General features: G+C 33.8%; 3 protein-coding genes across 6 annotated transcripts; all 3 read right to left on the bottom strand.

Annotated features, from left to right (window-relative positions):
• Positions 1-29,341: 29,341 nt before the first annotated feature.
• On the bottom strand, positions 29,342-37,871 carry LOC131079686 (disease resistance protein TAO1). Of its 3 annotated transcripts, XM_059211002.1 has the most exons (10): positions 37,668-37,870; positions 36,172-36,322; positions 33,788-36,095; positions 33,313-33,620; positions 33,054-33,208; positions 31,809-32,818; positions 31,383-31,646; positions 30,164-31,291; positions 29,556-30,061; positions 29,342-29,525 (listed from the first exon to the last, which is right to left on the bottom strand). In XM_059211002.1, exons 3-10 carry the CDS (start codon positions 34,049-34,051, stop codon positions 29,360-29,362), a joined length of 3,801 nt encoding a protein of 1,266 aa, XP_059066985.1. In that variant the 5' UTR covers positions 34,052-36,095; positions 36,172-36,322; positions 37,668-37,870; the 3' UTR covers positions 29,342-29,359. The 3 variants fall into 3 exon arrangements, with proteins under 3 accessions (XP_059066985.1, XP_059066983.1, XP_059066984.1); XM_059211000.1 differs by having other exon boundaries at positions 29,342-30,061; positions 37,668-37,871; XM_059211001.1 differs by having other exon boundaries at positions 29,342-30,061; positions 33,788-36,092; positions 37,668-37,871.
• LOC131858461 (heavy metal-associated isoprenylated plant protein 41-like) lies at positions 35,617-37,736 on the bottom strand. Its single transcript, XM_059211701.1, has 5 exons — positions 37,607-37,736; positions 37,424-37,479; positions 36,410-36,424; positions 36,172-36,322; positions 35,617-36,095 (listed from the first exon to the last, which is right to left on the bottom strand). The coding sequence occupies exons 1-5, from the start codon at positions 37,734-37,736 to the stop codon at positions 35,617-35,619; spliced, it is 831 nt and encodes a 276-aa protein (XP_059067684.1).
• Positions 37,872-48,123: 10,252 nt separating the features above from the next.
• Positions 48,124-49,269, bottom strand: LOC131858171 (uncharacterized). Of its 2 annotated transcripts, XR_009358941.1 has the most exons (3): positions 48,923-49,269; positions 48,448-48,755; positions 48,126-48,343 (listed from the first exon to the last, which is right to left on the bottom strand). XR_009358941.1 is itself a non-coding variant. In XM_059211271.1 (2 exons), exons 1-2 carry the CDS (start codon positions 49,184-49,186, stop codon positions 48,528-48,530), a joined length of 492 nt encoding a protein of 163 aa, XP_059067254.1. In that variant the 5' UTR covers positions 49,187-49,269; the 3' UTR covers positions 48,124-48,527. The 2 variants fall into 2 exon arrangements, 1 of the variants encoding a protein (XP_059067254.1); XM_059211271.1 differs by having other exon boundaries at positions 48,124-48,755.
• Between the last annotated feature and the right edge of the window lie 22,820 nt (positions 49,270-72,089).

The raw sequence follows: 72,089 nt of genomic DNA, 5'->3' as shown, positions 1-72,089 counted from the left end.
CAATCTTAGCCATTAGATCTTCAAAATTGACCAGGTTCAATGTATCCTTTCGATCTGAAAACATTTTACTTTGCCTTGGGACTTGCATTCCTTTCTTAGAACTTGCACAAGGCTATTACAGTTCAATCTGCGCTGTAGATCTTCTTGTTGATTTTCCTTTTCCATAGATCCTTAACAAACTTCATGCACAACATACCAATCATTTATACATCTCCATCTAATCATTTTCCTTCGTTAAATAATGCTTTTATCCATCCAATGGGATATGTCATAACTCGATTGCAACTCAGTAAATACTAAACTTTACTCTGTAGACATTTTGCCTTCATTAACCGATATCGATAACCTTAGGGTTTACCGACTAAGTTCCTTAGGGTTTACCGACTAGGTTCTTTACTCGGTGACATAGTATAGTATTAACCTTAAAATCAACAACATTTATAGGATATCAAAACAATCTAAACATCATGATCTCATCATTTTCTAACTCGGTAATAGTTGCCCATCGAATAACTTATTTCTCTCCTTATTCATCACATTCTTTTTGTGTCTTTTACCGACATCTTAATTCTCTTCAAATCAATCTTCTCAAGATATGGCAACATCATACTGAATCAGATAATCAATTTCTTGCCATCAATGACAAAATAATGTTATAAAGATAGTTATCGTCCTTCTTCAGTTATATCAAATAATCTTCAATAACCTTCTCAATATCCTTAATGAAATGCTAACAATCTTTCTTTCTACTAAAATGCCAACAATTTTGACATCCATATATGTAACAATCTGTACAAGGAAAAATATATGAATGCAAGAGATAGTTTTTTATCTTAAAGATGTAGTGGAGTTTCAAATGTGGTCCTTTATCAAGTTACTTGGAAATGCTAAAAGGTAGACTAGAGTGTGCGGGATTATAATATTTTTGACATTGCAAAAGATTTGTATCTTTAGTGTGAGTGTCACAATAGGATTTTTTCTACCACTATTCATTAATAGGGTTCTTCTCTTGTGGGACTTAAGAACCAATACAAGGATACTTGGCCCAATAAAAGAACATAAAGTATGTTGGTTTTTAGATGGTCTATTTTTTAAGATGCATGTTTACAAACCAATCTTTAATATTTTTATATTTGTTGTAAGGGATTGATATTGATAGGGGGAGTTACAAATGTATATAGATAACATGACAAGTAGAGTTGTCCTTTGTCTTTGATGTCAAAGGGGGAGAAGTATTTTTGTATATGCTCAAGTGTTGCCATCAATGACAAAGGGAGAGATTGTTGCACATATAAGTTTATGTTGTCAATAGTGTCAAACTTGTTGGTGCTATAGAAGTGATCTAGTTGAGATTTGATATAATGGTTGGATATGCAAGAACTTACTAGGATATACAATTGAAGTTAATGTGGATTACAGAGTTTTGGTAATTGGTTCCAAAGTCTAGATGATTCAGATATGGCGCACAGGCATATGAATGTCTTGCAAATTATATACAATATATTGATAAATATCTATGATAATGTTGAAGTTGTATCTCAATTTCTAATTGTTTCAATGAACAGTTTGTTATATTAGTTTCGTTTAGTAGTGTGCAACTAGTGTAAGTATTTACAAATATTGTGTAGATGTGTAATAACTACCTAAAGGTGTTCTGGATGGCAAATATTTATGGTAAGTTGTATTTTTGGAGGATTGGTGACCTTTAGCTTAGTTATTACTTCAGGTGATTGTTTTGGTGAACAATATCTTTGTCTAATGGTTTTTGGTTGTACTAGATATGTATCAGATGGATGTGTGGATTGGAGAGGAATGGTTATGGATGTGTTCAAGGATAATTCAATTACAAGATGTTGTGGAGGAATGTGTTGCATTCCTTGACTTGCTAGTACTAAAAAGGTGTTGTGTATCATTGATTTAGGTTCCCTCAAACTTTATGTTTCTTTTTTGATGGTCCCCAAATCTTATCTTTGGTCTAGATTAAAATTTTGAGTACATTTCTTTAACTTGTGAAGTCAAATTATGTGTTGTGATGAAAATAGATTGATACCAATAGGGCAGACAACTGAGAGGGTGGGTGAATTAGTTGTCTCAAAAACTTATGCAACTTAAACTTATTCTCAGATATGATAATTAAGCATGAAATCATTAATCAAGAACACATCATAAACACACATAACACCAAGATTTTTGATGTGGAAAACCCAATCAAGGGAAAAACCACGGTGGGGATGAACCCACAAAATATGTGTACTCTATTAGAAGTATTGCAATGGAGAATGCACTTGCATTCAAACACACTGCTCAAAATAAAAAGGGCTACAACCTAGGGAAGGCTCATTGCCTTACAAACAATCACAGATTACTTCAAAAAATCATGAACTGAGAAATAACATCTTTAATGCCTAGTTATAGTTTTGGTTAAGCACATAACAACTTTCATATTCTTCTCCACACTTCTTCTTTTCTTCTGAAAGATCAATACATTATTTTCTCACATACTCACACTCATCCACTCTACCTACCTCACACACAATTATTACATTTATTTATACATGACATCTCCCTTGGAAAGATCAACAAGATTGACTCAACACACATAAAACAATTAAAATGATATACTATTGATCATATATAAATTATCACATGTGGACCAAATCAATGTTGGTTAAGACATAGCATGGACCCAAATCATCACCTCGAATATGAAACACCTCCAATAATTATGCCTCAAACATTCACAACATGCTACAATCATCCGTTCGGCCAAGATCATAAAGAACACCAACATACCGAATAAAATCATAAATTACGAGCTCAACAATCAATGTAGACCAACAACACATAAGGCACACGGTCCAAAAACATCCATAAGGATCATAAATTAGCAAAGCAACATCCGCCCAACACAAATCACTAGAATCACTAGTATCATCATACTGAACCTTAGGAACACTAACTGTAATGACTGTCAACCTTGAAAAATCACTTGCGGACTTCCAAACCACAAACAAATTTAATTGAGGATACACACAATTTTCCCAAACATATCTCTAAATCCGCAAAACAAGACATTACAATGCAGAGCAATGCAAATAAAAATATTGTCATATTGACATCATTAAACAACTGAAAAATAAGCCACAACATAGATACTCATAACTCAATCAAATCTTCATATGGACCTTTGAGACTTGAAATAAATCAACTATAGACATCCTTCTAAAAACCCTTTAATTCGCAAACTCTGATCTTGAACATGCTGACTATGTTGAACAAACTAACTCACTGAACTTCACTGCATCACTGTCACAGACAGAGAAATATGTTGACATCAATAACAATACATTTCAAGCACATATTTGTAGCATTCTTCCAATAATCTCCAACACCCCTTTGGCATTGATGGCAACATATGATGTGAAAAACAATCAATGTCAAAGTAGATCAATAGATCTCTCCCTTAGACCTTGCATACTACTCTCTCCTCCTTTATCTCATTCCAGGTTTTCACATAAATCTCTCCCCCTTTGACGTTAATAGAAAAGGCACACATTTGCAATCAAACCACAAAAATGACTCACAAAACTGACTTACTAACTACTCCCTCTGAGTAGCAGCTACCACTCATCAATCTGGATCACAAGATATGACTGTGAAATGCACCAGACTGATGCATACCAATGCATCTTAGTTCTGATCAGGATGAGAAATCACCCCTAGCTTCCCTCTAAGATACTCAAAGTATCTTTAGGCAAAGGCTTTGTGAAAATGTCTACAATCTATTCCTTTGTAGGCATATATTCCAATCGGTCTTCATTATCATTTACCTTGTCTCTGAGAAAGTGAAACTTGATGGATATATGTTTAGTCTTTGAATGCAACACCGGATTCTTAGAAATGTTAATTGCACTTGAATTGTCACAACAGATAGAAATAGGCTCATCATACACTACTTTGATATCCTTCAACATCTGCTTCATCCATACCACCTGAGTACAATTTCTAGAAGCAACAATATAATTTGCCTCTGCAGTAGATAGAGAAATAGAGTTCTATTTTTTTTCTCAACCATGAAACTAATCTTTTTACCAAGAAAAATGCACCACCACTAGCACTCTTTATGTCATCCACATGTCTTGACCAATCAGCATTAGTAAAAGAACTCAAAGTAAAATCATCATCTTTAGGATATCATAGACCAAAATCAACCATTCCTTTCAAATATCTAATTTTTTTTTTGACAACTACAACATGAGATTCCTTAGGATCAACTTGAAATCTAGCAACAAGACAAATGACATTTATGATATCAAGTTTGGTCTGAGCCAATAGAGAAATCCACCAATCATAGATCTATATCTAGTCTGATTTGCCTTAGGGGAATCATAATCTTTAGTCAAATTACATCCAATCACCATAGGAGTACCAATTGGTTTTGAATCTTCCAAACCAAAATTCTTCAACAACTCTTTTACATACTTGGACTGAAGATATAAAAATGTCTTTATCTAACTGAGTAATTTGCAATCCCAAAAAGAATTTCATCTCTCCAATCATAGACATCTCAAACATATTCTACATCTCATCAGTAAAAAATTTGCGCAAATTGTCATTCCCTCCAAAAATAATATCATCAACAAAAACTTCAACAACTAGAATGTTATCATTATCTCTTAAAGTATAAATTACTATTAATAGTACCTTTGTTAAATCCTAGCTTCAACAGATACTTATCCAATCTGGCATATCATGCTCTCGAGGCTTGCTTCAGTCCATACAATCCTTTCTTCAACTGACAAACCATATCACCTTGATCAGACTTGACTGAAATCCATTTGGTTGCTCAATGTACACCTCTTCTTCCAATTCACCATTCAGGAATGCTGACTTTACATCCATTTGATAGACTTTGAAATTCTTGTAAGCAACATAAGCAAGAAAACATCTTACAACTTCAATTCTTTCCACATGGGCAAAACTCTCTTCGAAATCAATTCCTTCCATTTGTGAGTATCCTTTACAAACAAGTCTGGCTTTGTTTCTAACAACTTCACCTTGCCCATTTAATTTGTTTCAAAAGACCCATTTGGTTCCAATTACATTTTTGTCCTTAGGTCTGGGAATAAGAATCCATGTATTATTCTATTCAATCTACATCAATTCTTCTTTCATGACTTTTATCCAATGTTAATCTTTACATGCTTCATTCACATCCTTAGGTTCAATCTTTGAAATCAAACAATAGTTAGCTTGATCTTCAACAATTCTTCTTCTTGTTTGAACACCTTTATTTCTATCTCCTATGATTTGATTTTTAGAGATTCAATATTACATATCTGTGAGTCTTAGGATATTCTAGAGTTACAGACTCTTGTGACTTTTCTTTAGTACTTGCATTAGTTCCTTCTCCTTGGGGTTTTGGATTCACCGAATAATCTGAACTTGATTTCGATTTTGGGGTTACTTCCCTTTGTTTGTATTGTCATTCTGATCATCTGAATCATATCCACAAGATCTAAATTGTCTCTCATTGCTTTCATCAACCCTAACATTTGTACTCTCAACCATCTTTCTCAATCTCTTATTATAACACCGGTATGCCTTGATTTTTGTAGAATAACTAAAAAATATTCCTTCATCACATCTAGCATAAAACTTCTCTAGATCTTCATCCTTCTTGATATAATATTTACTTCCAAAAATTCTAAAATATTTAATAGTAGGAGCATGACCAAACCATAATTCATAAGGAGTCTTACTAGTATCACCTCTGATATGCACTCATTTAAGAGTTTAAATGGAAGTACTCATAGCTTCTCTCTAATAGACATGTGGAACATTTCCTTCCAACATCATTGTCCTAATGGTTTCTTGAATGGTTCTGACCTTCCTTTCCACAACTCCATTTTGATGAGAGGTTCTCGGAGCATACAACTGTCTTCTTATCCCATGTTCCTCACAAAATGAATTGAACTCACTAGAAGTGAATTCACCACCTTTGTCAAATCTCAGACACTTCAGCTTCAGACCTATCTTTGTCTCAACCATAACCCTAAAAATCTTGAATTTTTCTAGAGCTTCAGACTTCTCCCTCAAGAAAGTAACCCACATCATCCTAGAATAATCATCAATCAGCAACATGAAATATCCATCTCCTTGCAAACTTCTGACTCTAGAAGGGCCACATAAATCAGCTAGCACAAGATCCAACAATCCATTTGAACAATGTTGTTTTCTCCCAAAGATAACTTTGGTTTGTTTCCCTAACTGGCACATAGGGCTAGTAGGTTTCATCAACTTAGGAAAATCTCACTACCTGAGTAGAACTTATCTTGATAATATTATCAAAATTCTCATGACATATCCTTCTATTCCATTACCAACTCTCATTAATGTGAGCAATCAAATAGCTTTTACCAGCAACATTTAAGTGAAATATATTACCTTTTGTCTTTGTACCTGATGCAATCTCAATTACGGAACTACCTAATATTCTACACTTTCCATTCTTAAATTGAAGATCACATCCCTTTTCAACCATTTGTCCAACACTCAAAAGATTATACTTTAGACCTTCTACATACAAGACATCATTAGTATTGTGCTTACCATCAAGTGATATGGATCCTCTACCACAAATTATACTAGCTTTATCATCACCAAACCTTACAATGCCACCTTCATATTTTTCCAAACTTATTCTTATCACCTATCATATGGTGAGAGCATCCGCTGTCAATCACCCAATCATATTTCTCTTCAACTTGTGCAACCAAATCTCTTTCCATATTTATGCAACTAGTAGAATCAGTAGGCATTGGATCATCTTCCTTGATAGCAATAAACACCCATTCATTATCACTTGAACCTCCTTTATCAGATTCATCATCTGTCACACCTTCATCAACAACATAATAACATCTCTTATAGAGTCTATCATTGTAAGGTTTATTAGGAACCCTTTCCAGACACCTTGAGGCAAAATGACCTATCTTGTTGCAAGAAAAACATTTAAGATGCAATTTTCCTTCATACTTACCAACTCCTTTGGGTAATCTCTTGGCAATAAGGGCTTCAAGATCCTCAAGATCTAACTCTTCTTCTTCAATTTCCTTCCTCTCCTTCTCATATCTAGACATCCACCTTGAATAACTTTCTCCCGGATCATATCTCTACTTATTCTTTCTGAAAACAATAGCTTTGAATGCATATTCTACCTTAGGAAGAGAATCACCAAACTTACTCAACTCAAAGGCTGAAAGCTTACCAATCAACATATCACTGGTCACATCTGTCATAGTTCTGATCTCCTCAATAGAAACAACCTTATGCTTGTAGGATGCAGGTAAATATTTGAGCACTTTAGCAATAATCTCTGATTCTTCCAACTTTCCACCGGTACATTTGATATTGCACACAAGTTCACTCACTTTCTGCATGAAGGAAGTGATATTCTCATCTTTTCTCATCTTTGCTCGTCTCATATTTTCCTTTTAGGCTCTACAACTTAGAAATCTTCACATAACTATCACCTTCATACAAGGCTTCCAACTTCTTCCAGATCTCATGAGTAGTGTGCAATTCCATAATATTTCTCATCTTAGAGTCAGTCAAAGCACTCAACAATGCGTCCTTAGTCCTAATATTTTATCCAACACTTTTGATCTCATTCGGAGTTGAAGGACCATTTTCAGGAATAATATACTTGCTTTTAGTAATATCCTAGTAAGGTTCACCAATGCATCTCAGGTTACACTCCATGCGACTCTTCCAAAGAGAGTTGTTAGTACCATCAAATCTCAAACTATCCTTCTTGTAAGTTGTCGTCCTGGATCATCTCAAGCGATTAAGCTTCTTCGAAGGAACCTGCTCTGATACCAATTGATGAAAATATCTTAATACCAATAGGGTAGACAACTAAGAGGGGGGGGGGTGAATCAGTTGTGTCAAAAACTTATGCAACTTAAAATTATTCTCAGATCTGATAATTAAGCATGAAAGAATTAATCAACAACACATCATAAACACACATAACACCAAGATTTTTGATGTGAAAAACCCGGTCAAGGGAAAAGCCATGGTGGGGATGAACCCTCAAAATAGGTACACTATGTTAGAAGTATTACAATGGGGAATGCACTTCCATTTAGGAACACTTCTTAGAGCTCATTTATCAAAATAAAAAGGGCTACAACCCAAGGAAGGCTCACTTCCTTACAAAGAATCATGAATTACTTCCAGAAATCATGATCTGAGAAATAACATCCTTAATGTCTGGTTATAGTTCCAGTTAAGCACATAACAACTTTAATTTTCTTCTCCACACTTCTTCTCTACTTCTGAAAGATCAATATGGTATTCGCTCACATACTCACACTCGTCCATTCTACCCATCTCACACATGATTATTACATTTATTTATACATAACATCTGCCTTGGAAAGATCAACAAGGTCGACTCAACACACATAAAACAATTAAAATGATATAGCTATTGATCAGATAAAAAATATCACATGAGGATCAAAGCAATGTTGGCTAAGACATAGCATGGACCCAAATCTTCACCTCAAATATGAAACACCTTCAAGAATTATGCCTCAAACATCCACAATATGCTACAATTATCTAATTGGCCAAGAACATGAAGAACACCAACATACTAAATAAAATCATCAATTACAAGCTCAACGATCAATGTGGAACATCAACATAGAAGGCACACTATCCAAAAACATCCATAAGTATCATGAATTAGCATATTAACATCCGCCCAACACAAATCACTAGAATCACCAACATCATCATACCAAACCTAAGGAACACTAACAATAATTACTGTCAACCTTGAAAAATCACTTGCAAACCTCTAAACCACGAACCACTTTAATTGAGGATACACACCAATGTCCCAAACATATATCCAAATCTATAGAATAATATATTAAAATGTGGAGCAATGCAGATCAAAATACTATCATATTGACATCACTGAACAACTAAAAAATCAACCACAACACATATACTCATAACTCAATCAAATATTCATGTAGACCTATGAGACTTGAACTAAATCACCTATAGACATCCCTCTAAAACCCCCTTAATCTGCAAACTCTGATCTTCAACATGCTAACTACGTTGTTCAAACAAACTAACTCACTGAACTTCACTGCATCACTATCACAAACAAAGAAATATCTTGACATCAATGACAACACATCTCTCAAATATTTGCAACATTATTATGACAATCTCCAACATGTTGTTGGTCTGAGAAGTCACGTGTGGTGAGTGTAGAACCTTTTGGAGATATTTGGAAGGTGTACCAACATGGTGTGAATCTTCACATGTCTCTTTTTCCCTCTGCATGTGATGCATAGATTGTTTTGGGACCGATAGTGCATATAAACTCTACATATTTGATATGTTGACCTAAAAGAGGATATTGAAGATTTGATTGAAATATAGAAGATAGAATATTTGAGTAAATGATATACGTTGTATGTCAAAAATTATATGTGACATACAAAGCTAATGTGAAGTAATACATAGGTCTGAATGTGGTACATTGTAGTAATGAATGTTGGTCCTAATAAGTATTGAAGTGTGAACTATTATCTGCATTGGTAGATGTTATTCTCTTGCAGTTTAGTCTATTGAATATATTACATTTGGATAAATTTTTTGTATCTTGCCCAAAAGAAGTAATCTTCACCTATGCAAGTCTTTTGTATCTTGCCCTAAAGTTGTGTGCATTAGCCTGGAAGTCTAGAGCAGTGACTCCCTGGCCTATGGCCTAAAACTTTGTAAGAAATCTCATACATGTATTGTGAGTGTTATTTTCACCGTGGTTTTTCCCAATTTAGGTTTTCCACGTAAAAACTCTCGGTGTTCTTGTGTGGTTGTACTTGGTATTTAAATTATTTACTTTCGTACAAATGTTATACTATAAGACTTAATGGAATGTATGATTTAAATTGATCAAGTTTTAGCATATGTTAATCCACCCCCCTCTCAACATTAAGTAGTGTTCAACATCATCTACCTGATTAGTTTGTGGCCTCATCATCCTTCATGGACATAGTAAAGATTAAATGGGTTAGTGCAGGATCAAGGGGGCCAAAAAGTGGTGATGTGAAAAAAATAGCCTTCTTCACTTGCCTAAAAATGCGAAAATTCGTGTTGACTTTTTGCTTGGCCTGGGTGTCAGTACACCTTGGCTTGGTAATTACCTATGCAAATCGGATATCCGATTTTTATTTGTAATTTTAATTGAAAAATTTTATTATATATTACATATTAGATAACATATAATATATTATTATATTATATAATATATATAATGTAATAATATATTATATAATTATATAATTATATAATATATTATATTATATAATATAATATTATAATATAATAATATATTATATAATACGTATTATATAATATATGATTATATTATATTATATTATATTATAATATAATAATATATTATATAATACGTATTATAATATAATATAATATATTATATTATATTATATTATAATACGTATTATTATATATATTATTATATTATATATAATATAATATTATATATTATATAATATGTATTATATAATATATAATATTATATTATATTATATATTATAATATATATAATATATAATATTATATTATATTATATATTATAATATATATAATATATAATTATATTTTATAATATAATACAATACGTATTATATAATATATTATTATACTATATACTATATTATTATATTATATATGTTATTTTAAAATAATTTAAGTATAAAAATTGGATATCTTATTTTCTAAGACAAATATATTTCGACAGTGATAGCCCATGAGTCATTTTTAACTCACGGGCTGCACGATTTTATTAAAATCCAATATCCGGTGCACACGATATCCGGTGTTTTGGCAAAAAATTGCTAAAAAAAAGATTGAAAGGTAAGAATTGTATTGTTTTCAATCATTTTCATTCATTTTTGTATTTTTTGTTAATGTTTATTTGATTTTTCATTGAAAATATGGTTTTTTTCATGAAAACTAGGTTTTTTTAAATCAAATACCTATTTGTTTAAATTTGTTAACTAAATTTAATTGTTTACATTCAATTAGGTTAAAAATGGGGGATAACAATGAAAACACTGACCAACCACAACTGCAACAACCAAACCCTCATTTGCCAAACCCCCCCTCAATTTAGGATTTGATTGCACAAAATTTGAATGAATTGAGGTGGATTGCAGAAGTATATCGTAGGATCCCTCATCTAAACCCAATGTTTGATCCTCTCACGTCGATCATAAAGAGTATGGAACCCATGACTGAGGAGCACAATGTCGCCCTTTTGTGGCAAGATTCTATGAGGGAAAAATATGTAGATGGATTGTTGTATAAGGATATCAAGGATCTCGAGATATCCAAAGCTGCTATCACCTCATTGTTTGTCAATCCCTGTACTGGTCAACCCGTAGATCCCGAAAAAACAAAAAAATTTATTAAATGGTGCACAAATGATGCTATTGTGAAAAAATTTTAGGGTCATTGGTGGATGGTTTTTGACAAACCACCCAACAACAATCTTGATATCCCCTTCTATTTCATAAAAAAATTGTATGCTGAGTTTGTTTTACGCAAACATGTGAACTACTTTGACATCCAACCTTTCCAGGGTGTAGGTTTAGGTATGCCCCAAAATAGACCTGGGGCAGTCAGAGTAGTCCAGGGCCCATATGTCCCCCCTCCTCTTGTTGATCCCCCACTTGTAGTGCAACATCCTGATATCATTTGTGAGGCAGCTTCACGGACCATATCAGCTATTCACTCTTTGAGTAGCCTTTTGGTTTCTCAGGTTGGGTCAGTAGCTCAACCTACTCTTTATGGTAGTGGTGCATCTGGTGGCATTGACACGTCATCCTCGGCTCCACACATATGCGTGCCCCATAGTTGTGTCATGTGTGGGCACATATGCTTGGGTCCAGTTGGACAAGCCGTTGATCCTCCTATGGACAGTGCAGATTATGAGGTGCATGAGATGCATGATGCACCAGATATTATTATATAGACTGGAGGATACCCTAGGGAGTCCTCACATGCTAGAGGCGAGGAGGCACCATCATCATACATTGATGATGTATTGGTAAGATTTTTATTTTCACAGTTCATGTTATATTTTAATAAAATATTTATAATCTAGATAATATTAAGTACTAATTTATATCTACATGGTCTATTTAACAGTTGATGACCGAGGAGCAATTGAGATAGATTCAGGAGGGCACCTTGTCAGCCATTTCATTTGGCCTTGATAGCTTGACGGTACATATATTATTGCACTTAGTCATTTGTATTTTATTGTACATACATGCTCATCATTTATATTGGTATTAATTAGATTATGTAGTAACTTGCATGTATATCTTATTTTACTCTTGTAGGGCACAAGCAGCACGAGTGCAGGGCAGTGTGATTTAGGATCTGGTAGTGCAGTTGGAGACAAGGGAAAGGTAATTGAATGCAAATATGATTGAATGAATAGTTTAAATAACATAGTGATTATACATGTCTAGACATAGATTGATAGTTTCATATACTTGTCGTGTATATATACAAAGAATTCTTGGCTTCACATCCTTGATGACTACACCTAGTATACCTAAAGAAGAAGAAGAGATGCCTCGAGTAGATGTGTGTTTATTTTATTTTTTGATTAGTAGATATAATTTGTTATTATTAATGACAATTATATGCTAACTTGTATCAATGTCATGTTTCTGAACATATGTAGGTTGTGTATGAAAATATTCAAAACATACCTCCTCTACCGAAGACAAACATCAAGAGTCCTGCAAAGCTGAAGAGAAAACGTGGAGATGAGGTAAACATGAATAGTTCAATTATAGTTCATTTTTATGTTAACTTTTTTCGAATGTGAATTATATAATATAACTAATATTAATCGTGGTTTGTTTTTCTTGTGCAGGATCCTTCAGAGCCGAGCAGTGCGGTGAAGAGGATCAATTTTGATGATCCATCAACAGCTTAGGATGTTATAGATAGTTTTGGGATGCTTACATGTCTAGTTGGCATGTATAGTTTGTATATGGACATACATTCATGTATTTAGACCTACATTTTGTTTCAGTTGGCGTTTGTGCCATATTTGTGTATGGACATACATTTGTAATCATTTGACATTTTTATATTTACAAAAGTTGATATTCAATCATATAAATTGTTGCTCAAATTTGCTTGGTGTTATCATGGAAATCTTTAATCTTCATTCCAATAATTAACAATGGTTAATAATGGTTATTTAATTAACAATACAATTCATTTCATTTCACCATAAGTGTTGTTTGTATAATGAACAATATAATTCATTTAATGAACAATACAATACAATTCATTTAATGAACAATACAATTCATTTAATGAACAATACAATACAATTCATTTAATGAACAATACTTGATACAATTCATTATTACTCTATGCATGGTCCTATTTTTCCCCCCACCTCGATCGAATGCTCGGGGTTTTATTAGGGCAGCAATTTTTTGGTTGGCGAAAAAAATCATCAGTCTCACTCAATCGAATGTTGTCGCGTGGTCAATTTCTCGTTCAGCTCATCGCGATGATGAACCGTCGGCTCTGATATGTCTAGTTAGGCATCATTACCCTATGCATGGTCCTATTTTTACCCCCCACTCAGTCGAACGCTCAGGGTCATACCCACCAACGTCATCCCTTGAGCGCCCTAAGTGCTCAAAATTGCCAAACTTTGACGGGCCCTAACTCAGAATCCATGGCACCTACAAATGATCTGTTTGAACCTACGAGGCCACAAGAGGGGTCTGTACAAAAGCCTATCTCGGTTTTTCAAGTTGCCATACGGTTTTATTAGGGCAGCAATTTTTCGGTTGGCAAAAAAATCGTCAGTCTCACTCAATCGAATGTTGTCGCGTGGCCAATTTCTCGTTCTGCTCGTCGCGATGATGAACCGTCGACTCTGACATGTCTAGTTAGGAATTATTACCCTATGCATTGTCCTATTTTTCCCCCCCACTCAATCGAACGCTCGGGGTCATACCCTACTGGCATCGTCCCTTGATCGCCCTAAGTGCTCAAAATTGTCAAACTTTGATGAGTCCTAACTCAGAATCCATAGCACTTGTGAATGATCCATTTGAACCTACGAGGCCATGAGAAGGGTCCCTACAAAATCCTATCTCATTTTTTCAAGTTTCCCTACGATTTTATTAGGGCAACAATTTTTCAATTGGTGAAAAAATCATGAGTCTCACTCAATCGAATGTTGTCGCATGGCCAATTTCTCATTCTACTCATCGCGATGATGAACCGTCAACTCTGACATGTCCAGTTAGGCATTATTACCCTATGCATGCTCCTATTTTTCCCCCCCACTCGATCGAACGCTCGGGGTCATACCCTACCAGCGTCGTCCCTTGAGCACCCTAAGTGCTCAAAATTCTCAAACTTTGACGGGCCCTAACTTGGAATCCATGGCACCTACAAACAATCCATTTGAACCTACGAGGCCACGAGAGGGGTCCCGACAAAAGCCTATCTCAGTTTTTCAATTTTCCCTACAGTTTTATTAGGGAAGCAATTTTTTGGTTGGCAAAAAAATCGTTAGTCTCACTCAATCGAATGTTGTTGCATGGCCAATTTCTCATTCTTCTCGTCGCGATGACGAACCATCAACTCCGACATGTCCAGTTAGGCATTATTACCCTATGCATGCTCCTATCCCCCCCCCCAACTCAATCGAACGCTCGAGGTCATACCCTACTGGCATCGTCTCTTGAGCACCCTAAGTGCTCAAAATTATCAAACTTTGATGGGCCCTAACTTGGAATATGTGGCACCTGCAAATGATTTATTTGAACCTATGAGGCCATGAGAGGGGCCCCTAAAAAATCCTATCTTAGTTTTTCAATTTGCCCTATGGTTTTATTAGGGCAGCAATTTTTTGGTTGGCGAAAAAATCATCAGTCTCACTCAATCGAATGTTGTCACGTGGCCAATTTCTCGTTCTTCTTGTCGCGATGACGAACCGTCAGCTCCAACATGTCTAGTTAGGCATTATTACCCAATGCATGGTCCTATTTTTCCCCCCCACTCGATCGAACGCTTGGGGTCATACCCTACCGACGTCATCCCTTGATCGCCCTAAGTGCTCAAAATTGTCAAAATTTGGTGGGCCCTAACTCGAAATGCGTCGCACTTGAGAATAATCCATTTGAACCTATGAGGCCACGGGAGGGGTCCCTACAAAAGCCTATCTCGGTTTTTCAGGTTGCCCTTCAGTTTTTTTAGGGCAGCAATTTTTCGGTTGGTGAAAAAATCGTCAGTCTCACTCAATCGAATGTTGTCTCGTGGCCAATTTCTCGTTCTCCTCATCGCGATGACGAACCGTCGGCTCTGACATGTCCAGTTAGGCATTATTACCCTATTCATGCTACTATTTTTTCCCCCCACTCGATTGAACGCTCAGGGTCATACCCTACCGGCGTCGTCCCTTGAGCACCCTAAGTGCTAAAATTATATATAAACAAGCATTACACTGTAGACACATAATGATCATCAATATTTCCATGTATTATATACAAATAATTACCATTACACTTTCATGTGACATCCATGAAGGGATATGCAAACATGATTTATTTTTTCATTATCAATACAACTACACCAATGTACTCATGTACAAATACATGGACATTATCATCAATATAACTAAACCAATTTGCTCATGGATATTGTATATCATCATAACAATGTTACATCAATTCACATCCATATACAAATACAACGTCCCACTTCATTTGCATCAGACATCCTCATGTCCTAAGAGAAAAGCTTACGTACAACAATGCCTGCATATAAATGAAGACCAAAATAAGTAACCTTTTTATGTAGAATGAATGTGCTACAAGAACCAAATTATAAAACTTAATACAAATTAGTTTGGCAAATTATAAATAGATCATTTGAAACATTTTTAAGATGCACAAGATTGTATAATTACGAAACTTACCAGTTTCTCTGCAAAGTATACAAGCATAACTTTGAAGAAAGATGCATGTTGATTAAAGCCCTTCTCACTGCATTTCTCTACATGGTTGAAGATGATGGTAGATATGGTCATTTATAAATAGCAATACATTTACTTGACTTAATGTTTATGCACAAAATTTTATCTCATTAATGCACAAAGGAATATGTATCATCACTAAGAGAGGGTCTTGTCAACGGCGAATGATCTAGCAAAAACCTATATTTTTAAGAATTGTTAGTCTACACATAAAATGCATGGATGAACATAAAGGCTTCATGATAATCACTTCAACTGAAATGAATGATAATAAATGAAAAGGTGGGATTATATACCACAAAAATACGTCCCCTCAAATTATATCAACAGAACCCTATGTTGATGCAAAAATCATAATGTGATACTATTGTATATCATCAAAAAAGACCTGCATGAGCATAAAGGTTTTGTGATACTTATATCATCAAAAATTGTCAAATAGTGTTCTCTAATAACAAAAATTATAAAGCTCATCAAATGCATGATAATAAGTCATGTTGCAAAAATATGTCCCTTCTGATTATATTGAGTGTAACCGCTATGTGCATGCAAAAACCTTGTTGCCAAAAAAAAATGTTCATCAATAGACCTGCATTTTCAACACATCCTTAATATACACATAACAAACTTGAACATTAAGGTTTAATGATCATTGTTTGAAATGAAATGCATGATAAAAAAAATAAGGCACCATTAAAGACCTACTACTCAAGTGTGCCTGAAGGGTCATCTCTTTGCTTAAGAGTATCCAGTATTGCTTCATGATCAGCAGTAGTCACTGTCCATAGCTCTTTGGTCTTCAATTTTGCTTGATGCTTCAACAACTTAACATTTGTAGCTATAATAAGGTGTGAATACATTATAATGGTTTTGTGTCTCTCATAGTCTTCAAATGCAGGTATGTCATTCTTTCTAATCATGTATGTTCGCAACCAAGTTCCCACAACAACAACTGAACCTGTAGGATATGTGAACCCGTCATTATCTGTCACTGGTCGTGTTAGCTTTTGTTTTCCCTGTACACATCGTGCCAACCAATATTCTAATCTCTCTTCATTCCCTTGTGGTGCAACAACTGCAAAAATATGTCCTGGCTGTACAAGATCTGATAGACAATCATACTCAAGTGAACTTTCCATGTCATCGTTTGACAAGGTTATTGTTTGAGATAAAGGAGTTAGATAGTGGGGAACCCACATATCAACCCACTCACTTGACTCGCACTGATCCCAATCACACCGAACACAACTCTGACAAAAACAAGCCAACACTCGTGTCCAAATGGTCCATGTACTTGCATCTGAGTTGAGAAATGAATGCATCTTTGAATAATATTTAATTGTTTGACAATCCAATCTATCTCCTACTATTCCCTCCTCAACCAACCAAAAGAATTTGCTCACTGCTGAATCAAGAGTACCTCCATGTGACAATGTTGAACTACACCAATCAACAATAGAACGTGCATCAGAGAAATCTGCACCTAAAATCCTCAATTGCTCCTTAACTAGAGCTCTCTTCAAACATGCACCTGCTCCATCATGCTCTCCCTTCCCATGCCCTACCTTAAAAAACACCAAATATGAGGTATATGCCTCTCTACATGCATTCTAATCAACCAATAAAACATACGGGCATTCTTGAATTGACCTGTACAGTTATCTGACCATATTATATGTCGGTCAATTGCAATATTTTTCTCATGCAAGAACTCAAAAAAATTCTTGAAAGAATGTTGCACATACTCGGAGGAGTGTGATCTATCATCACTCATATAAAAATGATACTCCCTCATTATCTTCCTGTCATCTTCTATACTATCAAGAGCATGTCTATATGTAATGTGATCAAAAATAGCAATCTGGACTAAATTGTAGTACTGAGACTGTACCTCATTTTGTGGTTGCAATGTATAGTTCTCTGTAAAATCAACCACCGATACAATAGTGCCAATCGGGAAAGAGTTCTTACACATCCTGAATTGTTGATCCAACCACTAAGACATATGGGTGTGCCTTGCATACTTGTAGAAAAGATTTTCCTTAAAATCCAAAATAAAATCAGCAATACTCACTTCTCTTGAGACTAATTCGCATCTAGAACCTTCACCTCCACTCTTCAAAGTATATTTCACTGTCTCGTATCTTTTTTTCTCAACATAATTCTTTCCAAACTCGTGTTCACTACCCTCATGAAAACATGAAACAAACTTTGACAACCCACCACATTTTGAGCACTTCTCATTCAAACAATCATTTCTATAGAAATAGCAGCCATCATCTCTAGGGCATAAAAATAGATCTTGCAAGTCTCTTGATGATCTCGGAAATAGCATTGCACCACACTCCTGCAACATCTCATTAGTATGCATCGTAGAATGAATATGACATAAAAGTTCATGGTACATTGAAAACTCCACACATGGTACTTGCAACAAGTATTGTGAATCTTAAGAGGAACACAATAAAATGATTTCAAAGATTCAAAGGCCCTTTGTGATATTTGCAAATTTGGATGTAATTCACAAATTTTTTGTACAACATTGTTTGGCTTGATTCCAAGAAATGTTTGGGATGCGGTGTGCGGTCTCGGTTGCCGATTCTTAATTTCAAAATGTCCTTTACATTGGGTGAAACTCTAGAATTAGAGTGCCAAAATTGTTGAATCTCCTCCTTCACATTGTCAGTCAACTTTCTATCAACACGTGGAAGCCTCCCACCAAATGCCCATGTATCTTGTTGAAGTGGATCGTCAAGTCTTTGTCTTCGTGCAAGGGCTCTATCCAAAGTTTTACAGTTTATGTTAAAATCAACACAAGTTTGTCTCATTTGATGAGCCCTCCTCAATTGATGGCTTACTAAGGAGATTGTAATCACTCTTCGAGTGGCTCTCTTATCTCTTTCTTTGGTATTCTTTCCAATAGAATTGAGAGCGTCAAATAGATTTTTTGCAATAATAGAATGTCTCTCCATCTTCTTGTTCATATGAATCTTCAATTTGTTTAGAAATGGTCTCATCTTTATCATCTTTAGCAATTGAACAAAGAGTTGGCATTGCTCGGTCAATGTCTTATCGCTAAAATTTTGGTTGAAAAGTTGTGTAGCCCACAACCGAACAGTTCTTGTTGACCTCTTGCCTTCAAGATTCACAATAATGTTCTCATCGATTTCAAATAACCATTTTGGGGTTCTTGAAGGTCTTGGATTTGGAATTTGTCATTCATCCATGAGAGGGTCTTCATTTCTAAAGTAATTATGTGTTACATATGGTTCACTTGGTTGAGTAATTCCACCTTCAATGTTAAAGTTTTCCACATTTTCACCTCCTATGTCAAAATTTTCCACATGTTGAGCATTTTCATTATCACTTTCAACATTTTCAAAATTTTCACTTTCAAAATCTACATTTTCATTTTCAATAACTTGTGGCACATTTTCAAATTCAATTTGCTCTTCACTTGAAGTAACATTAGCAATATTTAACATACTTTGTCTTCTCCTCCTATGAAATTCTCTATCTCTTTCTCTATGCACTTCAATTTGGTCATTTGAAAGTTTTCTTTTGCGTTTAGACTTCCGACAACTACTACTCCCCATTTCCCTCCATGCATATGCTCCTACATGATTGACATTGTAAGTTTTGACTTTAAGAATCTCCCAAAAGCACAAATTTGTCTTAACCTGTCTAAAAACCCGTGATCCTCAACAAAAAATAGAATATGCAGACTGTGGGCCGTTGGAATCCACAAAATGGCCCACAAGGTTTTTTTTCTTTTTTTTTGGTACAAAAATTGGATATCTGATTTTAATGTATAAATTTGTGGTCCCCAAAAATTTTCCCGTTGCCGCCTTTTATTTACTGAACTGCCACATTAATGGCGATGGCAGAAATCCGATATTCGATTAAATCTGATATCGGATTTTATTAGTCATATTTTAGAGAGAGAAAGAGAGAGGGAGAGAGAGAGGAGGGGGAGAGAGAGAGAGGGAGAGAGAGAGAGAGAGATTAGGGGAGAGAGAGAGAGGGAGAGAGAGAGAGAGAGAGGGAGAGACACAAATTGTGTCATTATGGGTCATATGTTGTCCTAAGAGGTTGTAAGACACAATATGACCCCTTAGGACACAATATGACCCAAAACGACCCCTTAGGACAACATATGATGTCATATGGTGTCATTAGGGGTCATATGGCGTCCTAAGAGGTCATAAGGGTTCATGGGACACCATATGACCTCTTAGGACACCATATGACCCCTAATGACACCATATTGGGTCGCTTTGGATCCTATTGTGTCCTACGACCCCTTAGGACACCATATGACCCCTAACAACATGATTTGGTGTCTTAAGGGGTCCTATGGTGTCGTTAGGGGTCATATGGTGTCCATAGGGGTCATATGGTGTCTTGGGACACCATATGACCCCTAATGACACCATATTGGGTCGCTTTGGGTCATATTGTGTCCTAAGGGGTCGTATTGTGTCTTACGACCCCTTAGGACACAATATGACCCAAAGCGACCCAATATGGTGTCATTAGGGGTCATATTGTGTCCTAAGGGGTCGTATTGTGTCTTACGACCCCTTAGGACACAATATGACCCAAAGCGACCCAATATGGTGTCATTAGGGGTCATATGGTGTCCCAAGACACCATATGACCCCTATGGACACAATATGACCCCTAACGACACCATAGGACCCCTTAAGACACCAAATCATGTCGTTAGGGGTCATATGGTGTCCTAAGGGGTTGTAGGACACAATATGACCCCTTTGGACACAATATAATCCAAAGCGACCCAATATGGTGTCATTAGGGGTCATATGGTGTCCTAAGAGGTCATAAGGGTTCATGGGACACCATATGACCCCTTATGACACCATATGGTGTCATAAGGGGTCCTATGGTGTCCATAGGGGTCATATGGTGTCCTACGACCCCTTAGGACACCATATGAACCCTTAAGACATCATATTTGGTTGTTATGGGTCATATTGTATCCTAGTGGGTCATATTGTGTCATATGACCCTTTTAAGACATCGTATGACCCCTTAGGACACCATATGACCCCTAATGACACCATATTGGGTCGCTTTGGGTCATATTGTGTCCTAAGGGGTCATATTGTGTCTTACAACCCCTTAGGACAACATATGACCCATAACGACATAATTTGGTGTCTTAAGGGGTCATATGGTGTCCTAGGACACCATATGATGCCTATGGACACCATATGACCCCTAATGACACCATATGGTGTCATAAGGGGTCGTATGTTGTCCTTAGGGGTCATATGGTGTCCCATGAACCCTTATGACCGCTTAGGACACCATACGACCTGTTATGACACCATATTGGGTCCCTTTGGGTCCTATGGTGTCTTAATCTCTCTCTCTCCCCCTCTCCCCTAATATATCTCTCTCTCTACCCTAATCTCTCTATATCCCTCTCCCCTAATCTCTCCATCTCTCTCTCTCTCTCTCTCTCTCTCTCTCTCTCTCTCTCTCTCTCTCTCTCTCTCTCTCCCTTCCCCCTCCCCATTTCTCTCTCTCTTTGTCTCTTTGTCTCTGTTTGTCTGTCTATCTGTCTCTCCCCTAATCTCTCTCTATCCCTCTCTCTTTATCTCTCTCTCCCCTCCCTCCCTCCCTCCCTCCCTCCCTCTCTCTCCATCTCTCTCTCCCTTCCCCCTCCCCTCTCTCTCTCTCTCTCTCTCTCTCTCCCCCTAATACCATATATTAATTTATTTATAAATTAATATATTAATATATTAATAAGCATTAGATTAATTATGGACAAATCTAGTTAGAGAATTTACTGATTAAAATCGGATATCCGATTTTTGTACTCAAATTTTTAAATTTCAAATTTCGGCTCAGGAATGCTTTGGTATTTGGCTTGGAAGTGACAAGCTTGGAAAGTCAACTGAAAAAACGTGTTTTTTAGTATTCCTTGATTTTCCAGACTTTACATTGGTGGCTGACGACTTTTTTTGTAGCCAAAATTGGTAAAATGAAAAGGGTTTTTAAGGACGTTCTTAGCTTTCTAACAATATAAGGCTTGTCTTATTTCGACTTTAATAAATAATTACTATTTATTTTCTAATTGAATTCTAACAATAGTCCTGATTGATATACTGATTGAAAAACACTCATAACTTTCAAACAGTATAACATTTTTTGAATCTGAAACATGCGTCACATCCTATGCTTCGTCTACTATAGGGAAAAAAAATAAAATTTTAAAATCATAAGGTTTTGACCAAGTTAAGGTGGTCAGACGTAGGAGTTTCTGAATTTCTGAAAAGCTGTAGTAAAAAATTCATAAATAATTATTTACTTTATAAATTTTTTAAAAAAAATATGTGTCACATTCGGACATGAGTCTAATACTTATATTATAAATATTATAAAAAAATATTATGATTTGATTGTGATTAGGGTGTTCAGACATACGTCTACTTCTTATTTTTTTCCTGAAATTTTAGTACCACTGCATTGAAATTTGAAATTTTCATCAAATAGGATTTTTTTTTTCCAAAAAACAACTAGTATCTTAGAAACTACATTCAATTTTCTATATATTCTCTTCTTACATATTTTAAAAATAATGTTCACAACTTATTCAAATTTTCATGTCAAGTTGCATAACTCTGATTTTCTGAAATTTCATTGCCACTTAAGGGCCTGTTTTGGCACACCATGATCCTGCACATACCCAGATAGTTTCTAAAGGCACACACTATTTGGATTTGGATTCCTAATTCTTTTAGTTTGTGGAAATGGCTTCTCCAATCACACTTGATCTATTTCTTTTTAAGGGGAGAAACGTTGTTTATAGGTAATGGAACATGTTATATCTTCAGTCTTTCATCATTGGCATAGGAGCTACTTATTCATGGGGGTGACTCTTATCCTAATTTTCTCTCTCCTATGGAGGAACATCTATTGTACATATGTGATAGAAGCAGTCCTTGGGGGTCACATCAAGTCCTTCTTTCCTTCTTTCACCAGTGCAGTTATTTTATTTTCTCTTTTTTAGAGGATTTTTTTCATGTGATTTATCATTTTATTTGATTATAATGAGAGATTGCAAATCAGAGATTGCATTCAGTCTACACCAATTCCAATTATAAAAGAAAAAGTAATTTCTATAAAGGCATCTTCACAGTAGGGTTCAAATTAGTTATATGTGAATTACACCATGCACATTCACTTAAATCATCTTTTGCTCCTTGTAGTAACTCTAACCTAAAATTTTAGTTCTACTTCTCTACAAGTTGACATTATTTAATAATGTTCACATTATATTCTTTATACATTATTAGAACTACTAGAATTTCTTGGAATAATTGGAAGAGACCATTAATATATATGGTGGGACTAAAGCTTGTTTGATCATAGCTAAATAAAACACAAATAAGAGCTTTTCTACCTCTTCCTATGGAAGAGAAGTTTCTTGAAAAGAAGAGAATTCAATTCTTTACTAAAAAGTATGTGATTCTTTTTCATATTTCCAGTTATTACAAGATTCAAGTTCAACCCCTTTATTTTGAAGATGCCCACAATCACCTTCTTGTTCCATGTTTTGTCCTCTTCTTTAATTGTGTCCTCTTCTATGAGACATATCTTTTGTAGCCTCTAAAATATTCATCCACCACTCCTTTAGTTATGATTCTAACTTTGTGGGTTCAAACCATAGAAATTCCATTTTAAAAGGACTATTTCTAGGTTTGGCTTACCTATCCACTTCCACACAAATATGTTGATGGTTGAAACATACAAAATATACCACCTTCAAGGAAAAGGAGGTTTGTTCTAACACCATTTTTTAATTGATACAAAATATATCAAATTGAATCTTGATATCGATGTTCCTTAACCACCTAATTTTTCAAGCACAAAACCATCCATTTTTGGTGTTTAGGTTATACAAAGAGAAATATTCACACAAATCTCTAAAGAGGTTGAATGTGAGCTACTTTGTTCCTACCTCCCATTTTCTCTTATGTGATTAAAACAACATTCAAATCTCCTCCTAAGAACCACATATCCTCCCTCTTTTAATCCCTAAAAATTCTTATATATCCTCCCACATATTTATATATATATATATATTTCTAGAGTTGGGTGATGGCATTGCAGATTATTGCCCTAAAGTTTTACTAGACACCAACCATTCTCACATTAAGAATGGTTTAAATGTGTAAGAAATTATTATCTTATAGAGACAATGATTATCTTATAGTATAGACATCCACAATTGATCATAATTAATTGATTATATATTTAAATAATTAATTAATTACCCCCTTTTCCTTTCATAATCAATTAAATTCATATTCCTTTATAATTAATTAAGTTTTATTTAAAAAATTAATAACTTTATTTTCTTCCAAATGTTGAATAATTTAACTATTCTAACCTTAGTCCCCACTCTTTAATTCTTATAGAGCCTATTTAATTAATTGATATTAAATTAATTAGTTAAATTTCCTTTAATCCCCCCTCTAAGCCATGAAATCTAAAATTTCCATCACCCAAGCCATGTGTAACTCCTCCGTCACTAGAGACAATTGTCACTTTTCAATTAGACTTCATATTCCTTTATAATTTACCTCTCACATGATTGGAAAAAAGTCAAACCTTGTCTCTCTTGGAAAGCTTACCATAAACCACCTTTATCCTTAGTCTATCCCTATGATTAGACCTCCAATTGCAAAAAGATCATGTTTAAGCCACTTTTCCTTTTCCTCTTGATTTAGATAATCCTTATCTCTCAAGTGACATTTTTCACATGACTACAACTTCAATATATGACCTAATCCCTATTCAATATTGGCTATCTATTTAACCTCTTTATGCTAGCTCTTGATTTTGCCTCTTAAAACATCTATTTATAGAAACATTTCCCCTCCATTTATCATCTAGATTTTCTAGTTTGTCCATGCTACTATTCTTTTCCAAATCTTCATAGCAAGTCTAGATTATGTTGAAATTATTCTAGAGCAATCCACATTCTAATAGTATAAAGCAGATCAATAGATAGGGTGCATTCTATCTAGCTCAATTAAAGGAGATGAAGATGCATTGAGGTAAAGGATTTTATGTTTTGTTGCATTTCTTTAGTTATTTACCTTCAATTCATTTTTCTTGTCTTCATATCAAATTGCTAAACCTCCTAAATATTCAATATAATTTACCATGAAACACCCAAAAAATCATATTAATATATGTCAAAAAATATTTACTACTCTTAGTCTCATGAAGTGACAAAATGTCTAGATTAAGTATTCCTCTAAAATAAATCATTTTTCCACAATCCATGATAGTTGTTGTTCTTTTTTCTGGTTTTTATTGTGTGAGATTTTTTGCATAAACGTTTTGGATCACACTCTATGATCCATCATCGGGATGAAAGAATGTTCAATAATTAGAAAGATGGACTATTGCAGATTAATAGAGGATATAAAGAGATAACACAAAGGAGGGAGGGAGTGGCACAGTTGACAAGGTGGTCAAATATGAAAAACATAAAAGAAAACCAAAAAAGAAAGAAAAGACACCTAAGAAAAACAAGAAACAAAAAATGAAAGAGAGGAAACCTAAACAAAGAAAATCTCTTATTATTTTCTCTGTTTTGGTTTCCTCTCTTTCATTTTTTGTTTCTTGTTTTTCTTAGGTGTCTTTTCTTGCTTTTTTGGTTTTCTTTTATGTTTTTTATATTTGACCACCTTGTCAACCGTGCCACTCCCTCCCTCCTTTGTCCTATCTCTTTATATCCTCTATTGATCTACAACAGTCCATCTTTCTAATTATTGAGCATTCTTTCATCTCAATGATGGATCACAAAGTGTTATCCGAAACGTTGATGCAAAAATCTAACACAATCAAAACCAGAAGAAAGAACAATAAGTATTCCTTTGCCAATCATTTAACCAAACAACATTTCTCATGGATGTTCAACTCTTGAATGTTCTATATCATGATTCTCCCAACTTCTTCATAAAAAGGTGCTTACCTTCATTTTGATTTATTTGTTTTAGGATTCCTAAGCCCCATTTTCCACTTCCTTTTGCTTAAAATGTTGGCTTTTTTTGGCATCAATTTTTCTCCCTTTATTCCTACCACCTTTTATGTCTACTAAAAAATTGTTTGTGGAAAATATATGTAGTTTCAAGACACATTGTCTCTTCCCCTTTCTATAGGCAATGCACCAATCCTTGATCATTGTCAAATATTCCAAACTATCCTTAACAATTTCTTCTTCAACATCACCATTAAATATGGATTTAGTAATCCTCCATGGTTTTCCCATTCACATGAGAGTTTTGATTTTTTTTTTAAAATCCACAACCTCTCCAATTTCCAAGGACTCTTCTTTTAAATATCTCTCTTAAAGTTGTTGAAAAGAATTGTTTAATGTATTCCACTATGCTTTTCCCTCCTTTCTTGAGCCCCCTTTCCCACCAAAATTTATACTTGAATTATTTCTTGAGGAAATTTCCCTCTAAATCTTCCCTTGTTTGGAAGGTTTAAGTGGAATATTCCTCCTTCTCTTACATTTTTTTCCCATTTGTTCAACCCTTCAACAATTAAAGCATTAGATTGGTCAACATTCATAATCTAAGTGATATTCCCTAGTGCCCATTAAGGTTTATAGTCTAATCACATGACGGACTAACTTACTCAAGTATATCTTCACAAATATCCTTACATGTGTGGCTTGTTCTTTCTTTTTTGTGGTAGAGGAAATATGCAAGTATTCATCAAGGGAATTCACTATCACTTTAATAATTTCTTCTAACCATAATTCTATGAGGGAACTTACACATAATCAGCCACAATGGGGTTTCCTTCACCAACTATTTTGTTATATTGACGCCACCTTACCAAGGTCTATGATATAGCCCTAAATTTCCCATGAACCAAGGCTCTCACTTAAGAATTTCTTGTCTCTACCTTCTTCCAATTGAAAGATAATTTGGTGAAACCCTGATGCTAAAAAACTAATATCTCTTCTTATAATTATCTCATCCAATGTTTAATCCTATATATTGAAGGCCAAATGCTAATGAATTTTACCATTATCATAATATTTTTCAACTATTTTATTGCTAGGTGTTCAAAATTGTTCGGTATATTAATAGTTAAGATTTTTCGTATTCACTTTCACATTGGCATTCAAAATAAAGATCATTTAATTTATAGCCTTCAACCTAAATTCCTTACCCTTGATATCTAAAAGCTAGCCAGCTTATTCTAATACATAAGTCTTGACCATTTGTTGGCCACATATCATGTTGTGTTGAAGTGCCTCTTGATGTAATTTATTTTAAAGATATTATTGCTAATATATATGGTTGTTTTACAATTGAATACCATTTTCACTTTTTTTTTTTTGCTCATTTGTCTAATTCAACCTTGGTACTCTATTTTGCACTTGTACCCCTTACCATTTTTTTATGAATTCAATAAGTAATTTATCTTAAAGTTATTAATAATACCAAGGAAAATAAGATTACAAATTAATTCATAATATAAAAGAAAAAATTATTATTATTATGAAAAATAATTAACATTCAAGTTAAGATCAATAATTTAAAATAAATTTAAATTAACTTTATTATATTATATTATTTGTCATATTCATTTAATATTAATTTTATTAAAAAATAAGTTTATTTCTTTATAAATATATAAAATTAATAAATTAAAATAATATAAACTTACACATGCTCAATACAATTCAATCTGAGAGCTTCTTTAAGATGAAAATTAGTAGAACAAAAATGAGTCGTCGTTCTCATGCAAAATCCAAGACTTTGTAAATAAGGGAGATGAATAATTGTACACAACTATATTTTCAATTGCTACAAAATGAGATATTTTGTATTGGATTTTGATATGTTAATAATGGTTCTAATCTTAATTTCATTTGTGATTGATTTTCATGTTGATTCATATTGTTTTTAAAATTTTAACAACAATACAAAAGTAAAATAAATCCTATTTTAATATTTTTTAGAGACATGTTGGATAATAGTTTTAGATACTAGATTCTTACAAGTGGTATGTATTGTAACTACATAGTAGTGAGCATTGCAATTGTATTACTGTAGTAAAACTATTTGTTTTATGCTTGATAAGAACATTGTAGATTAATATTATTCATAAAAGTGTGCAAATCAAATAATTCTAAGTCTATCCATATAATGCAAAGGTGATTATTGCATGTAAAAGTTCCTAATAAATATAATTATAATATAAATTTCATATAAATTAAATATATAATTTCAGTTGTTTTTAAATTACATTTAATAATTTAGAATACATAAGATATAATAATAATTATAATTATAACATAATATTATATATAAATTTAATAATTACATTATATTAAAAAAATATTATATAATATATATAATAATAAATATAAATATAATAATTTTAAAAAAGTTAACATATAATTTTAATTAATAATTAAAATTAATAGTCTAATCGTCAAAATGGATGCCCCAATTTGTTGTGTAGAAGTTTTGGCTATTCCACCCTTCTATGCATCATAAAATTAACAATTGTCCTATATTATTTTGAATAATTAAAAAACAAATGCATTTAAATTAACAATTGTTCTAAATAAAAAGATTAATAAATAAAATATTATTTATTTTATTTAAAAATATGTATTTTAGGTTTTATTTTTAACTCAAATTATATTGTATCATTAAAAATAATATATAATATAAGAAATAATATCAAGTTGAAATTATTTTATTTACTTAAAAAAAAAAAAAATACATCTATTATAAAGATGAGAAGAAATAAATTTTAAATTTTTGTATTTATTTTAGATATATTATATTTATTATTAAATGTCAGTTTATTCAATAAAATGTCATCAACAAAACTCAGTTGCATCCTAAATAGAAGAAAGCAATAGATAGAAATGTCTTTGTAATAAGTAAAATAAAATCACATATTAATTCATAATATAAAAGAAAGAATATATTATTACTATGAAAAATAATTAGTATTCAAATTAAGATCAACAATTTAGAATAATTATAAATTAAATTAATTATATTACATTATTTCCCATATTCATTTAATCTTATTTTCATTAAAAAATAGTTTTATTTCTTTACAAATATATAAATTTAATAAAATAAAATAATGCAAATTTGGACATGATCAATACAATTTCATGGATCACCACTGTATAAGTTTATCCGACAAGTAAACGCAGCCAAAAGAGTCTTCTTGCAAAAACCAAATTGCTTCCGAAATAGGGGAGAGCAATTGGGGAGAAAGAGGTTTGTACTCAGTTTTTGTACCAAGGTCGGGGTGTATGAATTTGAGGTCATCAAGCTTCGGCCTTCCCTCCTCATCCACATACACTGATGGCCTTCCCTCCTCATCCACATACACTGATGTGCTCACAATGCAATTCTGAACCCCACTCAATTCACCCTTCCTGTCTCCCTTTTGGGCATATGTATCGTAATAGTGCTCCACGGAATGTGCAAACAGTAGCCTTGCCCTATTGTCAGGAGCAATCCACGCACGAGTGCCGCTGGGTAAATCTGGGAGAGCCTGCTGAACACGTGTTTCTATTTCCTCCCATGACCCTCCCATATCCACGTATATCATTTGCCCCCCTTCCGAACCCACTAACTCCATCCATTTCTTCTTCACTGCTTCCCAACATCTGCTGCTATTTGATGATGATGCTGAAGAATCTCTCACATTCACATCGCCCTCCTTTAACAGCAACCACAGCTTTGCCCCACCTGCGGGAGAAGCCGATTCCACAAGCTGCCCATTCTCATCAACATGCATGAATTTTGACTCACTGTGAAAAAATGCTCTGCGCATTACATCCTCATATGGGTACATTTCAAACCTGAATATCTGCAATGCATCGAAACCCTCAATTAAGAACAAGGTTGAGCAGTGATAACCAGGGAAATAAAATTCTTAGTTAAGAACAAGAAAATATGTTACAGCGATTACCTGCGTTCCAAACCCCACTACTGCTAAAGAGTATTGCTCCTTCACTTGTTCCCACCGCTTTTTCAACAGAGGGCTTCCTTCTATATCCACCACCATCAATCCCTTCATCTTGGCTAACTTGTCCATTGTATTTTCCTCCAGTTGATAACATTCTGAAGCCTTGACAGCAATTAGCGAACTACTACCAAAACTGTCTGGAAGGCTCACCAAGTTAAAACAAGACCTTAAATCCAAATGTTTCAAAGAAGATAAACTACCAAAACTGTTTGGAAGGCTCACCAAGCTAAAACAAGACCTTAAATCCAAATGTTTCAAAGAAGATAAACTACCAAAACTGTTTGGAAGGCTCACCAAGCTAAAACAAGACCTTAAATCCAAATGTTTCAAAGAAGATAAACTACCAAAACTATCTGGAAGGCTCACCAAGCTAAAACAAGACGTTAAATGCAAATTTTTCAAAGAAGATAAACTTCCAAAACTGTTTGGAAGGCTCACCAAGCTGGAACAACACCTTAAATCCAAATCATTTAAAGAAGATAAACTACCAAAACTGTCTGGAAGGCTCACCAAGCTAAAACAAGACTTTAAATCCAATTTTTTCAAAGAAGATAAACTTCCAAAACTGTTTGGAAGGCTCACCAAGCTGGAACAAGAGTTTAAATCCAAATCATTTAAAGAAGATAAACTACCAAAACTGTCTGGAAGGCTCACCAAGTCAGAACAAGATTCCAAATACAAGTTATTTAAAGAAGATAAACTACCAAAACTATCTGGAAGGCTCACCAAGCTAAAACAAAACCTTAAATCCAATTTTTTCAAAGAAGATAAACTTCCAAAACTGTTTGGAAGGCTCACCAAGCTGGAACAAGAGTGTAAATCCAAATCATTTAAAGAAGATAAACCACCAAAACTGTCTCCAAGGCTCACCAAGCTAGAACAAAACATTAAATGCAACTCTTCCAAAGCAAGTAGGTTGCTAATGGTTTCAGGCAGGCTTTCAAACCCACTACAGCCACACAATGTTAGATAATGCAAAGATTGAATTTGGGAAAGGGTGATGGTAAGATTAACTAATACACAACCTTCTATATACACATATCTCAATGAAGATGGGATGGTGCCTCCAAACTGCAAAACAATTTCATTGTTTCTAATTAGCAATGTCCTGAGAAAAAAAAAATTTAAAAATAAAAAATTAGGCAAAGATTGTAGAGTTTGCCTCCGGAAAGTTGGAGTTTCTTTCGTAATCCAAAATGATTGCTGTTAATCTTGGATGTTTACTAACATCCATACATGAGTAATTATTATGGTTCTTAAGGCCGAGCAACCTTAGATTTTCAAAAGCTCCTTTGCATTCTCCATTTACTATTCTTGTCGATTCTGTTAAGATCAAAACTCTTAAACATTTCTTCATCAAGTTGAGATGGTGTACTTCAAGCTCGAATGATTCGTTTAGAGAAATCCCCTTCATTTTCTTTATCCTCTGCAAAAATGTTTGTAGCTCAAAAGCACATACAAATAGAGAGCACTAATTTATCTTTTAAATCTTTTCCAAAACTGATATTATGATGATATATGCAGAATTTGGATTGTTAAGTCGTCTATATGTAGAGAGATAAAATCTAGAAAATTGTTAACAACATACCTCTACATCTTGGAGAACATCAGTGAGAGATTGTAGGTCGATGATTCTCTCCCCATCTGGTGATAGCATTCTCCCTCGCGCTTTCACTATATCGTGCACATTCACCATGCCTTCATCCGTTACATATACAAGAGCAGCCTTTTCAAGCTCTCCAAACTCTATAGCTCCAACACTGGACACCACCCTTTGCTGTTTCCAATTACAAAAGAAGAAGACTATATCAAGAAATGCCTCTTTACACGAGGCATCCAAGCGATTATATACAAAGTCCACCATACGTTCGCTTAATTCACCCTGCACTCCTTGTAGCAGCCATGACTTGAGATATTCCACTGTGTCCCTACAAGCTGGCACACTTTGAGCATGCTCACGTAATCTCGCTCCCGCCATTTTTATTACCAACGGAATTCCTTGGCATATTTTGAGGAGGCCATTAATATCTATGGTGGGGTCAAAACTTGCTTGGCCACTGCTTAAAGCCAATTCACACAAGAGCTTTTGTGCCTCTTCTTGTTGAAGAGAAGCTACCTGATAAGGACGGCGTTCAACTCCTTCCTGTAAAATTATAAGAGTCTCGTTCAAATTTCTAGTGGTTATAAGAATCCTGCTCTTTGGTGGAAGGAACGTCAGGTCAGTTACAGGTAGAAGCTTTTCCAGGTCACTTTGCTTCAGAGCATTGTCAACATAAATGAAGATAGGTTCAGAGGAGTGTTCTTTAAAATCTTTGGACAACTCTTCGCGACCTTCATTCAAACTTCTCAGTTCAATATTATGGCCATAAAGGTCTCTTAAAATTTGTCGTTGCAGCAACTTAAGATCACCCTCTGCACAATTCTGTTCTATATCGACTCTGCAATATTTGTAGTTTTGGAGGTCAAGTTTGCCGAACACTGCAGTGGCTAAAGTTGTCTTTCCTATCCCACCTTGTCCATAAATAACTACCACTTTAACTGACTTACTTTCCATGTCTAGGAGTTCAGTCACATGATTTCTGGCTTCCTCAATACCAACTACAAACACAATATAAATTTCTTTAAAATATGTTTAAATTAAAATCTGGAGTGTAATTACAAATCTACATAATATATTTTAAAAATATACAAATAGATGATAGGTATCAGTATCATTAATTATTCAAATTTACTCTGCAAAATAGAATTTTAAATCGTTTTCTCAGGATCTCTATAATTATTTGTGAATAGACGTAGCATAAACAAAGGCCCAAATAAAAGAGAAATTTAGTACCTGCTTGAGGAGATGTTCCTTGGGAGGGAGGCAAGACAACTGGAATCCTATTCAGCACAGCGATTATCGCCTCCAATGAGAGCTCCGAGTACTCTTGCCCAAGTTGTCTTTGCAATCTCTGCAAATCTTCAGCCACAACCGGAGCAGCAAAAAATCTATTTGGCCATCAAAAGTAAATAAAGATTCGTCATTATAAAGCAGTTGAAATATGAACATCACATGACAGAGGAAAATTCACAATGCATAAAATTGTATTTACTTGGAAAGCGGATGAGATTGCATTTGCGATATGCAGAGGAGGGAGCCTTCCACAATAAAATGGAAAACCCGATTCAGCTTCTCCTGAGGAAAATGATCCTCCAACTGCTTGATGTATTCTGCAAGCTTACACATATATTTGAGGAGCACTATACATTCCTCTCTGTTGGAAGAAACTTGTTCAATTCTTTCCAACACAAAACCTACAACTGAAAGCGCTACTCCTACCCACTTAATCTGCGCTCCTTGATTTGTGACATCAATCACCAATTTCCGTGTTTCGCGGTTAAGCTTTGGCATAATGTCTCTCTGGACCCAAAAAAATCGATACATAGTGTTTTAGAATTGTAATTTCTTTTCACGTTAATATAACTTTCTTACTAGTTACACTTCAATCGTGTGGATCAAGAATCTTAATGATAAAGGAAATGAATTGTATGAATTGAAACCTTTTTCCTGAAAAATTAGTTGCATACCTTGCATATATGTCTGTTAGATCTCTTCAATATCTTCTCCAATAAACTGCCACCGGAAGTGATAGAAGAGGTCACTCGGTTCGTCTTGGAAAGACGAGCAATTGAATCATTACTTCCCTGGGCAATGGCATTCAAGAGCTGATCAATGTAAGAAATCAATTCATCAATGTGACTCATCTCTTCCATTGCGACGAGTTCATTGATAACATCTTGATAATCTTCTTGAGGAGCACAGCACGAACAGCAGCAGGAAGTGTTGCCCATTTTTTCTCAGAATTTGAACAAGATAGGACTGAAGACAGATTGCTCAGAATTTGAACAAGATAGGACTGAAGACAGATTGCTCAGAATGTTTAGAGATGAGTTTGTTACCAAGATTGACAGCCTTTTATAATGACGATTTGGAATATGAAAATGGGTACAGTGAAAAAAGGAAAAAGAAGACCGGGAATATATTATCATGAAAATGGGTCCAGTCAAAAAGAAAAAGATGGGAGTAGATTATTATGAAAATGGGTGCAGTCAAAAAGAAAAAGAAGATGGGAATTAACTTTATTTTCCCTTACGTGATCTGTAAAGGAAGGCACAGGAGCACCTGATGTAAACTCAACTACAATCTCTTGCGCTTTTACTGTTGCTTGTGGCATGGTAATAATTACTTCAAGAAAAATCGTAGAAGATAAGCATGTCTTTTCAGAGATTAGATTTGAGTTACAGGCCATTTAGAATATCTTTTATTTAAGGCAGGTAAGAAAAAGAAGACCGGGAATATATTATCATGAAAATGGGTCCAGTCAAAAAGAAAAAGATGGGAATAGATTATTATGAAAATGGGTGCAGTCAAAAAGAAAAAGAAGATGGGAATAGATTATTATGAAAATGGGTGCAGTCAAAAAGAAACAGAAGATGGGAATTAACTTTATTTTCCCTTACGTGATCTGTAAAGGAAGGCACAAGAGCATCTGATGTAAACTCAACTACAATCTCTTGCGCTTTTACTGTTGGTTGTGGCATGGTAATAATTACTTCAAGAAAAATCGTAGAAAATAAGCATGTCTTTTCAGAGATTACATTTGAGTTACAGGCCATTTAGAATATCTTTTATTTAAGGCAGGTCCGGTTCAAGACATGGGGAATGATTAAAGCATTAAAGACACGGAGAATGATTAAAGCATTATGGGCCTCTCAGGTTACTTTATCTTTTCATGAGAATAAATCTTTACGTAATGAAGAAAACTGCAAACCTTCTTTTTCCTTTTTCTTTATCAGCAATGCATTTTTATTTGTTTATTTTTATTGTAATATTTACTATGTACGGACAATGATTTTAATAGAGAAATTTTAGTATTATTTTTATTTATACATATTTGTTAAAGAAGATATTTGTTTTTTTATTATTTATTTTTTATCTGAGTCAAATCTGGAATTGATCTAGATTTTCTTATGTTTATGGAAGTGGTCTTAAAATATTAAAAATAAAATAAAAAATAGGTTAAGTTATTTTCTCTTCAAGTGAGTGGGCATGAGGGGTGGGTTATTGAATTCCACACTAGATGTTGTATTTAAAGATATGCTCTAATTTATTTTAACATCTAGCAAATTATACATAGATTGAACACTTTCTAGCACACATCACAAATCCTTAAAAAAACCATCTCATAATATCAAATTAGCATTGGAGGGAATTGTTGGAAATTTCGACAAAAAGAGTTGTTGGTGTGTTGTCATTGATTTGTCAAAATGCTTTGGTTGTCATTAGTGACTGGTTGGTGTAGCCTTTCCATGATAAAACAGTTAAAAACTTGGCATACACAGCAGCTGCATGCCACTCAGGGAGCCGAGAACATATAAGTTCTACACTCTCCCAGACGGAAGGTTCTGTTGATCTTTGGTCCACCTCCCCTTTTGTTCATATAACCAGGATAATCTGTTTTTTGAAAACTAACAGACTCCTTCAAATACAGCCCATACTTTTCTGCTTCTTCTTCTAAATTCCATTTTTTGTAGCGTGGCCCAACCTTGTTAGTAACATGAATTTCTCCACACAAGCTCAGCAGCTTGGCAGCACTTTCCAAAAACATACTCACCAACTCTTTGTTCTTTTTGATAGCTTTTTTACTGCGTTCCCCACCGGGAAAATAGCCTGCATGAGGGAGATTGAATACAATTCTGTCAAACTTCCTGGCGCTTAGATCTTCAATTTCATGCAATCTGGTTGCATCCACCTCATACAGTACCAATGCTTTACGACTTTCCAAGTTCTCAATTGAACTACGAGCTGTATCATAAACCCTCAAGACTTTGTCTGCTGTGACAACATTAAAAAGGGGAGTCAAATAAAAATATTGGGATCAACAAAAAGATTACCAAGTTCTAATTGATACCTTTGCTATCAAATGAGGAGGCTACGATGTTTTTTGCAGATTTAAATGCAGTAGCCAAAGCTGAAGAAAATGAGAAATTGCCTTCTCCAACTAACAGAATGGTTTGTAAGCTAGAATAATGCATTAGCTTTCTCTCTACCATGTGTTGCCTCTGCCAAAAAAGAGAACCAACACTGTCTCATGTTAATTTAGAGCTAAGCCAAATTGCAATACAATAATATAGTCTGCAAATAAATACCACTAAACTGCTGCTCTGACAGCACAAACAAAATTAGGAGATTATGTGCAGAAATTGGACTGCCCAATGAGTTATGACACTCAAAAAAGTATGAATTTATGGTATCTTCTGTATTATTACAAAATTTATACCAACTTGAATTTCTTCACCAAAGTAATTTTAAAATGATAATATCAATCAAAGATACGATATTTCAACAGTCGACTAAATTAATTTAAGAGTTTGTGGCGAAAAATTGTGGAAGAACTTTTCATCAAGTTTTGGATGGCATTCTAAGATCCATCCTCAAGAGGAGGATAAATTATTAAGTTTTGTAATCAAGTTTTTGATAGAATGATCTATCATCAGGATGAGGAAACATTGTGGAAGAATCTTTTAATCAAGTTTTAGATGGCACTCTTGAATCCATCATGAGGATGAGAAAACATTATGCAAGCTAAATACTTGACTTCAGGATGGCATGGCACTCCAGAACTCATCATCAAGATGAGGAATTGTTGTGCAAAAGCTTTTTAATTAAGTTTTGGGTGACACTTTGTGATCCATTAATGTTGATAAAAAAATCTCACACAATATTCTAACAGAAACTCTTTAACAAATGATAATATCAGATATTACTTATTTTTCAATATAAATTTAATTATTTGGAGGGACTGTACTTAAAACAGAGGAATGACATTTCAACAGTGTAAACTTGCAATATTCGTGATTTCAGATGAACCTTTAAGTCCCACCTTTTATGACTGAACTTAAACAATACTAAACTTTGGCTTGCTTAAAATAACTCATCTAAAATCGCAGTCAATCATTCTCACATTTTATTAACATTTGCATATATCCAATCTGAAGGTCATTGAATGCACCCAATTCCCCTTAGGACACACTCTGATGAAACAGACTGGTAAACCACAATCCCTTACACTTTTAACAAACACCTAAATAAACTGTTATTCCTTTACTCTGTACTTTTTCAAAAGCAGTATCTATCATTTCTTAACCACTTTAACCAAAAACCTTAAACCAAATAAACTCTGAAAATCTCAGTTGCCCATTACTCTCAGAATCACATCCTGCAGAAATTAAATAGAAAACCCTGAAAGCATAACGCTCCCTCCTTACCGATCACAATTGCTACAGCATTCTCAAAAATCCAGAACATTAAAATCAGAATATCATCCCTTCATTCGTAGCTCTAACCAAATATAGCAGGCATGCAGCTCATACCATTAACAGTATGCCCAAGAGAAAGCAAACTTACCTGGAACAGCACTGATGCTTCTTCCAGCCTTAGTGATTCCTCATAACAGGTCACGAGATTTTCCACCATTGAACACTATAATTGACTCTGGCACCCGGGAAAATTAAAGGGGGTTTCACTGTAGCCCGGTAGCTGCAAAAGCTTCTTCCATAAATAATATGAAATAGAAAACCAAGAAAGTAGGGAATTTGAAGTACTGGCAGACGTATTATGATGCATCTCTGCTGTCAGAGCTGATTAGTATAAATTTAATGTCTCGAATTTAATGTTTTGGTTACAGGTAGTTTCCGAGCATATGTATAACATGGAGTGGGTTTTTTTTTAATAAGTTGAGAAAAAGATTATAATAAAATAATAAACATCAACACACATTTATTAATTATTTGTAATCAAAATAAATGTAAATGTTTTTTATTTTCATTTAATTAAACTATTAATATATATTTCTACAGTCTTGTAAGATATAGGTATGATACAGGTATGATACACAGAACATTGGGACTAATTTAAAGAATTATAATCAGTAAAAATAAATTAAAAAAATTATAATAATAATTTATTAAATTTTAAATTAAATTATGTAAACATGTTTGTTTAAAGAATGTATTAGATCACATTTCACTATTCATTATTCAAATAAGAATTGAATATTTGATTTATGAATATTAATAATTATTTTTAATGATAATAATTATAAGTCTAAATTTGACGGTCATGTTTCTTTCTCAAGTTAATGTCTTTTTTGGATGCATATTATATTTAAAATTGTTTTGAAAAAAGTCAATCATAGATTTTTTATATATAAATTACGTTGGTCTTATAGAATTTTTTTTTAGTTTGTTCAATTTTTTTGTTTTATCTCATATAGTCTTCTAAAATGTTTAATTGCATTTTATGATAAAAATTAGTAAATACAATTATACAACTATTAAATTTAGGTTCTTTATAAGAATTAGTTTTTGTCTCAGTGATGTATTAAATTTAGGTTCTTCAAAAACCATAATAATCATCAATAGACCATTCTATTTATGATTGTCATGTACTATTTGAAATTTCATGTAAATTTTCTTTCTAGCCTTTGTACTCTTTCTTCAATGTAATCAATTTTAGTAAAAAAGTTATGTAGTAAATTCTCCATGAAACAACTTGACACATTTAATAAAAAAATACCTCTTACTTATCAATTAATATACTTATCTTTTAAAAATCCATCTACAAATGATGAAAGATATCCTTCTGAAGATGCTTATTCAACTCCTTTTTTTTTAATTTGAATTTAAAAGTTCATGTTTCATTTTTACATGTATTTATATACATTATTTTATTTATGTGGCCTTTGTCTTAATTTATATTAATTTAATAAAATTATGTTTGCTTTTATTATTATTTATTTCATATAAAAAATTGAATATACATTAATCATGTTTTGTTTTCTATATACACAATAGCATTGATAACTTTAATATTATTGTATATTAATAATTAAACTATTCTTTTAAAATAATAAGTAAATTGTATTTAAATTATAATTAAACTATACTATTAATTAATCAAAAACATTACATAATTCATAAAAAAATGTTGTTAGGACATTACTACATTATCAAGCTATATAATTTGTATAGTCATTTGAATAAATATATTTTTATTTACTTTTGATAATGTTTTTATATATCCTAAAAAATATATCTATTGTCTTTTTTAAATTTATTTATTTAAATTTGAAAAATAAAATAAAATGTTATGTTTCTAAGGGGGACACATATCAATTGTGTGTTTGTGTGCACTTTGAATAAATTCAAGCACAACACTTAAAGACCCTTTTTTGGTCCGACACTTCCATTCACTTACCCTACCCTCATATCACTTTTCCATGAGCATCAACATTAAATGGTGCCTCGAGAAGAATATCTCTCGGCTTATTTTATATATATTATTAAATATATATAAGCTAGTAGCAGTCGCAACATGAATTGAAAGACATGACATAAATTAATTTCAAATTATATATTGTTGTATAGTTGTATATTTTGTATTGGTACAGTGTTAGATTTAGGATTCCATTTGGTTCAATTCTAGATTTATAATTATAGTTAGGATTGGAATCAAAATAGTAGGCCTAATTCAATAAGGATTAGGGTTCATTATGGTTTACTAGGGTTATGGTTGTAGTTAGGGTTTACATCATTGTTGAGGTTAGGTTAATGGTCAGGGTTTGGATTTACATCATGTTTAGTGTTACGTTAAGATTATGATTAGGCTAGGATTTAGGTTATGGTTAGATTATGTGTAGGGTTATGGTTTATATCAGAGGGTTATGATTAGGGTTAGGATTATAGTTAGGGTTTACATCATTGTTAGGGTTAGGTTAATGATTAGGGTTTGGTTAATGATTAGGGTTTGGATTTACTTCATGATTAAGATTAGAGATAGGGTTAAGATTGTGGTTAGGCTTTGGATTTATCATTATGGTGAGGATTATGTCTAGGGTTAAGGTTAGAGTTAGGATTATAGTTAGGGTTTACATCATTGGTATGGTTAGGTTAATGGTTAGGGTTAAGGTTCTAGTTAGGCTTAATTTTTAGGTATATGGTTAGGATTATCTCTATGATTAGAGTTTATATCATAAGGTTAGGGTTATGATTGCGGTTAGGGTTAGGGTTAAGGATTAGGTTTAGGATTATAGTTTGGGTTTACATCATTTTTAGGGTTAGGTTAATGGTTAGGGCTTGGATTTACATCATGTTTAGTGTTACAATTAATGTTAAAATTGTGGTTAGGCTTAGGATTTAGGGTTATGGTTAAGATTATATGTAGGGTTAGGACCTTTATATCATAGGGCTAGGGTGGTTATGGTTATGGGTTAGGGTTAGGATTATGTGTAGGGTTATGGTTTATATCATAGTGCTATGATTAGGGTTAGGATTATAGTTAGGGTTTACATCATTGTTAGGGTTAGGTTAATGATTAAGGTTTGGATTTACTTCATGATTAGGATTAGGGATAGGGTTAAGATTGTGGTTAGGCTTTGGATTTATCATTATGGTGAGGATTGTGTCCAGGGTTAGGGTTAGAGTTAGGATTATAGTTAGGGTTTACATCATTGTTATGGTTAGGTTAATGGTTAGGGTTAAAGTTCTAGTTAGGCTTAATTTTTAGGTATATGGTTAGGATTGTCTCTATGATTAGAGTTTATATCATAAGGTTAGGGTTATGATTGCGGTTAGGGTTAGGGTTAAGGATTAGGTTTAGGATTATAGTTAGGGTTTACATCATTTTTAGGGTTAGGTTAATGGTTAGGGTTTGGATTTACATCAAGTTTAGTGTTACAATTAATGTTAAAATTGTGGTTAGGCTTAGGATTTAGGGTTATGGCTAAGATTATATGTAGGGTTAGGACCTTTATATCATAGGGCTAGGGTGGTTATGGTCATGGGTTAGGGTTAGGATTATAGGTAGGGTTTACATCATTGTTAGGGTGAGTTTAATGGTTAGGGTTTGGATTTACATCATGATTAGGGTTAGGGTTAAGATTGTGGTTAGGATTATGATTTACATTTATGGTTAGTTTTATGTTTAGGGTTACAGTTTATACATCACTGTGTTAGGGTGAGGGTTAGCACAATGGTTAGGGTTATGGTTAAGTTTAAGATTGTGGTTAGGCTTAACATTTATAATTATGGTTAGGGTTATGTGTAGGGTTAGGATTTATATCATAGGAATAGGGTTAGGGTTAGGATTATAGATAGATTTTACATCATTGTTAGGGTTAGGTTAATGGTTAGAGTCAGGGTTAGGGTTAGGGTTAAGACTGTGTTTAGGCTTAGGATTTATGGTTATGGTTAGGATTATGTGTAGGGTTAGGATGTATATCATAGGGTTATACTCATGGTTAAGGGTCAGGGTTAGGGTTATAGTTATGGTTTGTATGAATTTTAGGGTTAGGTTAATGGTTAGGGTTATGGTTGTAGTAAGGGTTTATATCATTGTTAGAGTTAGGTTAATGGTTAGGCTTAGGATTTAGTATTATTGTTATGATTATTTCTAGGTTTAGGGTTTATATCATGGGATTAAGATTAGGGTTATGATTAGGATTTATGATTATGGTTAGTTTTACATTTAGGGTTAGGGTTTATATCACAACATTAGGGTTAGGATTAGCATCAAGGTTAGGGTTATAGTTAAGTTTATGATTGTGGTTCAAAGGATTAATATTTAAAATTATGGCTAGGGTTATGTCTATGGTTAGGGTTTATATCATAGGGTTAAGGGTTAGGGTTAGGATTATAGATAGACATTACATCATTCTTAGGTTTACGTTAATGGTTAGGGTTAGGGTCAGGGTCAAGATTATGTTTAGGCATATGATTTATGGTTATGCTTAGGATTATGTGTAGGGCTAGGGTTTATATAATAGGGTTAGACTTAGGGTTAGGGGTTAGGGTTAGGGTTATAGTTGTGTTTTGCATCACTTTTAGGGTTGGGTTAATGGTTAGGGTTTGCATTTACATCATGGTTAGGGTTAAGGGTAGGGTTAGGGTTAAGATTGAGGTTATGCTTATGATTTAGGGTTATGTTTAGGATTATGTCCAAGGCTAGCTTTTATATCATAGGGTTATAGTTAGGATTAGGATTATGTTTATGGTTTATATCATTGTTAGGGTTAAGTTAATGGGTACAGTTTGGATTTACAACATGGTTAGGGTTAGGGTCTGGCTAATGGTCATGGTTTGCATCACTTTTAGGGTTAGGATTGCAGTAAGGGTTTATATCATTGTTAGGGTTAGGTTAATGATTAGGTTTTGGATTTAGGGTTTAAGGTTAGAGTTAGGATTAGGGTTACAATTATTGTTAGGGCTGGGATTTAATGTTACTGTTATGGTTATTTCTAGGGTTAGGGTTTATATCATGGGCTTAGGATCAGGGTTAGGATTAGGATTTATGATTATGGTTAATTTTATGTTTAGGGGTACGATTTATATCACAATGTCAGGGTTAGGGTTTATATAAGAGGGTTAGAGTTAGGGTTAAGGGTTAGGGTTAGGATTATAGTTAGGGTTTACAACATTGTTAAGGCTAGGCTAATGGTTAGGGTTTAGATTTATATCATGGTTAGGATTAAGGTTAGGGAAAGGGTTAAGATTATTGTTAGGCTTAGGATTTAGGGTTACATTTAGGATTGTGTCTAGGGTTAGGGTTTATATTTATTGTTATGGTTATGGTTTGGATTTATATTTATGGTTTGCATCACTTTTAGGGTTAGGTTAATGGTCAGGATTAGGATTGCAGTACAGGTTCACATCATTGTTAGGGTTAGGTTAATGGTTAGGTTTTGGATTTAGGGTTAAGGTTAGGGTTAGGTTTACAATTGTTGTTAAGATTACTATTTAGTGTTATTGTTATGATTATTTCTAGGGTTAGGCTTTATATCGTGGAATTATAATTAGGGTTAGGATTAGGATTTACGATTATGGTTAGTTTTGTGTTTAGGGTTAGGGTTTATATCACAACATTAGGAGTGGGGTTCAAGGTTTAAGGTTTATATTAGAGGCTTAGAGTTATAGTTTTAAGGGTTAGGGTTAGGATGGTAGTTAGGGTTTACATCATTGTTGTGGTTAGGCTAATGGTTAGGGTTTGGATTTATATCATGGTTAGGGTTAAGGTTAGGGATAGGGTTAAGATTATGGTTATGCTTAGGATTTAGGGTCATGTTTAGGATTATGTGAAAGGTTAGGGTTTATATCATAGGGTTAGGGTTAGGATTAGGATTATGTTTATGGTTTATATCATTGTTAGGGTTAAGTTAATGGGTACATTTTGGATTTACAACATGGCTAGGGTTAGGGTTTGGCTAATGGTTATGGTTTGCTTCACTTTTAGGGTTAGGTTAATGGTTAGGGTTAGGGTTGTAGTAAGGGTTTACATCATTGTTAGGGTTAGGTTAATGGTTAGGTTTTGGATTTAGGGTTTTTAAGGTTACAGTTACGGTTAGTGTTACGATTATTGTTAGGGTCAAGATTTAATGTTACTGTTATGATTATTTCTAGGGTTAGGGTTTATATCATGGGCTTAGGATCAAGGTTAGGATTAGGATTTACGATTATGGTTAATTTTATGTTTAGGGGTATAGTTTATATCATAATGTTAGGGTTAGGGTTTATATTAGAAGGTTAGAGTTAGGGTTAGGATTATAGTTAGGGTTTACACCATTGCTAAGGTTAGGCTAATGGTTAGGGTTTAGATTTATATCATGGTTAGGATTAAGGTTAGGGAAAGGGTTAATATTATGGTTAGGCTTAGGATTTAGGGTTACATTTAGGATTATGTCTAGGTTTAGGGTTTATATTTATTGTTATGGTTATAATTTGGATTTATATTTATGGTTTGCATCACTTTTAGGGTTAGGTTAATGGTTAGGATTAGGATTGCAATACGGCTTTACATCATCGTTAGGGTCAGGTTAATGGTTAGGTTTTGGATTTAGGGTTAAGGTTAGGGTTAGGTATATAATTGTTGTTAAGATTACTACTTAGTGTTATTGTTATGATTATTTCTAGGGTTAGGCTTTATATCATGGGATTATGATTAGGGTTATGATAAGGATTTACGATTATGGTTATTTTTATGTTTAGGGTTAGGGTTTATATCACAACATTAGCATTGGGGTTAAGTGTTTAAGGTTTATATTAGAGGGTTAGAGTTACGATTTTAAGGGTTAGGGTTAGGATTGTAGTTAGGGTTTACATCATTGTTAGGGTTAGGCTAATGGTTAGGATTAAGGTAAGGGATAGGGTTAAGATTATGGTTAGGCTTAGGATTAGGATTATGTTTAGGATTATCTCAAAGGTTAGGGTTTGTATCATAGGTTAAGTGTTAGTGTTAAGGGTTAGGGTTAGAATTGTAGTAAGGGTGAAGTTAGGGTTATATTTAAGTTTAGGGTCAAGTTATGGTTTAGAGTTCAATCAGGTCTAGATTAGAGATATTGTCAAGGTGAGGGTTTTATTATGTTAAGGTTTTCATTATAGTTAGGGTTTGTATTTTTTAATGTTGTTAAATGAATCAAAAATTAGTTTTAGAATAAATTTAAAACTAAAACTTAGATAACTTTCAATGATTAGAGTATGCTTTTAATGTTTATCAAATCCTAATGGTAATCAAACCAAAATATTAATTAAGGGTTTAACCTTTATGATATAATTTTAAAAATTAAAAAATTATATTGTTAGAATTAACTTTAAGGTTAGGTTAAGGTTGACATTCAATTAGAGAGATTAGGTTTAGGGGTTAAGGTTATAGTTAATTAGAGTTTAGTTTGAAGGTAAGATAATAGGTAACTATTGTAGGATAATGTATTCATAACACTTATAATAATTTTTTATAAAATATTAAAAGAATTTATTATGTACTTTTCTTATGAATATTTTGTTTCCTTATTTTAATATTTTTATGAAATAATTACATTGAAACTTTGTTCTAATGACATAAAGACATTTTAAAATAGCTTAAACTCACTTTTAATTGAAATGATATTTTTACTATAAATTTAAAATATAGACATTTTAAAATAATTTAAAGTTTCTTATAATTAAAATTGTCTTACACATAACCTTTATTCTAGCCCCAACCCTATAGTTAATTAAGGCAAAATCTTAGTTGAATTCTTATCAAACCCTAATGTTAATAAAATCAAATACTTAATTAAGGGTTTAACCTTTATAAAATAATTTGAAACATCAATAAAACATTTTAAAATTATTTGAATAATAATAAAATTAACAAAGGTTGTATCAAAATATACTTTATTAATAAATATATTAGAGTGAGAATAAATGAGTATCATCAATAGTAATTTGATATTTCTATTTTTTTCTTATACTTATTTATGTAATATATAAATTATTTATATATTTTAAAATAAAAGTTAAACTTATACTCTATAGGCATTAGTAAAAGTTAATTGATATTAAATTGTTAGAGTATGCTTTTTGTTGTGAAATTGAAAAAAGAAAAGAAATTAATCTAAATATATTAGCAAAATGTTTATTCTACCCTTTTTGTTTTTGCATGAAAATCAATTCAAATTTTAAATTAAAATAAATTTATTTTTAAATGTTGTTAAATGAATCAACAATTAATTTTAGAATAAATTTAAAACTAAAACTTATATAAATTTAAATGATTAGAGTATGCTTTTGAATGTTTATCAAACCCTAATGTTAATCAATCCAAAAAATTAATTAAGGGTTTAAACTTTTATGATATAATTTGAAAAATTTAAAAACTATATGATTAGAGTTAACTTTAAGATTAGGTTAGGGTTTTCATTTAATTAGAGAGATTAGGTTTAGGGGTTAAGGTTATAGTTAGTTAGAGTTTAGTGTTAAATTAAGGCTATAAATAGGTAACTATTGTAGGATAATGCATTCATAACACTTATTGTCATTTTTTATAAAATATTACAAAAGTCTTTAATATTATGTACTTTACATATGAATATTGGTTTTCCTTTTTTGAATTTTTTTATGAAACAATTACCGTGAAACTTTGTTCTAATGAAATAAATACATTTTAAAATAGCTTCAAAATTTATTATAATTAAAATATAGACATTTTAAAATAGTTAAAAGTTTCTTATCATTAAAATTATCTTACTCATAACCTTTATTCTAATCCTAACCATGACAGTAAGAGTTTAACCTTTATATAACTTTCAATTAGAGTAAGCTTTTATTCTAACATTGAAAAAGAAAAGAAATTAATTTAGATATATAATAAACATTTTTATTCTACATTTTCTAATGAAATATTAAAATCTCAATACTCACTACTACAACATATAGAAAAATATAAAATGCAAAACCCTAAATTAAATACAACAAAACCAAACATTATATAAAAACCTTAAATATTTTGAAAGTGATGATTACAATAGGCAAATGCACAAATCTATAATTCATATACCAGTCACTCGCAATCACAAGAAGAATAATTCACAAATGAATAAATGCTAAAGAATCCATCTGCAACCCCAATCCAGGTTAACCCTCCTCTACCAACAAATTTGTATTAGTTATTCATACAATAATAACATAAAAATCTACTTTCATATTAAATAGGTGGTTAATTTGGATTCACCATGCATTGCACTGCATATCATTGCAAAGCATTATTAATTAAAATGACACATTGAAAATAAGATATCCATTTTTCATTTTTTAATTTCTTACTTTTTCTTTTTATCATTCTTAAATAGATTAAACTTCTTTAAAACTACTCATTATAACTAAAACCTTCTAATGAAATCTTTATACCATAAACCAACCTTCTAATGTCAACTTAAATATACCTAAAACAAAGAATTTCCTTCCTCTCAATGAAATCTCCACACAGAGTTTGAAATGATCGATGATTTTTTTCTTTTCCAAAGATTATAGCTTGTTATCTTGTGTAAAAACAGCATAATCTTCCAAAGAAATCTATATTGCCCACATATATATTGTCTTCATATACAACATATTCTCAATCACATAAACCAAAAAACTAAATTGCAGAGGATTCTACAAGTAGATGTAAAGATCCAGTATCAAGTAGATGTAAAGATCTAGTATCCTTCTTGCCTGTACAATGAGATCCTTTGAAATTCTAAGTTGAAAAAACTTCAAATTGCAATTTTAACAAACCTAGAAACTATATATATATATATATATATATATATATATATATATATATATATATATATATATATATATATATATATATATATATCGTTTCAACAAACCTACAATATGAAAATAGTATGAAATCTGTAAAACAATATCAAATACCTCTATCTCACGTTGAAACTGCACAATTGATCGCTTCTCTATCTGGAAATTACTTTTGCCTGCAATTTGAAGAATGGTGCATTACCGTTTTTCCAACTTTTAATTATCGAATGGAGTGAAACTATCTCGTAACTGTTTTGAAAACCAAATCTATTAATATATCAATTAATTTACATTTTATATTAATTAATTATTATTTTACACCTTAAATAATTGAAAACCAAATGACCGTCAAAATTATTGAAAACCCCCAAATGTTAACACATAAATTTGCTGCCATTGTAGAAGCCTCTCGGCTGAAAAATACAAATCTATTTAGAATATTTTGAAATGGAAGGATTTACAATATGGAAAGATGTAATATGAATTTTTACAATATATTCTATTTTTTATATATGAATTTAGAAACTTAGTCAATTTAATTTTTTAAATATATTTAATAAGATTGTTATAGAAACTTGTCATAATATATAATTTTAAAATTTAAATGTTTATTATTACTAAATTAGTAATTATTAATTGATTATCATTTAATGTTAATATATAATATATATTAGTGTATTAATTTAGAAACTTATTTAGTAAATTTAAGATTTTTGCATATATTAATAATTTATCATTATTCTCTGATTAAGATAATGATTTTCATTTCTTCCCAAGAAAGATGTGCATTGATTTTCATTGCTTCAATCTTCTACTCTTATATTTTTGACAGTTAATATTTTTCTTAAAATGTCAAATAGGCATTGAAATGACTAAACCGTCATCAAAAATTCATATGACAAGCAGGGGTGACCGTCAAATTCCAGGCCTGTCTGCAAATCTTCAGCCACAACCGGAGCAGCAAAAAATCTATTTGGCCATCAAAAGTAAATAAAGATTCGTCATTATAAAGCAGTTGAAATATGAACATCACATGACAGAGGAAAATTCACAATGCATAAAATTGTATTTACTTGGAAAGCGGTTGAGATTGCATTTGCGATATGCAGAGGAGGGAGCCTTCCACAATAAAATGGAAAACCCGATTCAGCTTCTACTGAGAAAAATGATCCTCCAACTGCTTGATGTATTCTGCAAGCTTACACATATGTTTGAGGAGCACTATACATTCCTCTCTGTTGGAAGAAACTTGTTCAATTCTTTCCAACACAAAACCTACAACTGAAAGCGCTACTCCTACCCACTTAATCTGCGCTCTTTGATTTGTGACATCAATCACCAATTTCCGTGTTTCGCGGTTAAGCTTTGGCATAATGTCTCTCTGGACCCAAAAAAATCGATACATAGTGTTTTGGAATTGTAATTTCTTTTCACGTTAATATAACTTTCTTCCTAGTTACACTTCAATCGTGTGGATCAAGAATCTTAATGATAAAGGAAATGAATTGTATGAATTGAAACCTTTTTCCTGAAAAATTAGTTGCATACCTTGCATATGTGTCTGTTAGATCTCTTCAATATCTTCTCCAATAAACTGCCACCAGAAGTGATAGAAGAGGTCACTCGATTCGTCTTGGAAAGACGAGCAATTGAATCATTACTTCCCTGGGCAATGGCATTCAAGAGTTGATCAATGTAAGAAATCAATTCATCAATGTGACTCATCTCTTCCATTGCGACGAGTTCATTGATAACATCTTGATAATCTTCTTGAGGAGCACAGCACGAACAGCAGCAGGAAGTGTTGCCCATTTTTTCTCAGAATTTGAACAAGATAGGACTGAAGACAGATTGCTCAGAATTTGAACAAGATAGGACTGAAGACAGATTGCTCAGAATGTTTACAGATGAGTTTGTTACCGAGATTGACAGCCTTTTATAATGACGATTTGGAATATGAAAATGGGTACAGTGAAAAAAAGAAAAAGAAGACCGGGAATATATTATCATGAAAATGGGTCCAGTCAAAAAGAAAAAGATGGGAATAGATTATTATGAAAATGGGTGCAGTAAAAAAGAAAAAGAAGATGGGATTTAATTTTATTTTCCCTTACGTGATCTGTAAAGGAAGGCACAAGAGCATCTGAAGTAAACTCAACTACAGTCTCTTGCGCTTTTACTGTTGCTTGTGTCAAGAAAAATCGTAGAAGATAAGCATGTCTTTTCAGAGATTAGATTTGAGTTACAGGCCATTTAGAATATCTTTTATTTAAGGCAGGTCCGGTTCAAGACATGGGGAATGATTAAAGCATTAAAGACACGGATTATGATTAAAGCATTATGGGCCTCTCAGGTTACTTTATCTTTTCAGGAGAATAAATCTTTACGTAATGAAGAAAACTGCAAACCTTCTTTTTCCTTTTTCTTTATCAGCAATGCATTTTTATTGTAATATTTACTATGTATGGACAATGATTTTAATAGAGAAATTTTAGTATTATTTTTATTTATACATAATTGTTAAAGAAGATATTTGTTTTTTATTATTTATTTTTTATCTGAGTCAAATCTGGATTTGATCTAGATTTTCTTATGTTTATGGAAGTGGTCTTAAAATATTAAAAATAAAATAAAAAATAGGTTAAGTTATTTTCTCTTCAAGTGAGTGGACATGAGGGGTGGGTTATTGAATTCCACACTAGATGTTGTATTTAAAGATATGCTCTAATTTATTTTAACATCTAGCAAATTATACATAGATTGAACACTTTCTAGCACACATCACAAATCCTAAAAAAAACCATCTCATAATATCAAATTAGCATTGGAGGGAATTGTTGGAAGTTTGGGCAAAAAGAGTTGTTGGTGTGTTGTCATTGATTTGTCAACATACTTTGGTTGTCATTAGTGACTAGTTGGTGTAGTTGATGTTGAGTTTCCTATGCAATTGTGCTGATAGATTTGCTCTGCAATTCTTTTATATTGTAAATCTATTCATGTGGTTTGGATATGTTGTTAAGCAGTGTTTAGAGATGTTAGATTCAAGATTTGGTGCTTAGGATTGCAGTGCAAAGGAAGTTCTATTCACCAGTGTGTGAAGGTGTTTGACAATGTTTTTGTCTAAAATGCATGCTCCACATTTCTCTACATAATGGTTTTTGATGTTGTGGTTTTGAAGATAAGTTGGTAATGTCCTTAGCTTGGTTGACCTTGGGTGTTTACACTTCGCATTATTCCTCCAATGATTATGGATCAATGAGTAATGTGTATAATGATTGTTTTGGTCTTGGTTAAGATGTGTTGTGGTCCAAAGTTACATTCTTTTCCATTGTGCAAATGTTTGGTGTTGACCTAATTTGGATTGTGCTCGGTTAAGATGCTTAGTCGGCCTCAAGAGATTTTGCAAGTGTAAGGATGGTATAAATACAAGATAATTTGTTGAGGATGGTAATGCAATGAAGGCAAGAAGTAAGGAAGTGTGAGTCGATGAAGGTGTGTGAAAGAGGATCTATCTCGGTGATTGTTTGAGTTGGTAAAAGTTTGGAGTTGAGCAATGAGGACTTTTATGTGTTACCTACTGGACACAGTGAGCCAAAGTTATCTACAGATCTTATGGTTGCAGAGGTGTATCGGTTGTGGATTCTTTCTCTTTTATTCTTTTTCATCTGGGCAGTGAGCCTTTCTTTCTTTAATTTGGGCAATAAGCCTTTCTTTGTAAAAATCACCTTAACCAGTGTCACCCTAACAGATGTTCATATATTTGAGAATTATATTCTTCGCGGTTTTTCCCTTAACAAGGTTTTCCACATCAATCTAATATTTCATTGTGTATGGTTGTTTATCCTTTCAAGGTTATCCTCTAACATCAAATTGGACAAGAAGAACCAGGATGTGTAGACCTCCACGAGGCCCTCTACCATGACCACGAGCAAAAAACAAGAAAGGGGCAGTTCAAGATTTATCATGGAAGAACTCTAGGAGATCAACAATAGGACGATCCAAAAGAATATCGAGGTCTCGAAAGATCTTAGTTAGTTGTTTTTGGCATGTTTTTTGCTTACTTTGTATTTTTTGTTGTTTTTCTCTTTGGGGTGCTTCCCTTGTTTTTGTTGTTGTTTAATGACTATTTAGACTCTAGTTTAACTATTTTATTTTTTTTGGATTTGGGTTTCTGGTCCTTTTAAAATCCATTTATCTTAATAAAAAACATAGGTGTATAAAAGGATTATGTCATCGGGTTAGACTGTATATTCTTCCCCCAAAACATTGGAATGAGAGCATATTGATGCATAAAATAAATTAGGTGGTTCATTATATTAAAATCTCATCGGCAAACAAGAGCACACAACTATATACATATGCTTGATTATGTGTCAATTTTGATTTGTCAAATTCAATTATACAAGTCATAAGGATAGGCTTCCCTTTTGGGAGTATGGAGAGAGATCTTTTATTTTGAGCATTTTTCGTTATAAATTTATAATAGGAGACAAAAGTCACGTATGAAATAAAAATACCCTTGGCAATTTAGAGATAGTATCTAATTAATCAAGCCCTCAAAATTGGATAAGGGCAATAATAGACTCCCTATCAAAAAGGTGTGGAGATGATTCAAAAGGATATCTTTAAAAGAAGGAATCAAAATCAATTTTTCTATCTGTAGACACTCAAAATTGGTCATCACTCCTATGTCACTAACCTAACTTTTTAATATTTCTTGTATGTCACATTTGATCTTCATCATATGTTGACATTGTGTCATTCCTTTGGTTTTGGTTCATTTCAAATCCAACCCTAATCAGTCTTTTTCATTTGTATTTCATCCTAAATCATTATGATTGGCATTTTATCCTTTTCAAATCATTCGAATTGGTCTCATCTTGACAATTAGACTTAATTCCCTCTTTGTTGATAATTAATCAGTCATTAATTATCAACCTCTTTGTCAATCAATTTCAACCAGTCCTTTGTGACACTCTACTAACCTTCCATGGCACTTTATCAATCGATCTTATCAATTCTATATCAAATCATTGTCAATTAGTCTTATCAATCTTATCATTCTTTTATCCATATTATCTTCCTTGATTTGATTCCAGATTTCTTTATGAATTTCTTCCGCTTTTTCTCAATCTCCTAAAGGAAACTTTGCTATGTGTTTGATCCTAGCCGTTGATTATTCTTGTCTTCAAATTAATCTCATCTGTCAATTCAAAATCCTTTTTCCTATAAATTGAGCTCTCATTGCTTATTTTTGACAATCACATCTCAAATATCCGCACGCTATCAATTTCATTATCAATTGTTTTGCTTTTTGCTCACTTTTGCACTTGTAGGTGAAATCCACAACATATTTGGAGGAAAAAGAGAAACAATGGAATTCAATGGAGGTAGCATCTGCACTTTGGTTTGCATTATCTTTTGATGTTATGTTTTTATTCCTTTATTGAATGTGATGGGTTCTATTTTCATTGCAATTTTGGTTTGTGGTTGCCTAATATAATATTCCTTTGATAGGTTTTCCATTCTCTTACCTTACATTTCTTGGTGAACATGACATGAACACGTTAAATTTGATAATTTTGTGATTCTAATATTTGCATGCAGTTTTACATGAAGATATATTATTGCATGTATGTTTTAGTCAGTTATTTTGTTTTGCATGTGTGTTTGTTTGGCAAGTACTTCATTAAAATGATGTCGGAACGTTTAGATCTCGATTCATGAAGTCTTAGACTTGGTTTCGAATTTTGCATCTTTATTTGACACGTCCACTTGAAAGCCCTTTCTATGCTTAAACATTTTGTGGTTGCATATGCCTTATGCATTCCATCAAACAAATCTACGTTGTGTACCTAAAGATAACATGAGTTTTGGATGTGTTATATACATATTTTACATTAACTAAAAAGTGTTTTGAACAACCCAATCTGCCTGTTTATGCTACCACATATTGCATCTTTTGAACAGCTAATGTGCTTGGTCCACATTTTAATTTGGTGTACTGTTTAATGCAACCATTCATTTTTGCTTCCAAAAGTCGATTCAATAAACCCATTTTGTCTACAGCAGTTTGTCAAAACGTTTTACATGCAAAGACTATTTGCAACCATTCATTTTGAATATATCCTGCAAACTAACGCTTGAGAGTTTATAAAAAACCATTCTAACAGTTGGAAAAAACCGTTTCAAAATAAAAAATCGTTTTGTGCAAAGTTTGCTAAAAAGATGGCTAAAAACTTGTTGCAAATTGGATAATACATATTCTTTAAGCATTTTGAGACAAAAAAACAAATCCCATGCCTTATTCATACCATCCAATTTTCCATGCATGTCTCACAAGGTATTTGTCTTTTTTTGCTTTTAATTTAGGTTTTTGTTTTTACTAGTTCTGGTTTCTTGTTTTGTTTTAGCTAGTTATTGTTTTTTTAAATGGCTAGTTTTTGGTTATTGTTATTTTAGATTTAGATTTTGTTAATTAGATTTGTTAATGTCGATTCTTATTTGCTAACTTGGATTTAATTTATTAAATTAGATTTGGTTTGGTAATTTAGATTTGGTTTGTTTGTTTTCTTTTTTTCTTTTTTAAATTAGATTAATTTCTTTTTTTATTTAGTTTGTTATTAAATTAGATTTGTTTATTAATTAGATTAATTTTGTGGTTTTAAATTAATTTGTTAGTGTCTTAGTTTTGATTAGTTGTTTAGTGTTACTCTTTTTTATAGTGTCTTCATTTGTCTATTAGTGTTAGTAACTTTTAGTATTTTGGTGTGATAGTGTCTTTAGGTTGTCTTTGGTGTGGGTCATAGTTTTTAGTTTGGCTTTTTTATTTTGGAGCTAACCTTGCACGACTAACATTTTGTACACGACATCCAACCTCATGTGTCGAAGACAATCTCTTGAAACTATTAATACAATCTGATCTAGGACATTGTCAAAGACATAACATTTGAAACAGAGTGTCTTTATTTTTAGTAGTTAGCAAACATTTGGATTTGGGCACTAAAAATAACTTTTTTCTTTCTTGTGTTTGCTTTGCTTGGGAACACTTGTGCATGTGAGCAGTCCCACAATTTTGACACACACTATCCTCTCCCACTTTTTTTTGGGCGCACGAGAAAAGTGTCAAAACGACGCTCAATTTTTCATTTCACAGGTAGAGGGTCTGTCCCCCCGAGAGCCCATAAGGCCAGTGAGGGGAGAGCGACCCAGTGCGGTAATGGGATAAGGCCAAGTCACCTCTCAGCCGCTATATAAAATACATGGGACAAAAGTCTTCACGATGGGTGTTAATTGCCTAACTGCATCGACATCCCCAGTACTTGTGTTCTACAAGAAGGAGGCCTCTCAAGGGAGAGAGTGTACATGGACTCTCGAAAGAGAGTCCCGAACTAAAAATTGATTGTTGTAGTTTGCCAAAAACATTCTATTTGTTGACTCAGGCATTGTGATACACGTATGCCGAAGATACCCCTCATGTGCCCTTCAATTAGAGATAGTAAATTTCTTGAGAGGTGATGACCTAAGAAATTCAAAGCTTGATATGCTCAAACAAGTGAGTATCGTGGAGGGGAGCTAATGCTACCAAGATTCTAACTATCCGATTGAATGTGGTATTTTGGGCTAGGGGATTCAGCAAATATTGTCCTTTCAATCTTAGGATTGTGATTGAATGTTTTTATTTCATGCAAAATTCAAACAAACATTTTGTCTTCTATGCTTGTTAAAAGTGAATCACAAACAAAGGACATAATCAATATCATTAACACTGGAAAAAAGCAACTTTCCAAAAGCAACCATAATCAACCGTGGTTATAAAAAGCAAACAAGTGGCCAAACTAAGTTCAAACCAAAATTCAAAATTTTGCCGAAGTATTCATCAAACAATTGAACATGTCTTGTCAAAACATTGGATATCCTTGTTTCAACATTTATGTCACTTAGGGTTAGCCTTTGCATAGTCCAACTTTAGGTCTTAGGACCCACAAACATTGCCTTTCATTTTAGTGGCCTCATTTTGCACTTAGGTTTAAAATCATTTCGATAAGTCTTCATTGCATTATCGTCATCCTAAACTAGGTTTTGGCTTAGCTTATACCTTAGGTTATATCATTGCATAATCCAAACCCTAGGTCTTGTCTTAGGCTGACAGTGGACCATACATTTGTATTTACATCCCTAAGCTTACATCATTAGGTCATATCATATCATTAGTCCAAATCATATCATAACATTAGGTCATATCATAAACCCCATATCATATCATTGCATCATAATCATAACTTTGATCCATTTCATATCCTTAGGTCATTTCATATCTCTATGTCTTAGCACATCTTGAGGTCATTTTCATATCATATCTTGGGTTTATACCCTAGGTCCTTGTCATGAATCATTGCCTTCTTGCATATAGTCTTCAAAATTAGGTTTGCCAAACTTCAAAAATCAAAACTTTAGACTAAACCCTATCATTGTTGGGGAATCTTGACCTTGTCCAACATTTGTCCTCTTGTCAATATCCATTTATCAAACCTATCTTAGTATCCAAGTCGTATAGGTGAGACATTATCAATTTGTCGTATTGTCATTTGGTCCTTTGTCCTTTTAAGGTCTAGACTTCATTTCAATTTCTCATGGGTCACGTCTCTAGTGTTGCATATCTTTTCCAAAAAACCTTAAAAATAACAAAAACATAGGTTGCACTTTTACCCTAAGTTCCATTATCATTTGCTAAGGTTGCATTCAGTTGCATCTAATTGTCACTCCTAAAATTCAAAAAGACCAAAAAACATTTAGTTGCATTTTCAATCATCTAGGTTGCCTTAGTTACATACATTGCATAGTGACATGTCGATTGAAACAAGGTCTAAGTCCAAGAAATCACACAAATCAACGTATCAAGTCATTTCCTTTCCAATGAATAACACACAAAACACGCAAATGCAACAATTTCAGACTCAATCACTCGATCCAAATGTGGGTTCATCAAGCAATGCACCACCATAATATGAGACAATACAATTGGGACCATCTCCATATTATGAACCCATATTTGTGTCAATGAAACAAGGATTTGGAAGTGTTCCACCAATAGCATCAGGGAGTGCACCATTCAATTTCAATAAATTAAACCAACAACATGACACGCAACCTCCAATGTCATATGAGGAACAAAACCTTATGCAAGGATTTGGGTCAAACCAAGACCTTCAACAAGAAATGGATCCAAATAACCCATCAGATTCCTTGTCAGATTCTGATGATTCAGACAATGTCAAAATGTTTGTTAGAAATCCAAAAATGGAAAAGAAAATGAACAAGTTCTTCAGTAAAGTGTTTAGATTGTTTCCCGACAAGTATAAAAGCATGCTTGAAGCTTCTACAACGTCGAATGATTAAAGTAATGTACAAACACATCATGAATCTGGTAATCTTTTGAGTTTTGAACCTCATTCAGATGAAACGAATGTACAATAGGAAGTTCCAACCACACCAATTGAGAAGAGTGTCTCTAAATCCTTGGGTGTAAGTGTTGCACGGAAATCAACCTTTGACACAATTAATAATCCATTGTACAACACTACAACATTTCTGCAAGACCAAATAGAAATGCTTAAAACATTGGCAAATGCAACGTATCCAAAGACATCACAAGTTCCTCAAAATGGATCACAATCATAAACGTAAGAACAATTCATGACTGGAATGCCAAATACCATCGATGTCCAAACCAATCCAATGATACAAAAAATTTCTTATGTACACTCAAGTTCGGTACATGCGACAAATACACATTCAAAAATGACACAAACTTTATCGACGGGACCTTCAATCATGGCAGCAAAAAGAGAAAATAGTGGTGCACAATCACAACAAGTATTACAATGGAAAAATGCACAACAAGCACCATCGAACGTGCAAATATGTAATGCACAACAATGATATTATACTCAATAACAAACAACAATGCAATTTGCGCCACTACAAGTAAATACAAACTTGCAACAACAACAATCATTTGGACAAAATTCACAATAAGTAAATGCAGGTGTCGTTCCGCATGTAAAAGTGAAACAACCTAAAGCACATAAGAATTTTTTTTTGAAATTAATAGGGCTTACATCATGACAACAACAAATGGCGTAAAATCAACAAATTTCAATCCAAAGTCAATAATATCGGTATCAACAACAGTATGTGCCTCAATATACGCAATAAGGGCAAACAAGCTATTATATGCCCCAACAACAATAACAAGCAAATGTGCATTACCAACCACAAATACAATTTCAACAACCCAAAGTGCAGTATCAACCACATATGCAGATGGAAATTCCATCTCAATGGGCACAACCAAATACTCAGTACCAAAGCATGGCAGTGGCTCAACAACACGAGCAACACCAAAATGAATATATGCTAGAGACACCAAATATAATGATTCATAAACATCAACAACCATTTGGAAGTACTATACATCAAAAACAAGGACATCTAGGGATGAATGATGAACCTCAAAAGCCTTCGCAATCAGATGTGTTGGTGCAGTAAATTGAAAAGATGCAATGACAAATAGAGGCATTACAAACCAAAAGTACAAAGAAGTTATACATAGAGAAAGACTTATGTCTTAATCCATTTGATAAAGTTTGTACATGCCTCCCTTTCCTAAGCACTTTCAAGCACCAAATTTTGAGAAATACAAGGGAAAGGGTAATCCAAAAGATCACATCCGATCTTTTTATGCAACGTGCACTGAAGTGACTTATGATGAGACATATTTGATGCGTCTTTTCCCACACAGTCTCACGGGACAAGCTATGGATTGGTATGCACATTTGCCTAGGAATATAAAGTCTTGGAATGAATTGGCTAAGAAATTCATTTGTCATTTAACATTCAACATCGACAATGAGATAACTGTGTCAGATTTATGCAACACAAAGAAAAATCCAGGTGAACCATTAATGACTTTCTTACAAAGATGGCGAGGTGAGGCTTGGTTATTCGATGTTCACTTGACATCCCGAAGGAACAACAAGTCAATTTATTTATTCAAAACTTGATACCAAAAATGATGTATGAGCTTAAATTGAAAGGTCCTAGTACTATTGCAAATCTCATTAAAAAGGGAATGGACATTGAGGATGCTCTTATTGCTAAGGGGGTTATTAAAGTGAACAAAGACAACAACAATCCGAACAACTTGGGTGATAGGAATAAGTTTTGGTCCAAAAACAAGAATGTCACTAATGATGGTGTATTTGATGCAAGAATCGTAAGTGTTAGTCAACCTAAGTTTTTTATAAGAGGACCAAGTGCTTTGAATGCTCTAACTTTCCAACAGACTCAACAGATGCAGAATAAAACAAGTAACACTATCCAACAACCACAAAATCAACAGTGTAATCAACAACAAGGTTAGCAATGTAGACCTTTTAGATCAAGAGATGGGCCTCCCCAACAGTTTACACCATTGGGGGAGCCTATTGAATCAATTATGAAATAGTTGATTCAGGCTCATTTCATTAAGTTGCCTGACATCAAAGAGGAGCCACTAGTAAAACCACATTGGTGGAATGATAATGCATATTGTGAATATCATCGGTCTAAGGGACATAAAACTTCGTCATGTTTTCAACTAAAACACCTTATTCAAGATTTGCTCGATCAAGGTGTGATTGAGGTAGATTCATCCGCTAGAACTTCTAACATTGATCATACAATTTTTATTACTCCCTTACTTGATCATGACAAGGGAAAATCCTCCTCTTCAAATTCAAATAAAAAAGGCAATCTAAATTATACTAGCACAAGTCACAACAATGTCATTAATTATTTTCATGCGTCGAATGAGTGTGTGCCAACCATAAGAATAAAAGAACAAGATTCCTCATGTGCAGTGATCACCTGCCAATCCAAGATAGTTTTAGAAGGAGAACCTTCCAATCCTCCTAAACCAACCCCAACGAGCCAATATAATCTCCTTGACCATTTGGGAAAAACACCTACACAAATTTTGATCCTTGAGTTGTTAAAAATGTCTCCCATGCATCGCATTGTCCTAGACAAAGCTTTCACCGAGTCAACAGTACTTACTGATATTGATATTGACCAATTTCAAGCCAGGATAGGACACCTTGCGACTTCCCAGCATGTTGCCTTTTCAGACAAAGATATACCTTTCAATAAAAATCATCATAATGACCCCCTCCATCTTAAAGTGTTCGTCCATAATTACAAAATCAAACGAGTTTTGATAGACAGTGGAGCAAGCCTAAATATATACACTATGAGAGCCATAATCAACCTTGGTTACTCTGAAAATAACATAGATTCTTCAAGGAAGAACAATAAAAGCCTATGATCATGCTAAACGCCCATCTAAATGAGTGATTGTTTTGCCTATCAGAGTAGGTCTAGCAATAGAGAACACTTTGCTTCAAGTGCTAGATCTGGATCTACCCTACAATATGATTCTAGGTCGTCCATGGATTCATGCAATGAAAGTGATTCCTTCGACCTATCACCAATGTCTGAAATATTCATACAATGGAACCGAGATAACAATTCATGGAGATCCTAATCCGGTTCAATTTTGTGCTAACTTGAAGGATACTCTGCAATAGCAAGTGCTAGTAAATAGAGAGGCATCCTTGCCTAATTATGTGGATCCCAATATATTGTTAGAATTTGTCAAAGGTAAGATGAAAATACAAGATCAAGGTTGTGGAGAGTATTCAATGTCCTAAATGTTCCTTATTGGCAAGCTACATATGTCACCAAAGTCACATGGAAAACCATATTTGTTGCAAAAGGAATCCAAAACAATCATCCAATATCAACCTCTCACCGCATTTACAAAGTGGGTTGAACTAAACAAAGAAACTTTGGATGATGACGTATCAGGACGGTTCTATAAATATGAAGCATATACAATAGCACTCCACCTATCAAATTTCTAGTAGAACAATATGGCAAAGGATCTACCATAATGTAGAAGAAGGGATATGATGGATGCAGTGGTTTGGGACCTGACAAAAAAAGAAGATTAGAGCCTTTCATCGCTGAGATGTGACATAAAGCTTTGGGTTTAGGTTTTGTACCATTGTGAATCGGGACCTTATATACCAAAGTGACTACGCATGAAAAAGGACATGATTATGATGATGAAATGACACCTGAGGACACCCATCCTAAACCCGACTCTAATGAATGGGAGTGGGACTCTTATTTCTCCAGCTCCTATGCCCTTGATAATGTCTTTACTAAACCTAATGATTTGCCTATGGAAGACAAAGATGAAATTCCTCCTTCCATCAAAACATGTCCTAAAGCTTGGATAGAATCATTTTGGAATCCTAGCACTGAATCTGACACAAGTAGCATAGATAGTGATATCACTGACATTCATGTCTTTACTATATCAATCCAAACCTTTATTGAAACTGATGACATGCCCCTTGTATACCCATAGCCTATCCAATGTGACCAACAAGGACCACTTCAGTTAGATTGCTTTGAAAATGATGAGCCAATAGCAGAATTCCTTGAGCTTGGAGAAGGTATACCACAAGGTGATCACAAGGCCAGATTTTCTATTGATTAAGATTTCACAACATATTTTGGGGAGTCAACTCCATCTTCTGTTAGGTCCAACTAGGAAAGCTAATGTACTGAGAGGGGAGGGGTGAATTAGTACTTCAAAACTTTTCTTCAAAAACAATCTTACTGATAAACATAAACTGTAAACTGTTGATCTCATAATATAAAGCTAACACGTAATTATAGAAGTAACATTCATACACGTTTCACTCCATAACACAAATATTTTGGTTACGCAGAAACTCTTGGTTAGAGAGAAAAACTGTGGTGGGGATGACACCCACAACTTCACTACTGCAATAATAAAGGTTTCTCTATTAGAGCTATATGTTTAGCTATTTCTGATAGCTTACCCTGTTAGGAGTATCAAGATCTTTAGATCTACCTTGCTTAAGGATTTTACAACACTTATACAAAATGCTACACCTAATTAAAGGCTTTACAATTTATAGACTTTGTTAGAGTCTTTTACCCTGTTAAAGGTTTCTATTACAACTCAAATGATTCAATAAAATCTTTACAAATATTTGCAACTTTACATCTGAAATATTATAGCAGATTCTATGTGCTCAATATGAAATTACCTTGCTCAGAGCATACCTCGATAATTGATAAATCAACTCGGTAAACCCTTCTGTTTACTCTATCCCTTAAACTGTTCTCTAAAGACTTTCTTAGTGACCTCTGAATATCTCTGTCAGTCATAGCAGTCACAACTCAATGTGTCCGTCTTATGATTTTCCCTTTTTTTTTAAAACTCTTCTATCACACATGTCTCTCTTCTTGATTCTCAAATCATTCTATATAAATAGATCTTTGGGACAATGATCTTTTCATGCTTCGATCTTACAAACAAGATTCATCGAATGAATAAACATAGAAATTATTTTATTGGATAAACTTCCTCAAAATCATACAAAATCTTGAAGTGCAATTTCCTATGCAATAACGGTTCCCTGTTCTCGAATCTTGTAACACGTTTCCACATATGTGTCCAGGTTCATTGAATCTGGTAACACGTTTCTACTTGGTTTAGACTACTCGGTATACCTTCTTTGTTGCTCGGTAGACATAGAACGTTACTCGGTAGATAGCTCAGTGTATACTTAAGTCTGTGACTCCTTTCTTCTGTAACTGATTGCTTTAGTGCTTACTGACTGAATATTTCGATAGTAATGACCAGCTAGAGTATATAGGATGACTTTGGACATAAAACTAATGACAACTTAGTAAATAATAACAATCTCCCCTTTTGACATTAGTTTGGTATGTTTGACAAAACTCCTTTCAAAGTCATAACTCAAAATCTATATACTTACAAAATTTGACTAAAATGATAGTATATACAATTGTCAATAAATAGTAACATACTCAAATATATACTCCCCTTATCAATATACTATACATATTTGCATGCTCCTATGATCAATGCTTGGTGTACTGGGCTCTGTGTATTGTGCTCCCCCTGTCAAATTCAACTGTACCTTCGGATACTCTGGTCTGTTCGGTACACTCCCTCTTATACTCTGTATACTCCCCCTTTTTGAGAAACATCAAAACTAGTTACCATTTGGTGGGGGCAACTGATCAAAAATAGATTTGTACTTTGTGTGAGCATCATTGAGAGCATTGGTAAGTGCACCCTTGACACTTTCCATTAAAAAATTCTGAGCTGAAATATCAGCTAAGAGTGAGATCAGACCATCTAAGGTGCTTCCCTCGGCTTGAGTGGACAAATGTGTAGCACGGTTGATTTGCTCTTGGACTGATGAAAGATGGGGAATAAATAAAGTCTGAAGTGTCATGATATCCATCTTGATTTTGTGCTCTTCATTCTGAAGTTCTAACTATTGAGCCATAAGAGTTTGTAGCTTGGTATAGAAATTTTGAACAGAATTTGGCTCGGTGGTCAATTTATTAGAGAGATCGGTGATCTCTTTTTCAATGACTTCGGTCTTATGCTTGATATCCTTAATAAATAATGAAAATGTACATAATTTCTGTAATAAATAAAGAATGTGCTTGATTTGAGGGGACAACTCAGCAATGAATCCAACAAGCTTGACTTTACCTATAGCAATGGCCTTTTGCAATTCTTCAATCATTTTGGTAGTTAGCTCTTTTTCCTTCAACTTGCTAAGGTATTCTGATGCGTCTACTCCTGATGCTTCTAATTTAGTGAGTAGTTCATCCAGTTGCATATGGATGGCAACATCTTTATTCATGGTAGCTTCAAGTAGCATGTTAGTTAATAATGCTTTAACCTTCTGAAGTACTCGATTTTTCTTCTGAATAGCCATTTGTCTTTCTTGTTCTTCTTTGGCTTTACATAGTTCTCTGAATTCAATAAGTGCTTGCCCTTTCAGTTTTGAGATGTCAACATTTGGCAACACAATGGGCTTAGACAGATCTACCTTGAAACTATGTTTCTTCACTTTCTTTTCTTTAGATGATGAGGCTTTCACCAGTTGAACTAGTACAATAGCTTTGGAGGCTTGTTCATCCTTGGTAGGTTGCTCGGTAGAGGCAACGCTTTTATTGGTTCCCTTAGCCTCTGATGTGTCCTCTGGTGTTTCCTTGCTTCGGGTCTCATTGGCAACAATTTCAGTGCTTGCAGGTGCTTGAGAAGTCTGTTCCCCGGTGGCCTGAGATGTAGATTCTCCTTTTGTAGACTGTTGACCCTCTTTGCCTTGATCAGTGTCCTGAGGTTGCTTGGTGATCACTTGTTGAGTTACCAGAGCATAGGACTTGACTTGTTCCAAAACCGATTCACTTGATACCAGTTTGGCATATGCATTTCCTTCTATCATCTCTTGTTCCTGTGCCTCAGTGTCCATGACATCCTCATCTTGTTGAATAGTTAAAGCAGGATCTTGCTCGGTGATGTCAACAATTTCCACTTCACTTTGAGGCTCTTTAGTCTGAATGTGGAAAATTTCTTGCCATTTTTCTTGTCTCGTTTTCTACTTCAAGATAGAGTCCATTCATCATTTTCAGGGCTCTTTGTTTCACTTGAAAGTTTGTCTGGTAGTTTTTCAAATGTTTTCTTATATCTTCTATCGACATGTCTAGAAAGAGATGTACCAAAACTCTTTCTCTTATCTACTTCTCTGAGTCCATAGCATATTTCCATCTGTTGTCAATATGAGAATATAATGCTTTTGGAAGAAAGTCAGTTACTTCCAATGGAACTACTCATAATTTTAGAAGCATACATACAATTGACTCTTCTATTTGCCTCTTTTCTTCTTCTGTTCGAGAGTCATATTTAACATACCTAAATGACCCAAATCCTCCATATTGAATCAAATTGGCACAAAAGTTGTCAACACTGTGTACATCTTCCTTTGTGCTTTTGACAATTTGAAATTTATTTTTGTCTTCAGATTCTATGTCACTTGACTCCTTATTCAAAATGATTCTCTTGGTCGACTTTCTATAAGTCTTTGTAACTTTGGGTAATTCAACAGTTTTTTGCCTCTTACCAGGTGACACTGCAGATGATCTAGTGTTAGGTCTTTTGACTAGAGGAGTCGGTGATACCTTAGGTGTATCTTGTTTCTTCCTTTTCAGTATTTTGCCCTTTGGCAACTCGGTGCTCAGAGTGATAGCTGCTTCCTGAGCTTCAGATTCTTCTTCAATTGAGAGTATATCATCTATCCTACCTATTGACTTAGTAGCTGTGGAGGTAGAACCTTCTCCAAATTTCTTCGTTAAGTCTTTTATCATTTAAGTGGCTTTTCTTGTAGCCTTCGGTACTACTATGCTCATTTTTACCTTCTCTTTTACCTCTTCATAGGTACCATATCTGAGCTCGGTAGAGTGCCTTGGAAGTGCCAGAAAGGCATCTATCTATTGTTGAGAAATATCATAATCAATTTCATAACCCATGGATGGTAGAGATTGACTTCTGGGTTCTATTGCATTGACATAGCAGTAGTCGGTGTCTACTTCAAAACATATAGAGTCCTTATATTTCTCCACTAGCTGAGGTGAGATTTTGTACCTGTTATGCATCTTTTCCTGAAATTTGCTGAAGTAATCATCCATTATCTCATTGAAATTATCACCTAGCTGATTGATATAATCATTTATTTGATGGGTGATTGGTCGGTGTAGCTCCCAGACTATGTTACTGACTGATGGGAAGAATTTTTGAAAATAAAAAACATGCACACTAAGAGTGACCCAAATTTTAGTGCGTTTGTCGAGTTATTCTTCTTGGGTTTCCTTATAGTGTTGAGATTTTCAAATAGGTTTTTCAACAACACTTCACATAGACCAATCTTCATACCCTTTTTCACAATTTTGTAGGCTAAATCTATAGCTACACATGGTACATTGTTTTCTCTTGCTGATTGAAAGAAACAATAACCGATGACTCTAATTGCAAATTTTAGCTCTGCATCTGTAACATTGTTCAATTTAAGACCTCTGCAATCAGACTCAACTCCGGTTAAAGTTATTAATTCCTTCTATGGAATCATTTTGTGTGCTCGGGCATGGTTGTATATTGGGTATCCGGTTATTATGTGAATGATCTCCTTGGTGATTTTGAATGGTTGCTCCTCTAACCACATAAAGTCATCATGAACTCTGCTCAAAACAAATTTAACCCATTGGGGTTTGAAAACTCGAGGGTAGGTTAGGGCTTCAGTCAATCCCTTGACTTTGATATGCTCATACTTGCTATCTAGGATACCATCGGTGCATAACTCATCATACATGTCCTTGATCTTGGTATGACCTAGCTCTTCAACACGACACTTAGTGTAGAATCTGACATCTTCAACCAATAGAACCCTTTCTAGAATAAGAGAAAATGCAGTTTTATCATTGGGTTCAGATGCTATCTTAGGAGGTAAGGAATACTTTACTAACGGCTTCTCAATGGTCTTAACTACAATAGGATTCTGCAACTTAGGAGCCATTTCAAACTTGGATTTCTACTAACGAAAGAGCTTAGGGTTTTGATTTGACCAAAAAACACTTTAGACTTAGTAAATATAATGCAGATGTTCACAACTAATACTGGTCGGTTAATTGGCTTAAAAATGCGTTGAGATTTGTTGTATAAATACCTTGAAATTCGCTCAGGAGATGTTTGATCGCCTTTGAATCGCTCAGCTCTGCTCTTTGATAACTGGTGAGTGTAAAATGACCGCACGAAGCACTTTAAGTACACATTTTACCTTATCGGGCTTTGTGCAGTTAGGTAAGAAAGCATTAAATGCACTCAGTTCCACTAAACCAATTAACTTCACTTTTACTCTTTTACCAACTAGACAGGCTTCCTGTACTTACCGACTTCTCTGGTACTTCAAAAGATGAGATAGAATTCCAAACTTGCTAATGCATCTTAGCTATGCAAATTTTGAAACTAAGTATATGATAAAATAGGAAATGTTAAGATCTAACCTTGAGAGAATGCAGTCCCTTCATACCTTTACTAGCTAATTCGAGGTAGGTGCACCTAACTCAGTAGGTAAGGTGGTTTCTTCATTTTTTGACTCAATTTCCTTCTTTTTCCAGATTTTCTGTAGTTTGATTTTTATCTCTTCACTATCTCCTCTAGGTTGATCTTTGCAATCTTTAGCCAAGTGTCCAACTTTATGACAATGAAAGCATGCCATTCCAGGATTTCTCCATGATCTTCAGTTGTTCATTCCAAACCTTATCATGCAGTTGGCACTTATATGTCCATATCTTCCACAACATTCACACCATATTCTTGTATTGTAATCCCATGGTACTACAGTATACTGTCGATTAAGATCTGTGTGAGTTCGGTAGCTTCTAGTATTTGCTCAGTGTGAAGACCTCATATAGTTTTTCTGCTTAAACCAACACTTCTCGGTACTGTGACCATATCTATTGCAATTTTTACAAAATTCCTTGAATTTTGTCTTCTGAAAATTGCTAGCAGACTTTGTCCTACATTGTTTAGATGTGTGACCATACTTATTGCAATTGTAACAATAACCATCAGACCTAGTGACATTCGGTTGCTTAGCTTTTCTAATTTGGCACATTTTGGCAGTATATCCTTGTTTTCCATAGTAGTTGCAAATAGGCTTCTTTCCTTTGATGTTCTCCTTGTTTCCAGCTTGCTTTGATGATTCCCCTCTCTTGGTAGAGTTTTTTTCTTTGTAACCGAGTCCTGCATCTTTGTTGGGTCTTCTTATATTTAGTTGCTCTTCCAACATCCTTGATGCTTCATAACTTTTCTTCAGTGTTTCTTTTGATTTCTTCTTTGCTTCAAGTTCATTGGTCAATCTTGATAATTCAAGTTTCAATGCTTGATTCTCATTTTCTTTTAGATTTGCTTCATGATGTGCATAACCCAATTGATTAGAAAGATTATGTTGAATTCAAGTCATTCTTGTGATTTCATCATTCTTTTCAGACACCAATGCTTCTAGCTATTGTTTTTCCCTTTGCATGTCTCTTATCTTTGTTGGCATATGAACACTTAATGAGACATTGAAGGTGATTGAAGGTTTTGTCATTGATGGCAACCTTGCAATCCTATGGCATCGGCAAGGCACTATACTAGCAAGGCATTACACCGACAAGTTAGTTCACTGGCATCAGCAGAACACACTTTGCACTGGCACTCAGGACACCGGCACCGGCACAAAGAAAGCAGAGTATACCGGCACAGAGGCCAACATGATTTTTGATATAATATATTTTGTTTATTATTGTAAAAAATTTGTAAGCCGACTTGGCAAATTGTAAAATGACTTGTATATATAAGAAGTCATTGTAGGACATTTGGTAAGGAAAAAAAAGGAAAGAAAAGGCAGACCTATTATGCGAAATATAGGTTAGGGGTATATGTAAAGAACAAAGCAGCAACCGGTACTGAATCTGGCATTGAAGATGCTATTGTAAAGTAGTACATTCTTATTGGATTTGTATAATCCACATTGTAAGTCAGTGAGACTTCCCATTGAGTAGTGAGCTCTATGCAAGTGGCCTTCCTGCATGTGCAGGCCCCTATTTTATGTAATTTTCTCTTATTGGCCAGTGAGTGAATATTATGGGTCACAAATCCCACCGAGGTTTTTCCCACACTGGGTTTCCTCTTTAAATCTTTGTGTTATGGCGTGCTTTTCATGTGGATGTTCTTGATTCTGTTTATTGCATTATTCCTTGCATACTGATACATTGTTATAATATGTTCTGCATGTTTTAAGTTAAGAAATTCCAATAACCGGTTAGATATTGATTCACCCCCCCCCCCTCTCAGTATCTATGGGAATCCTAACAATCTTATCCTCAGCTGTTCTTAATGCATCAATATTTTTAGTCAATTGTTTGCTAAAATGCTCATGTTCTCTTTTCATTGCTTTCAGCTGTTCAGTCAGTGTTTTGTTCTTTTCTTTCAGTTCTCCAATCATTTCTTCAGTCTCTTCTAATATATTGTTCTCAGATGATGTCTCAATTTGTTCCACCAACTCTTGAGAGTCCTTTAAATCATCAAACAACCTTCTTCTGACTTTCAGTGATCTTAGCATTTGTCTCTGCATATCTACAATCACTTGATTAGCATGATCCAATTCTTCTTGAAGATTCACAATTCTTTGAGATTGTTTGTAGCCTTCCATTGATAAGATCTTTTTCTTTAGGCTATTAAACCCTTTTCCAAGATTGAAGCTATGATACCACTTGTTAGGTCCAACTAGGAAAGCTAATGTACTTAGAGGGGAGGGGTGAATCAGTACTTCAAAACTTTTCTTCAAAAATAATCTTACTGATAAACATAAACTGTAAACTGTTGATCTCATAATATAAAGCTAACACATAATTATAGAAGTAACATTCATACACATTTCACTCCATAACACAAATATTTTGGTTACACAGAAACTCTTGGTTAGAGAGAAAAACTGCAGTGGGGATGACACCCACAACTTCACTACTGCAATAATAAAGGTTGCTCGATTAGAGCTACATGTTTAGCTATTTTTTATAGCTTACCTTGTTAGGAGTATCAAGATCTTTAGATCTACCTTGCTAAAGGATTTTACAACACTTATACAAAATGTTGCACCTGATTAAAGGCTTTACAATTTATAGACTTTGTTAGAGTCTTTTACCCTATTAAAGGTTTCTATTACAACTCAAATGATTCAATAAAATCTTTACAAATATCTGCAACTTTACATCTGAAATATTATAGAAGATTCTATGTGCTCAATATGAAATTACCTTGCTCATAGCATACCTTGATATTTGATAAATCAACTCAATAAACTCTTCTATTTACTCTGTCCCTTAAACTATTCTCTAAAGACTTTCTCGGTGACCTCTGAATATCTCTGTCAGTCATAGCAGTCACAACTCAATGTGTCCTCTTGTGATTTTCCCTTTTTTTTTTTTTACTCTTCTATCATACATGTCTCTCTTCTTGATTCTCAAATCATTCTATATAAATAGATCTCTGGGATGGTGATTTGTTCATGCTTCGATCTTACAAACAAGATTCATTGAATGAATAAACATAGAAATTATTTCATTGGATAAACTTCCTCAAAATCATACAAAATCTTGAAGTGCAATTTCCTATGCAATAACGGTTCCCTGTTCTCGAATCTTGTAACATGTTTCCACATATGTGTCTAGGTTCATTGAATCTGGTAACACATTTCTACTCAGTTCAGATTACTCGGTATACCTTCTTTGCTGCTCGGTAGACATAGAACGTTACTCGGCAGACAGCTCGGTGTATACTTAACTCTATGACTCCTTTCTTCTATAACCGACTGCTTTAGTGCTTACCGACTGAATATTTCAGTAGTAATGACCGACTAGAGTATATAGGATGACTTTGGACATAAAAATAATGACAACTTAGTAAATAATAAAATCTTCCAATCGCAAAATTGAAAAAGAAAATTAAAAAAAAAAATCAAAAGATTAGGTCTTTGACTGAAAACCTCAAGGCACCCTTTGACCACAAAAAAGTAAAAACAAAGGACGTACCTGCGGGTGAAAACCTCTCTGAGCCACCCAAAGGTGGAAGATTGGACATAACCCCATTAGGTAAGGACAAATCAACATTTCTTGTGGAAATAACCAAAGAGATAAATTTGGGTACACTTGACAACCCAAAGGTCATTCATTTTGCTGCTTTGTTGTCAAAACAAGAAAGAATAGATTTTGTCAACTTTTTCCTTGAGAAGCAGATTAATTTGGCATGGTCTTACATAGACATGTCGGACCTCGATCCAAAACTAATCCTTCATCATTTGCCGCTGAAACCAAGTGCCAAGCCCGTGAAACAAAATCTGAGAAAAATGCATCCTCAAGTGGCCCTACTAGTCAAAGTAGAACTCAACCAATTGTTGGATGTGGGTTTTATTAGACCAATTGATTATGCAGAGTGGATCTCAAACTTAGTGCCATTCAACAAAGCAACTAGGGGCATTAGAATTTGCATTGATTTTAGAGACTTAAACAAACCATACCCTAAAGATGACTTTCCTCTGCCAAATATTAAAATCAAAGTAGACATGATAGCTGGATATGAGATGTTGTCACTAATGGATGGCTTTTCCAGGTACAATCAGATCTGAATAGCTCTTGAAGACCAGCATAAGACTTCTTTTACATGTGATTGAGAAACCTACTACTGGAATGTGATGTCATTTGGCCTCAAAAATGTTATAGGAGTGACTTATCAACAAGCTGTGACAATAATATTTCATGATTTTATGCATACACTAATGGAGAATTATGTGGATGACTTGTGCAAATTAGTTACTAGAGAGATTCATATGATTATTTTAGGTGCAATCTTTGACCGGATGGAGGAATACAAGCTTAGACTCGACCCAAAGAAGTGTGTCTTTGGGAACAGATGAAAAAGTATTAGGATATATTATTTCTCGAAGAGGTATTGAAGTCAACCCTACAAAGGTCAAATCAATCCTAGATATGCCTCTTCCTACCAATCTTCCTCAACTAAGAAGCCTTCAAGGAAAGTTTCAATCAATCCAACGGTCCATAGCTCAATTGGTAGATAAGTGTCACCCCTTCCAACATTTTTTGCACAAAGGGGTAGTTTTTAAATGGATCGATTAGTGTCAATAGGTATTCCAAGCTTTAAAATATTATCTTCTATAATCACTTGTCTTAATGCCTCCCATAGATGGAAAGCCCTTCATTTTGTATATCTTTGCAACAAATACAACATTAGGAGCCCTTTTGGCCTAACAAGATGAACAAGGCAAAGAGAGGGTTGTTTATTATATTAGTCTGACATTAGTGGTCTATGAGTTGAACTATTCTACCATTGAGCGGGCATGCATGACAGTCGTATTTGTAACTCAAAAGCTCTGACATTATATGCTAAATCATAAGACCTTGTTGGTAGCCAAGATTGATCCATTCAAATATTTGCTTAGCAAAGCATCTCTCACAGGTCACCTAGCAAAATGGGTCATGATTTTAAGTGAGTTTGATATTGAATAAATTGAAAGGAAAGCAATAAATGGACAAGTCATAGCTGATAAACTTACAAATGCACCTGTCCAAGATGATCATCCAATGTTGACTGTTTTTCTCGATGAATTAGTCTTTGTTGTCACATCTTCTAATGAATGGCAATTATATTTTGATGGATCTCACACCATATTTGGCTTAGGGTCAGGTATCTTATTTGTAGCCCCTCAAGGTGATGCTATTCCAAAATCCTACAGAATAACTTTTCATTGCACCAATAATATTGCAGAATATGAAGGTTTAGTTACTGGATCCAGAATAGCAATTCAGTGGCATATTACACATTTGTAGGTCTATGGAGATTCTCAGTTAGTCATTCGCCAAGTAAATGATGACTATGGAACAAAATATGAAAAGCTTCTCCCTTATAAGAACAAAATATGAAAAGCTTCTCCTTACAACACTTGATTGATGATGAATAGTATAGAGTTTCTAGGTTGCACCAGCTTGAACTACTAGATGAAAGGCATCAGACAACTTTGACACATTTGTAAGCATATCAAAATTGTCTTTATTGCACCTATAACAAGAAAGTCAAAGGGTGACACTTCGAAGTGGGAGACTTGGTCCTGAAAGCCAACCCCAAGAATTCACAATC

This window comes from Cryptomeria japonica, chromosome 9 (assembly GCF_030272615.1).
Source record: "Cryptomeria japonica chromosome 9, Sugi_1.0, whole genome shotgun sequence".
Classification (NCBI taxonomy): domain Eukaryota; kingdom Viridiplantae; phylum Streptophyta; class Pinopsida; order Cupressales; family Cupressaceae; genus Cryptomeria; species Cryptomeria japonica.
Note: the sequence above shows the minus strand (reverse complement) of the source record. Positions and strands in the feature narration are given on the sequence as shown.

Coding starts and splice junctions, on each gene's coding strand:
- LOC131079686 (XM_059211000.1), bottom strand. CDS start 34,051: ATGGGCAACACTTCCTGCTGCTGTTCGTGCTGTGCTCCTCAAGAAGAT. Junction 33,621..33,787: donor CTAACAGACATATATGCAAG/GTATGCAACTAA, acceptor TTTTGGGTCCAG/AGAGACATTATGCCAAAGCT. Junction 32,819..33,053: donor AGGAACATCTCCTCAAGCAG/GTACTAAATTTC, acceptor TTGTGTTTGTAG/TTGGTATTGAGGAAGCCAGA.
- LOC131858461 (XM_059211701.1), bottom strand. CDS start 37,736: ATGGTGGAAAATCTCGTGACCTGTTATGAGGAATCACTAAGGCTGGAA. Junction 37,480..37,606: donor CTGCATGCCTGCTATATTTG/GTTAGAGCTACG, acceptor TAATTTCTGCAG/GATGTGATTCTGAGAGTAAT. Junction 36,096..36,171: donor CTCCTCATTTGATAGCAAAG/GTATCAATTAGA, acceptor ATGTTGTCACAG/CAGACAAAGTCTTGAGGGTT.
- LOC131858171 (XM_059211271.1), bottom strand. CDS start 49,186: ATGGGCAACACTTCCTGCTGCTGTTCGTGCTGTGCTCCTCAAGAAGAT. Junction 48,756..48,922: donor CTAACAGACACATATGCAAG/GTATGCAACTAA, acceptor TTTTGGGTCCAG/AGAGACATTATGCCAAAGCT.